Below are 72,089 nucleotides of genomic sequence, written 5' to 3' on the forward strand. Positions count from 1 at the left end.
GAGGGTAGATGTGGCTGCTGCAGCATGGAGTGATTCTTTCTCTTTTCCTGTACACATTTCGGCATTTCAGGAAGTAGTCGTCCCTTTATCAGATTTTAGATGTATTGCCATAAAAAGCACGAGTCCTATTGATATGAATCTTTTGGTGCTACAAATTCTTTGCGTTGACTGCATGCAGTGAAATCTGGTAGTGTTATGGAAGCTGCAACTCCCTTATAGGAGGAGATGGCAATAACCGTGGCTATGCTTTGAGCCTTCTGGTTGTATTTTGCCATCCTGCTATATCTGGGCCCCTAGCAGTATGTGAGCTCTCAAGCACACACCCTGCACGGAGAATGAGATCTGACTCTGCCCCAGTCTACACGGCCAAGGAAGCTGCATACATCGTACACCTGCCTGCTTCTTGTTTATACTTTTGAAACTTTTAATATGAATATACAAAAGTTAACAATAAGAATATTGAAACCTTTTTAATATACCTAATTGAAATGTAATTTCTAGAATTGGGCATTTGCTGCAGTATTCACCCTCCCCAAAACAGCAGTTCCACCTTTCATTTTTCACAACACAAGCGATCTCCCAAGTAGTCACAGCTTCTAATGCTCCATTTTTGTAGTACAAACTGTCTTGAGTTATGAAACTTAATCTTGCCTTTTGTCTTGGTCTGTGCAGCTGTTAGTAATTCTACCCTTTTTTTTATTGCTTTGTTTTCTAGATGGGGAGCTTTATGCTTGGGGGCACAATGGGTACAACCAGCTTGGGAATGGTAACACTGTCCAAGGTACCGTCCCTGTTGAGATCTGCGTTGAAGCGCTTACAAAAAAAGTGGTGCAAGTGGCGTGTGGCTCCCATCACTCAATGGCTTTAACATCCGATGGAGAGGTAATGTTTCATGGAGAAACACAGGCTCAAAGATTGCTAAACAAATTGCCTAAACTTGCTGAGCAGAATCCACACATTCAGTTTAAATGTCTTATTGATTTAGTGATCTGAAGACTTGTTAGTTCCTTTCACGTGTTGTGTTTGGGATATTCTTGCACACTTGCCAGACATGGCAGCGTAGGGTCACAAATGGAGAACTGCAGTTGTATATTTTATCTTGTAAGACTTAATTTGAGCCAGCGAATATGTTGATATAAGTGCAATGCATAGGTGAGTATTCACACTGGCCATGAGCAAATACCATGTAATGAGTAAATGGTAATGGTGCATGGGAACTTAACATTGTTTTGATTAAAAAAGCAAGCCATATCACGCCAAGGTGTACTTAACTCTCATAGTTCACATCACTTTGTCAGACAAATGGGTAATGGCAGAGCAGGACCTGGATCTCGACTGTTAGACACCTTCTGTTAACGCTAGGCAGGGTGGCCATCCCTTTAAAGAGGGAACCTGTCAGTAGTTGGGGCTGATGTAGATAAGGCAGTGGCCAGATCTTATAGCATTCTATAATGCTGCAGATAAGCCCCCGATCCAACCTTAAAGATAAACTTATTTCTCTTTATTATGCTCACCTGGGGGCGGTCCAGTCCGATGGGTGTCGTGCGTCCAGTGCCTCCCATCTTCTTGAGATGGCACCTTCCAGCTTGGTTCATGGCGCCCTGGCATCATCGCTCCTGCACAGGCATACTCATCTGCCCTGTTGAGGGCAGAGCAAAGTACTGCAGTGCGTGGTGCCAGGAAAGGTCAAAGAGGAATGGCGCCTGCACGCTTGAGTACTTTGCTCTGCCCTCAACAGGGCATAGAAGTACACCTGCACTGGAGCACAATGCTGGGGAGCCATGAACCAAGCAGGAAGGCAGCATTGCAAGAAGATGGGAGGCACCAGACCTGTGACACTCATCGGACTGCATCGCCCCACCCCGGGTGAGTATAACTTATTTTTCTTATCTTTCAGGTCGGACCAGGGGCTTATGTGCAGCATTATAGAATGCTGTAGAGAAGCCCTGAAAAGCAGTGGCCGCATATATCGGCCGGAAGTGCTGACAGGTTCCCATTAACCAGCTTTTCTTGCTTTCTCTCTGAAGGTGTTACTTGAAATTTAAAGCAATTGCGCTTGAAAATTTACCAAAATTGTGTAACTTGAGCAGTGCAAATTTACACTAGACAGCCGTAAAATGCACCAGGCATATTTTGGGTGCAGATTAGTATATGTGCTGCGCTGTGCAGTCTTTTGAGGATGATCTTTCGATTGTCATGTTTGTCTTTTCACCACTTAGGTGTTTGCCTGGGGATACAATAACTGTGGACAAATTGGTTCTGGCACCACAGCGAACCAGCCAACTCCTCGCCGAGTGTGTGCACAGCCTAAAGAGGGCTTGGGAGGTCTCTGTGGCGGTTATGAAGACAAACATAGCCGCCACATCGGTTGCCAGATCAATGCATCTATGGATCGACAGAGCACCAATTAAAAGCGAAAACCCCTAGAGGTGGGATCTTAGAGGGCCTTCCCCTGTTGAGAATTGCAACCGGATTCCTGGCGGATGCTTCAGCTGATTGGTGCGTTGAGGCCAGGAATAATACTTTATCCAATGCGGCTCGCCAACGCCAAGCCATATAGATGAAGACCTGGTCAGGGGATTACCAGCTGAAAAATAAGTTGTGCGATACCTTTCTCAGGTGGAAAGGTATTAGTACTGGGCTTAGATAAAATACTGGAGAAGGTTTCCCCGAGGAAAAAACAAGATATTTTCCCTTCTGAGATCCCGTCCTTCCCAAAGGCAGGAGTATAGAGGGAAAGGGAGATCAGCTTGCTGGGAATACCTGAAGGGGGGGGGGGGGGATATAGGGGGGCCCCCCCCTTCTCGCTCCAGACAAAGTTCCAGGAGCAGGTGACAATGACTTCATACCAGTAGGGGGTCGCCTCAAACACTTCTCGGAGGCATGGGGGCTCATTTCCCAGAACCAGTGGATCCAGAATAGCTTCCCAGGGCTATACCCTCGAATTCACAAAGCCCCCCCCCCCCCCCCCCCAGCACGGTTTGTAGTTACAAATCCCCAGTCCAAAACCCTTATAGACCCTATATGGGCAGATGTAAAAGATCTGCTAAGATCAGAAGTAGTGGTTCAGGTTCCAGAAGCAGAGAGGTCAGGGCCACTTCAACTCTCTTCACAGTAAAAAAAAAAAAAAAAACCCCTTCGGGGTAGAGTCAGACCATTATAAATTTAAAATCCCTAAACCAATGGTGGACCAGTCACAAGAACATCAGCCAGGGGGTGCCTTGGATCATATCGCCATGCGTGACTAGCATCCTGGATGCCAGCAGGAAAGGATGGGAGGCCTATCTGGAAGGAAGGTACCTTCAAGGAACATAGCCCAGAAACATCAGTTCACAGTCCTCAAACTACAGAAAGCTACGAGCAGTTTGGCTAAAACTAAGCCGGTCGAGTCTACAAGGCCAACATATAAAGGTCATGTCAGACGCGTAACCACAGTATCTTTCCTACTCCACCAGGAGGGCCCAAGACATGGAAAGCTTCAGGACCTGACGGCCCGCATCTTCACATGGGCGAAGAACAATGTTCGCTCCATATCAGCGGTACACCTACAAGGCTCCATGAACAACATAGCCGACTATTTGAGCAGACCAGAAGTCCGAGCCACCGAGTGGGAATTGAAAAAGGAGATATTCATAGACTTGTGCCATCAGTGGGGAACCCCCCCCCCCCCCCAGCTGGACCTTCTTTACGACAAAAAAGAACATCAAGCTACAGAGATTCTTCTCCCTCAATCCAGCGGACCATCCAGAAGGGGTCGACGCCTTGAATCAGAGATGGGAAGGGGGACTGCTTTACGGCTCCCCCCCCCCCCCCCCCCATTGCTATAATACCGAGAGTCCTCAAAGATCCAGGAGGAAGGAGCATGGGTAATGCTAGTGGTACCCTTCTGGCCCAGGCGAAGTTGGTTCCCCCTCCTGGAGAAGATGGCTCAGGAGGTCTCGCACCATCTACCAACAGCAGACGACCTGCTTTCCCAGGGCCCAGTTCTGCACCCAGATCAGGAAAACCTACAGTTGGCAGCAGGGATCCTGAGAGGGAGATCCTAAAATCCAGAGGCCTCTGACAGTGATCTCAATGATGCAGGCCAGCCGTAAGCCCGTTACGAGTGCAATCTATCGTAAGATTCGGAGGAAGTTCTTGCTCAGGTGGTAGGTCCATGGGGGTACTAGCTTGCCCAGATATCCCACAAATCCTTGACTTCCTCCAGGCAGTATTTAATAAAGGTCTGAGTCCAAGCACACTGAAAGTTCAGATAGCAGCTTTAAGTACTTTCTTTGATTTCTCCTTGGCCTCTCATCCATGGATAGCGTGTTTTGCAAAGTCCATCCAGAGATTGAGGCCCCTTTAAGGAAAACAGTTCCCCTGTGGGACCTAAATCTGGTACTTAACACTCTATGCAGAACCCCCTTACAAGCCAACATCTGAGATGGGCGTCATAAAGCTTACACAAACGTCATGTATTTTTTTTTTTTTTTTTTTGTAACCATCTCCTCAGCCAAATGGCTGGTTGAGATTCAGGCTCTGTCAGTCCAGAACCCCTACACTCAAATTTTTGAGGACCGCATAATAAAACTAAACCCAGGATTCCTCCCTAATATAGTATCTCCCCAGAATCTAAACCAGGAGATGGTCCTACCCTCATTCTGCCCATCCCCGAAAAACAAAGATTCTTTCACTCATTGGGAGTCAAACGAGCGATCACGCGCTACTTAGAGGCTACCCGAGAGTGGCGACAGGACACACAATTTTGTCCAATACAAGGGGTAGAAATAAGGGTAAAGGAGCATCTAGCAGGATGGATAATGTCAACTATCTCCTCAGCAGACGAGGCTGAGGGATTACCTATACCAGAAGGGCTTAGAGTGCATTCCACTAGGGTGATGGTGTTGAGCCAGTGATGTCCAAATTATTCCAGTGTTGCTAGAAACTCAAATGACCACACGGAGACTGGGGTCTCTGTACGGGAGGATCGAGGCAGATCACTAAGCCCCTTTATTTTATTCACATCTTTTATAATCTTTTGCTTAATTATGCAAAGTTCTCGAGTACCAATATCATCATTTCACTTTGTAAGCCAATAATATTGCAAGAAAACCGGAAACTACATATATGTCCGTATCCAAATAGATAGTATAATGACATATTCTTCAGACTTTTACACTCCCGCCTCCCTTATCTTTGTACCTGATGAGAACAGTCTGGTTTCATGACAGCCCATGCCAATTATAAAAATTTATCTTACAGCAACAAAAACGGAGAAACGAAACCTTCAGAGAATGGCTAAAACAAAACTTCAACTCTGATTTTAGTATTAACCCTTCACAATGTCAATGTCATGGGCAGAGAGGGCAGAAGCCTCAGTAGAGCAAATATGCAGGACCGCCACCTGGTCTACTCTAAACACTTTCTGTAGACACTATAAATTGGACACGTTAGCAGCTAGCCAGACAGACCTTTGGTTGTAAAGTGCTACAAGCAGTGGTCCCACCCAAAGCAATTCCTACTTTGGTATTCTCCATGGTGCGGTCAGGAGGAACTTCCTGGAAAACTGAGATTAGACCTACCAGTAATATTTCCATCAGTCATCCTGACAGCACTGGTAGTTCCCTCCTGAAGATTTGTATTTGTAATGATTTGCTTGTACAAAATCTCAATAAATTGCATCCATACTGGTGTGGTACTTGAAAAAATCACTGGAGTGTGGAAGTGGGAGGGGACCTTTTAACCTCTTGTGCATTTCCTGTCCCTGTAAGGATGAAGGAAGGACAACCTCCATGGTGCTGTCAGGATGGACTACTGGAAATAACATTACCGGTAGGTCTAATCTCCATTTTTGGTCAAAGCATAAAGCTATCCCACCGTGACAAGACGTACCCCATCGGGACAGACCTAAACTCTCATGTTAAAACCTACTTGGTGTGAATAGTGTAAGTTGCTGTGTCTCAACTGGACACCCAGCTATGGAGGGACTATACAACAAATCAGGATACAAATCCAGCTCACCAGATACGGCATTCCAACATCGGAGCACGAGACCGCTGTGTCAAAGCGCACAATCCAAGGCAATGAGAAAAAACTTTGTCCAGCTCCACGATGTAGTGAAAAATATTCTTTATTCACTCAATAGAAATGAGGTTTAAAAGCCAGCATGAGTTAACAGGCATGCGATCGATCTGCGCGTTTCGAGTGGCTAGGCACTCTTAATCATGATACGCAGCTTTGTCCATGGGTAGATCTTATATACTCTATCCGGTCTACACACCGGTTAAATAATTAAAACAAATATAAAACAAATAGTTTTCTCTCTAACAATCACAATTACATATAACAATTTGATTCATTAAGATACAATATTATCGCCTTTAGTAGTATTTTATCTTTATTTTATTAATTTTTATTCATTATTCTCTTGTTATCCATGCAAAAATGAAGCAAACTTCTGAAATAGAAGAAAAACATAACAGATCTCAATGTTGCAACCATTCACAACAGTAAAATTCACATAGATACAATTTTTCAAAATGCATGCGGTTTTCAATTACATGTCAAATTTTTATTTTTTGCGCAATGTTAATTTTAGCACAACAGAACATTTTTTAGTATAGACATGTATACAAAGAAGGGGGAGAAGAAGAAAAAAAAACTTTTTGAAAAAAAAAAAGTTAAAATTGAAAAAATTTTTTCAGGGATTATTTCAATTAGCGCACCAAATGTGCACAACAGCCATAATACGTTCGTTTAAAGGGGAAATAAAAAAACTCCAATTTGCACTGTTCTAAAGAATTTTTTTCAGTGTATATGATTTTTTGGGTTATATGCACAGCCAAAAAACATTTAATTCTTTTATTCCCCATCATACACCAATCATAAAAATCCGTTCTGATGCATTTATTGAAAAGTCGTTATCATAACCTTTTTTTTGTTATATTTAATTTTTAGTTTATATCTGGGAAAAAAAAACAAAACTTCATGCACTGAAAAAAACCGTTCTAATGCATATATAGAGAGATTGTCATACACTTTCCCAAATAAATGAAGTATTTCTTAAGTAACTGTACAACATAAAACTATGTTGAATATTTTGGTTTTTATATTTTAAACATGCAGATTCGAAAAACTGCATGAAAATACAGTTCTGTGCACAAAAAATACCCCATGAAAAACCTAGCAAAAAAACTCTGCCATATTTCCACATATTTTAGTATATGTTTAATCAGAACATGAAGATTCATTATAAATGTGATAAGATAGATGTTTCAAAGAGGAAAGGGTTAATAAGTGCTAGTCTAATAAAAGAGCATGGTGTCTTTTCTTTTATTCAAGCCTCGTGGCATACTAGTGTTTAATTTGAACATCCACCACGCCTCCCTATTCCTAAGCACAGGTTCTAAGTCCCCACCTCTGATCCGATTGTGGACTTTCTCAATCCCATATACTTTTAATGAGTCCAGTTTTTTACTATGAGTCTCAATAAAATGTCGGGAGAGCTGTGATATGTTTCTATTCATATTAGCATTCTCTATATCAAGAATGTGCTCTCTAATCCTAGTTTTTAACGTGCGTTTTGTGCTACCCACATATTTTAGTCGGCAAGAAGTACATTCCATGATATAAACTACATTTTTGGTGTTGCAGTTTATAAAATCTTTGATGTCAAATAGCTTACTGTCATCAAAATCTCCAAATTTATCACACCTTTTGGTATAGGTACACATCTTGCACTGACTAGCAGCACATTTGAAAAAGCCTCTAGTTTTCAACCCTTTCCTCTTTGAAACATCTATCTTATCACATTTATAATGAATCTTCATGTTCTGATTAAACATATACTAAAATATGTGGAAATATGGCAGAGTTTTTTTGCTAGGTTTTTCATGGGGTATTTTTTGTGCACAGAACTGTATTTTCATGCCATTTTTCGAATCTGCATGTTTAACCCCTTAATGACCGCCGATACGCCTTTTAACGGCGGTAATTGAGGGTACTAAGGGTGGTTTCACATTAGCGCTTTTTAAGCGCACGCACGGCCGGGGGTAGCTCCGCCCCCGAGCCGGCTCTCTGCCCGGCGTGCCCGCCCCTTGCTTGTAGCGCCGCCTCCTAGCGCACAGCGGCGCCTGCGATCGGCGCACCCTATCTTTAGCATAGGGTGCGCAGATCGTGCGCTAGTTGTGCTTTGACCTGCGCTGCGCACTTTTGACGATGCGCCGTGCGCGGCAAAATCCGAAAAGTTTGATTTTGGCGCGCACGGCGCACCGTCAAAAGTGCGCAGTGCAGGTCAAAGCGCAACTAGCGCACGGCCTGCGCACGATCTGCGCACCCTATGCTAAAGATGGGGTGCGCCGCTAGGAGGCGGCGCTACAAGCAAGGGGCGGGCACGCCGGGCAGAGAGCCGGCTCGGGGGCCGAGCTACCCCCGGCCGTGCGTGCGCTTAAAAAGCGCTAATGTGAAACCGCCCTAAAACCACAGCGCCGTTAATTCACGGCGCTGTGATTTAAGTGAATAGCGCCCCCCCAGTGTCGGATTTTCTCCGGGGTCTCGGCTGCCAGGGGTAGCCGAGACCCCAGAGAACATGAATCGGTCGGTTTTTACCGACCCCCGCTTTTGCGATCGCTGTTATTAACCCTATAACGGCGACCGCAAAAAAAAGCTGCGATTTTACATTTAATTTCTCTCTCCTCTGATGTGATCGCACATCAGAGGAGAGAGAAATAGGGTCCCCGGTACCCCTCCGTGGCCCTCCGTCCCCTCCCGGTGGTCCCACGTCCCGCCGGCATCCTCCGATGGGCGCCGCCATCTTGAAAATGGCGGGCGCATGCGCAGTGCGCCCGCCGGGAATCTGCCGGCTCCAGCTGGCAGATTCCATTCATTATTTTGATCGCTATGATAAACGATCATAGTGATCAAAATGAAAAAAATAGTACATAACCCCCCCATTTATCACTCCCTTATATAGGCCAATATAATGGAATTAAGAAAATATTTTTTTTTTTTTTTCAGTTAGGGTTGGGCTAGGGTTAGGGCTCGGGTCCCGACTAGGGTTAGGGCGAACTAGAATTAGGGTTGGGATTAGGGTTAGGGTTGGGATTAGGGTTAGGGGTGTGTTGGGGTTAGGGTTGGAGCAAGAATTGAGGGGTTTCCACTATTTGCCAACTTTGGGGGTCTAAAAATTGGGGTCTAAAAAATAACTTTTGTGGAAATAAAAAAAAGACTTTTTATTTTCACGGCTCTGCGTTTATAAACTTTTGTGAAGCGATTGGGGGTTCAAAGTGCTCACCACACATCTAGATAAGTTCATTAGGGGGTCTAATTTCCAAAATGGGGTCACTTGTGGGGGGTTTCCACTGTTTAGGCCCATCAGGGGCTCTGCAAGCGCAACATGATGCCCGCAGACCATTCCATCAAAGTCTGCATTCCAAAATGGCACTCCTTCCCTTCCGAGCTCTCCCATGCGCACAAACAGTGGTTCCCCCCCACATATGGGGTATCGGCGTACTCAGGACAAATCGCATAACAACTGTGCGGGTATGATTTCTCCTGTTACGCTTGTAAAAATAAAAATTTGGGGGCGAAAAGATCTTTTTTGTGGAAAAAAAATGGATTTTTTATTTTTACGGCTCTACGTTATAAACTTCTGTGAAGCCCTTGGGGGTTCAAAGTGCTCACCACACATCTAGATAAGTTCCTTAATGGGTCTAGTTTCCAAAATGGGGTCACTTGTTGGAGGTTTCCACTGTTTAGGCACATTAAGGGCTCTCCGAACGCAACATGGCATCCGATCTCAATTCCAGCCAATTCTGCGTTGAAAAAGTCAAACGGCGCTCCATCCCTTGCGAGCTCTGCCGTGTGCTGAAATAGTGGTTTACCCCCACATATAGGGTATCGGCGTATTCAGGAGAAATTGTACAACAAATTTTGTGGTTGATTTTCTCTTTTAACACTTGTGAAAATAAAAAAAATTGGTTCTGAAGTAAATTTTTTGCAAAAAAAAAGTTAAATATTAATTTTTTCCTTCCACATTGCTTTAGTTCCTGTGAAGCACTTAAAGGGTTAATAAACTTCTTGAATGTGGTTTTGAGCACCTTGAGGGGTCTAATGTTTAGAATGGTGCCACTTTTGGTTATTTTCTGTCATGTGCACCCCTCAAAATGACTTTAAATATGATGTGGTCCCTAAAAAAAAAAAAAAAAAAAAAAAAAAATGGTTTTGTAAATTTTGTTGTAAAAATGAGAAATTGCTGGTCAACTTTTAACCCTTATAACTTCCTAACAAAAAAATTTTGCTTCCAAAATTGTGCTGATGTAAAGTAGACATGTGGGAAATGTTATTTATTAAGAAATTTGTGTGACACATCTCTCTGATTTGAGGGCATAAAAATTTAAAGTTTTAAAATTGCAAAATTTTCGCCATATTTCCATTTTTTTCATAAATAAACACAAGACTTATCGAAGAAATTTTACCACTAATATGAAGTACAATATGTCACGAAAAAACAGTCTTAGAAACAGCGGGATCCATTAAAGCGTTCCAGAGTTATAACCTCATAAAGGGACAGTGGTCAGAATTGTAAAAATTGGCCTGGTCATTAAGCTGCAAACTGGCTCTGTCGCTAAGGGGTTAAAATATAAAAACCAAAATATTCGACATAGTTTTATGTTGTACAGTTACTTAAGAAATATTTCATTTATTTGGGAAAGTGTATGACAATTATCTTTCTATATAAGCATTAGAACAGTTTTTTTTCAGTACATGAAGTTTTTTTTTTTTTTTTCCAGATATAAACTAAAAATTAAATATAACAAAAAAAAGTTTATGAAAACGACTTTTCATTAAATGCAGCAGAACGGATTTTTATGATTGGTGTATGATGGGGTAATAAAAGAATTAAATGTTTTTTGGCTGTGCATATAACCAAAAAAATCATATACACTGAAAAAAATTCTTTAGAACAGTGCAAATTGGAGTTTTTTTATTTCCCCTTTAAACGAACGTATTATGGCTGTGTGCACATTTCGTGCGCTAATTGAAATAATCCCTGAAAATTTTTTTTCAATTTTAAATTTTTTTTTTTCTCCCCCTTCTTTGTATACATGTGTATACTAAAAAATGTTCTGTTGTGCTAAAATTAACATTGCACAAAAAAGAAGTAAAAATTTGACATGTAATTGAAAACCGCATGCATTTTGAAAAAAATTGTATCTATGTGAATTTTACTGTTGTGAATGGTTGCAACATTGAGATCTGTTATGTTTTTCTTCTATTTCAGAAGTTTGCTTCATCTTTTCATGGATAATAACAAGAGAATAATGAATAAAAATTATGAAATACAATATTATCGCCTTTAGTAGTATTTTATCTTAATGAATCAAATTGTTATATGTAATTGTGATTGTTGGAGAGAAAACTATTTGTTTTATATTTGTTTTAATTAATTATTTAACCGGTGTGTAGACCGGATAGAGTGTATAAGATCTACCCATGGACAAAGCTGCGTATCATGATTAAGAGTGCCTAGCAACTCGAAACGCGTAGATCGATCGCATGCCTTGTAACTCATGCTGGCTTTTAAACCTCATTTCTATTGAGTGAATAAAGAATATTTTTCACTACATCGTGGAGCTGGACAAAGTTTTTTCTCATTGCCAGGGACTATACAACCCCTGGCAAAAAATTATGGAATCACTGGCCTTGAGGATGTTCATTCAGTTTAATTTTGTAGAAAAAAAGCAGATCAGACATGGCACAAAACTAATGGCAACTTTCTGGCTTTAAGAAACACTAAAAGAAATCAAGAACAAAAAATGTAGTCTGTAATGGTTACTTTTTTTTAAACCAAGCATAGGGAAAAAATCATGGAATCCACTCAATTCTGAAATAAAAAAATTATGGAATCATGGAAAACAATCCAACAAAAAACACTCCAACACATCACTAGTATTTTGTTGCACTACCTCTGGCTTTTATAACAGCTTGCAGTCTCTAAGGCATGGACTTAATGAATGTCTAACAGTACCCTTCATCAATCTGGCTCCAACTTTCTCTGATTGCTGTTGCCAGATCAGCTTTGCAGGTTGGAGCCTTGTCATGGACCATTTTCTTCAACTTCCACCAAAGATTTTCTATTGGATTGAGAGCTGGACTATTTGCAGGCCATGACTTTGACCTTGTGTCTTTTTCAAGGAATGTTTGCACAGTTCCTGCTCTATGGCAGGATGCATTATCTTGAAAAATAATTTCATCATCCCCAAACATCCTTTCAATTGATGGGATAAGCAAAGTGTCCAAAATATCAACATAAACTTGTGCATTTATTGATGTAATGACAGCCATCTCCCCATTGCCTTTACCTGACATGCAACCCCAAACAAAAGTTCCAGCATCACCTTGCAGAATGCAGATTTGTGATTCATCACTGAATATGACTTTCATCCACAGTCCACGATTGCTTTTCCTTAGCCCATTGTAACCTTGTTTTTTTTTCTGTTAAGGTGTTAATGATGGCTTTTGTTTAGCTTTTCTGTATGTAAATCCCATTTCCTTTAGGCGGTTTCTTAGTTTGGTCAGACATTGACGCCAGTTTCCTCCCATTCGTTTCTCATTTATTTTGTGAATTTCCTGTTTTGGAGACCTATTGCTTTAACCCCTTAACGACCAAGCCATTTTATAGGTAAAAGACCAGGCCTTAATTGTGAAATCAGACCACTGTCATTTATGTGCTTATAACTCTAGAACACTTTAACGGATCCTGCCGATTCTGAGACTGTCTTTTTTTTTTTTCGTGACATGTTAGTGCACCCTTCAAGGTGTTCAAAAAACAAATTCAAGAAGTGTATTAGCCCTTTAGGTACTTCACAAGAATTGAAGCAATGTGGAAGGAAAAAAATGAACATTTAAATCTTTTTTCCCCCAAAATTTATCTTTGGACACCGTTTTTTTTTTTCTTACTTTTTTTGTCAAGGGTTTCAGGACAAAATAAACCACAATATTGGTTGTGCAATTTCTCCTGAGTACACAGATACCCCATGTGTGTAGAGCAGTGCTCAGAAGGGAAGGAGCATCGTTTGAGATTTTGAATGTCAAATTGGCTGGAATCGAGAGCGGACGCCATTTTGCGTTTGGAGAGCCCCTGATGTACCTAAACAGTGGAAACCCCCCCCACAAATGACACCAGTTTGGAAACTAGACCCCCCCCCAAGGAACTTATCTAGATGTGTGGTGAGCACTTTGAACCCCCAAGTGCTTCACAGAAGTTTATAACGCCCGGGCGTGAAAATAAAAAAAACATATTTTTCCACAAAAATGATATTTTTGCCCCCAATTGTTTATTTTCCTAAGGGTAACAGGAGAAATTGGACCCCAAAAGTTGTTTTGCAATTTGTCTTGAGTAGGCTGATACCCCATATGTGGGGGTAAAACACTGTTTGGGCGCTTGGCAGAGCTTGGAAGGGAAGGAGCACCATTTGACTTTTTCAACTCCGAATTGGCTGGAATTGAGATCAGATGCCATGTTGCATTTGGAGAGCACCGGATGTGCCCAAACAGTGGAAACCCCCCAATTCTAACCCTAGCCCTGGCCCTAACCCTAGCCCTGGCCCTAACGGGAAAATGGAAATAAATACATTTTCTTTTAATTTTATTATTTTTCCCTAACTAAGGGGGTGAAAATGGGGGGCTTGATTTACTATTTATGGTGGGTTTTTGTTTCGCAGCTGTCACATGCTAAAAGACGCTTTTTATTGTAAAAATAGTTTTTGCATCACCACATATTGAGAGCTATAATTTTTCTGTATTTTGACCCACCGAGTCATGTGAGGTCTTATTTTTTGCGTGACGAGTTGACGTTTTTATCGGTGCCATTTTCGGGCACGTGACATTTTTTGATCGCTTTTTATTCCAATTTTTGGGACGCAGAATGAACAAAAAACAGGGTTTCATGAATTTCTTTTGGGGGGGTGCGTTTACACCGTTCCGCGTGCGATAAAATTGATAAAGCGGCTTTATTCTTCGGGTCAGTACGGTTACAGCGATACCTCATTTAGGTCGTTTTTTTGTTTTGTCGGTTTTATGCAATGAAAATAATTTTATATAAAAAAATATTTTTGCATCGCATTATTCTGCGATATATAACTTTTTTATTTTTTCGCTGATGTTGTATGGCAGCTCGTTTTTTGCGGGACAAGATGACGTTTTCAGCGGTACCATGGACATTTATATGCTTCTTTTTGATCGCGTGTTATAGCAGTTTTTGTTTGGCGGTATGATAATAAATCATTTTTTTTTTTTTTTTGCTTCGTTTTTTATTTTTTTTAAGGGGTTCGCTAAAGGGGTTAACTGATGGGACAGTTTTATAGGGCAGGTCATTACGGACGCGGCGATACCTAATATGTGTACTTTTTATTGTTTTTTTTTTTTCCCAAAAAATGAATTTATTGGGGGAATTTTTGTTTTTTCTTTCTAAATTATTTGGCGATATTTTTTTTATTTTTTAATTTATTTATTTTTTTTTAAACTTTATTACATTGTCCCAGGTGGGACATCACTGTCCTGTGACAGATCGCTGATCTGTCACATCACAGATCACTGTGACAGATCAGCGGTCTGTCACAGGCAGTGCAGCAGGCTTCTTCGTGCCTGCGCTGTGCAGGCACTGAGGAAGCCGGATCCCTGCAGGCCCCCGAAGGTCCCCGTCGCCATCTTGGATTCGGGGGCCTGCAGGGAAGGAGCCCCCCGCAGCAGCGCTGCACATTGCGCTGCCGTGGGGGGCTCAGGGAAGCACTGAGGGAGCCCCCTCCCTGCCGATACTTCCCTTTAACCCCTGGTACACCGCGAACCTGTTTGATCGCGGTGTGCAAGGGGTTAACGTGTCGGGGGCGGTCCGTGACCGCCCCTGACACACTGTGCCGGGTGTCAGCTGTGATAATCCTCCGGTTCTCCGGTGGGCCATTCCGACCCTGTATGTGCACACAATGTCTTTTACAAGCAGAGCTACCTGATGAAATTTGCAAACAGAAGGTGCTTTCTGAAAACGCTGGTTGTGTCTTTCTTTAAGCATCTTTTGTGTCATCTTTTCAGTTGCCTCTTGTTGCAGCTTTGGCACTGACATTTTTATTTGCCTTGTATGTAGAAAATAATGAGCGAATCTCAAGCGGAAGCCTCTTGAATAATTGTCAGTCCGCTTCTTTTAACAGTTTAATGTCTTTATAAACGTGATACAGTTAAAAGAAGCTCAAAAGACTAGAACCCTGAACAAATAGCACAGCAAGTCTTTTTTTTACAGTGCAATACACTAAGGAACTAGACAAGAGAGTATCTCATATGGAAATTAAAATGGGAGACTTTGCCAAATCACACAACAAGCTGATAGATGCACATAATGAACTCTCAGATGAATTGGAAGTCATTCAAACTAAACTTGTGGATGTAGAGGATGGCTCTTGGCGAAACAAGGTAAAATTGCGAGGGATACCAGAATGTTCCTCCTCAAGAACTGAGGGGATTCCTTCAAGGTTTGATTAAAGCAGCTATCCCTAACTGCTCCCCATTAGACACAATCATTGACAGAATCCATAGGGTACAACGCCCCAAAAATATACCTGAACCAATGCCCAGAGATGTCTTTGCTCGTATCCATTTCTTTCATATAAAAGAAGACCTACTACTCTTTTCTAGAAAAAGGGAGAACTCCCACACACTTATCAACAAATTAAAATATTCGTGGATGTATCGGCAGTGACTCACATTTTCTGCAGATTATTGAATCCTATCACTTTCACTCTGAGAGAAAAGAAAGTGACATATAGATGGGGTTTCCAACTGAAGCTTCTCATACATTACAGAGGAGAGTGGGACACGGTTACCTCCTTGGAAGAGGGAGAAAACCTCATGCGTAACTGTAACCTTACACTAATAGAACCCACTTGCCCTCACAGAACCCACACACAATTCGAGGAAGCTGGCTGTCAACTTTCTTCAACTAAAAACAAGTCTGTGCTGAATGATAGAATTTTCTTCGTCTGGGTAGAGAGGGAATCGTGTAGCCTTTTCGGCCAATCGGGCAGCACTTTTCCCCCTTCTTCTGGGATACTGACTAGTCAGTCGCACAGAATAAGTAGATCCAGTGTCGGACTGAGGTGCCAAGGGCCCACTAGTAACATTGACTTTGGGGGCCCACTTTTTGCCTGCAAGCAAATATTACATGACCCTGGTTCCCAAATATACCTATACCTCTATATAATAAACTGGATACTTTAGTTAATGAATGAGATGCTGCTTTTTTTTCTGTACAAAGTGAATTAGGACTATTACTGCCCATACAGTAAGGTTGGGGGTCCAGATTTGCACAAGGGCCCACCGGGGGATTGCCCTGTTACCCTATGTGCCAGTCCAAGCCTGAGTAGATCTTTTAGTTGGTCTGCTAATTGTTTATGTTGGTCAAATTAATGTTTTGTATATTTATGTTCTCTTTTACATACAGGATAATTCTGAAAGCTTGGTGGATTTGGTAACGATGGAGTTGATGTTGCACATCTGTATATTATTATTATTTATTATAGCGCCATTTATTCCATGGCGCTTTACATGTGAGGAGGGGTATACATAATACATACAAGTACAGTAATCTTAAACAATACAAGTCACGACTGGTACAGGATGCGAGAGGACCCTGCCCGCGAGGGCTCACAATCTACAACGGGATGGGTGAGGATACAGTAGGCGAGGGTAGAGCTGGTCGTGCAGCGGTTTGGTGGATCGGTGGTTACTGCAAGTTGTAGGCTTGTCGGAAGAGGTAGGTCTTCAAGTTCTTTTTGAAGGTTTCCATGGTAGGCGAGAGTCTGATATGTTGTGGTAGAGAGTTCCAGAGTAGGGGGGATGCGCGGGAGAAATCTTGTATGCGATTGTGGGAAGAGGAGATAAGAGGGGAGTACAGAAGGAGATCTTGTGAGGATCGGAGGTTTCGTGCAGGTAAGTACCAGGAGACTAGGTCACAGATGTACGGAGGACTCAGGTTGTGGATGGCTTTGTATGTCATGGTTAGGGTTTTGAACTGGATTCTTTGGGTAATGGGGAGAGGCCGGGGAATAGCGGGGGGACAGGTGGATTAGTCGGGCAGCAGAGTTAAGAATAGATTGGAGGGGTGCGAGAGTGTTAGAGGGGAGGCCACAGAGCAGGAGGTTGCAGTTTTTGGAGATTCTTGGTTGAGGAATGTACGGATCCATGAAATATTTTTGAGTTGAAGTCGGCAGGAAGCGGAAAGGGCTTGGATATGTGGTTTGAAAGAGAGATCAGTGTCAAAGATAACCCCGAGTCAGCAAGCTTGTGGGACTGGAGAGAGTGGGCAGCCGTTTAATGGATAGGTCCGTTGGGGGGGGGGGTCACGTGAGATGGGCGAAAGATGATTAATTCTGTTTTGTCCATATTAAGTTTTAGAAATCTAGCGGAGAAGAAGGATGAAATGGCACAGACATTGAGGGATTTTGTTTAGTAGGGAGGTGATATCTGGTCCAGAGATGTAGATCTGTGTGTCATCAACATAGAGATGATACTGAAAGCCATGAGATTCTATGAGCTGTCCGAGGCCGAAGGTGTAAACTGAGAAGAGCAGGGTCCCTAGGACTGAACCTTGCGGGACTCCGACGGATAGGTGGTGCGGTGAGGAGGTGGTGTGCGAGTGGGAGACGCTGAATGTCCGGTCTGCTAGATATGACGCAATCCAAGATAGGGCCAAGTCTGTGATACCAAGAGATGAGAGGGTCTGTAGTAATAGGGAATGGTCCACTGTGTCAAAGGCAGAGGACAGGTCCAGGAGGAGGAGGACAGAGTAGTGTCGCTTGGCCTTGGCGGCTAGTAGGTCATTGGTGACCTTAGTTAGGGCAGTTTCAGTGGAGTGGTGTGGCTGGAAGCCATATTGCAAGTGGTCAAGGAGGGAGCAAGAAGAGAGGTGGGAGGATAGTTCAAGATGGACGTGTTCTTCCAGTAGTTTTGAGGCATAGGGGAGAAGTGATATAGGGCGATAGCTAGATACAGAGGATGGGTCAAGAGAGGGCTTTTTGAGGATAGGTGTGATTGAGGCATGTTTAAAGCTTGAGGGGAAAACACCAGTTAGTGATAGGTTGAAGAGATGGGTTAGGGTTGGGATGAAGACTGTGGTGAGGTTTGGGATGAAGTGAGATGGCATCGGGTCAAGTGCACAGGTAGTGAGATGTGATCTTGAGAGTAGAGTGGAGAGTCAATCTTCTGTAATGGTGGAGAAGTTGGTTTTGGGGGAGGAGGGCAGGGCAGGTAGGAGGAAGGGCACTGGGGGTTGTTGACCAAAACTGTCTCTGATGTTATCAATCTTCTCCTTGAAAAATGAGGCAAAGTCTTCAGCTGAGATGAGTGGAGCGGGAGGAAGTGCTGGGGGGGCGGAGGAGAGAATTGATGGTGTTGAATAACTGCTTAGGGTTGTGAGACAGGATATGAGAGATGAGAAGTAGGTTTGTTTTGCTGCAGCGAATGTGGCCTTGAAAGTAGTGAGGGACTGTTTGAATGTGATGAAGTCCTCATTGGAGTGGGATTTTTTCCAACTCCGCTCAGCAGCCCTGGAAGCCCGCCTCAGTTCTTTGGTCAGACTGGTGTGCCAGGGCTGTCTGTTGATTTTGCGAGCTTTGGTATGTTTGAGAGGGGCAACTGATTCCAAAGCTACAGCTATTGTGGTGTTATATAGAGCGGCATCCGCATTGTGTAGGGAACTTTGTCTGAATCTCTCCTCCCTCTTACAGACATGTGAGTGTAGATCGAGGTGTTGAAGAAGGTGGTGGCTGACCCTGGAGCGGCAGTATCTGACAGCTAGTTGGAGGGGGAGTAGATGCGCACAGAGTGCACCTCGAAGGAAGGGAGGGCAACAGGGCGGCAGTGGGATTGGGGTCAAGGAGCAGTTATCTGACAGGAGAAAACCAACTCCTCCACCATGCTTGCAGCTGGGGGCGAGGGGGTGTGGGAAAGGTGGAATCCACCATATGAGAGTGCAGCAGGAGAGGCTCTGTCAGAGGAGGTGAGCCAGGTTTCGGTGATGGCGAGGAAGGAAAGTTTGCTGGTAATAAAATGATGATGGATGAAAGAAAGTTTGTTGCACACAGAGCGAGCGTTCCACAGAGCTCCTGTTAGTGGGACTGGGGAAGCTGGGGCTGGGCGAATGTGTATAAGGTTGGAGTGGTTACGGGAAGTTGTGATTGGGTGTGGATGGGAGGTAGAAATGACTGTGGGAATGTGGTGACGAGGATCAGGATTTGGAGAGATATCGCCAGCAGTGAGGGGGAGCAGAGAGGGTATGAGAGGGCTGTCTGTGTTTGGAGACAGAGGATTGTATGTTGAGGAACAGATCTGAGGAAGAGGCGAGATGGATTGGAAGGATTGAAGAAGAGATGAACAGTTCCTTGCTTGGTGTAGGGATTAGTGGGGTTATCAGAAAGTGAAGGATTATAGGGGTTAGAGTGGAAACAAGCAAAAACATTGTTTACAGTGACTCTTTCCAGTTACCTTCTGTTCCCTTCTGGTTCAATTCTGGATTAATTAATATTTTCATATGGATGGTCACAGATTTTATCAGGCTTCAGCATTTTCCTAAGTATAAAAAAGGTGATTAAGATATGTTCAATTAATGTTAATGGTCTTAACAGTCCACAGAAAAGATCTTTTATGTGGAAGGTCGTGGTTTCCTCTAAATGCGACATCTTTTGTGCCCAGGAAACTCATATTATCCATAAAGATGCTGGCAGATTGCGACACCCCCTTTATCCACATGTGTTACAAGACAATTATAAGAAAAAACAGGTGTAATGCTAGCTATCAGAAACTCTGTGGCTTTCTCTCCAATATGCTTGGATTCTCTCACAAGGGAGATACATAATTCAAGTACCGTTTATACTCGCGAATAAGCCGAGATTTTCAGCCCATTTTTTTTGGGCTGAAAGTCCCCCTCTCGGCTTATACGCAAGTCATTTACGCCTGTCATGATCCATGCGGGATCATGTCAGATGAGCACTGGTAACCTTTTTTTTTTTTTTCTTCCTCTCTCTAAGCTTTGTGCTTAGAGATAGTTTTGCCCCCGGTGGCCAGTATGGTCATTGCACTGGTGTGCTTAGAGATAGTTTTGCCCCCGGTGGTGGTTAGTGTAATTGCATGGGAATCACTAACCGGTGTGTTTACTCAATAAAGGTGTGTCAGTTGTGCTCACTCACATTGGTGATATTATTGTTGGTCTTTTCCAACCATCCTGGGTGAAGGAGGGAGCTGGAGGAGAGACCAGGGTAGCTCGTCCAGAGTCCTGGAGTGGCAGATATGGTGTCAGCGAGGAGTTCGTGTAAAGCATGGTGGAGTGGCAGCAATGGTGTCAGTGAAGAATTCTTGCAAAGCTTGGTGGAGTGGCAGCTATGGTGTAGAGCTGCACTCAGGTGCTGGACTCGGTTGCTGGACACTGTTGCTGGACAGCTGTACTCAGGTGCTGGATTCTGTTGCTCCAAGGCGGCACTCGGGTGCTGGACACGGTGGGAGGAAGATGCACTCAGGTGTTGGACTCTGTTGCCAGGAGCAAGTGCATCAGAGCAAAGCTAAGTGTTTCCCTGTTAGTCACTTTTCCTCATGTTGGTGTTAGTACAGCAGTGGGGCCAGTGCCTGCACCACCCAGCTCCCTAGTAAGGAATAGGTGTAGGGTTTGCTAGGGTGACAGGTTCCTGATCGGCAACAGGTGTGGAGCCTGTATAGGGCACGTTAGGAGTGTTAGGGACACTGACTCAGGGGAGTGCAGAAGGTCTCCACGTCCCCCGTTCCCTATCGGCTGGCCCACCGTTGAAAATGTTTCCTTATCCCCTTTGTCTTGTATTAGTTACCGGCCTGCGGGCCGCGTCACACTGGACAATTACACAGGCCGTGTCCTGTTGTATTAGTTACCGGCCTGCTGGCCGTGTCACACAGGACGGTGCACGTGACAACGCCAGGGTGTCGGTGGGGGAGCACGGGTGTCAGGTCATGCTGACCCCCCTGATGCGTCTCTGCAGCCCCCATGCTTGTTTCACGGTCTCAGGCTCCTTCCTTCAGCGGTCACGTGGTACCGCTCATTAAAGTCATGAATATGCGCTGCCGGAAACCGTGAGAGAAGCGCGGCTGCAGAGACTGCGTCAGGAGGGGTAAGTATATGCGATATTCACCTGTCTCTGGTCCATCGCTGCTCACCGCTGTCTGCTGCGTCCTTTGTCAGTGATGCTCAGACAGATGAGGGTGCGATGACGTGGTTAGTGCGTGCCCTCTGCTGAACGTCACTGCAGAGGACCTGGAAGACAGCGGCGATGCACCTGGGACAGGTGAATATCGCAGGTGTCTGGTTCTGAGCCAGCGTCGACCATGGCAACTGGCTCCCATAGCGCGCCAGTGTCTCCGCCTGCTCAGGACCCAGCACCTGTCCCTCAGCGATGGAGAGGTGAGTATGCCATTCTTTTTTTTAATTTGCAGCAGCATATGGGGTATAATCTATGGATTATCTTACGGGGGCATAATGTGTGGGGTATAATCTATGGAGCATCTTATGGGGGTATAATCTATGGAGCATCTTATGGGGGTATAATCTATGGAGCATCTTATGGGTCAGCATATGGGGCATACTCATGATATCCAATCCTAAGGAAGCCATTTCCTCTATAATGGATGCCTTTAATGATTTTGGAGCAGTTTCGGGATTTCGTATAAACTTTAATAAAACTCATGCTTTAGCTATTTTTAAAATTGCTCAGAAACGGTGGCCGTTCCCTTTCAGTGGAGGAGAAATTCTTTACCTTATCTTGGCGTTGACCTACCATCAAATCCTCATGATATCTATAAATTAAATGTTCAGCCTCTTATTTCTGTAGTTATACAAGAAATTCAATCCTGGAAATCCCTTAAATTATCCTTTGCAGGTAAAGCCCATCTAATTAAAATGATCTCTTTCCCTAAAATACTCTTTCTTTTACAGACGCTCCCGGTTCTACTTTCTAAAGCTGATAGGCTACTGACACAAGCCTTCTGCCAATTTATTTGGGGCTCAGAAGGGGGCTCTAGAATTAGTGTTTTTAAGCTACAGCAAACCAAATCTTTGGGTGGACTTAATCTCCCAAATTTACGCCTCTACAGTATAGCGGCTGCTTTTCGCCATTCCCTTGATTGGATACATGCCTTTAATCGCTTCACTAATACCCCAATAGATGAGGCCATGTGTAGACCCTTCAGCCTCCCAGCATTGCTTCACCTACGAAATGCTGAAATTCCAGTGGAGGTTAGAGATAATCCTCTATTGTGGTCGGTAATCTTGGGATGGCGTCAAGCTAGACGAGTTAGCGGTCTTGACCCCCACATCTCAATGTTTCTTCCCTTTCAAGGTAACCCCTCTTTTCTACAAGGCAAGTCACCTCCCATTTACAAGGTGCTTGGAAACAATGGGTCTAGACTGGTCCGAGATACGTTAACAAATAATCAATGCCTTCTTACCTTAGAGCAGTGGTCCCCAACCTTTTTTGCACCAGGGACCGGTTTCAAGCAAGACCATTCTTCCATGGCTTGGCAGGGCGGGGATGGAGGTGTGGCAGGGGCGGGGCTTTGGTCATAAGGGGGCGAGGCTATGGACGCAGTTGTACTGTAGCAGTGCATACTTATAATTAAATAACATTTATAATGTGACTCAACTCACCATAGGTTTTGAATGAGTGCTCCATCACTCCCTTCTCCCCATCATTGCCTTCACCCCATCACTCCCCTCTCCCCATCACTCCCCTCTCCCCATCACTCCCCTCACCCCATCATTGCCTTCTCCCCATCACTGCCTTCTCCCCATCACTGCCTTCTCCCCATCACTGCCTTCTCCCCATCACTGCCTTCTCCCCATCACTGCCCTCTCCCCATCCTTCACACACGGCCAGGCTACACACACACCACCTCTCTCCTGTCGCAGCATCGCCCGCGCTTCCTCGCTCTGACACAGCAGCGGCCGCGCTCTCCTCTCTGTGTCAGTCAGAGACAGGAAGCGCGGGCGACGGGCAGGAAGCTGGACGGGTCTTTGCAGCTCCGCTCCTGCCATTCCCTCTTGCAGGCAGCGGAGCTGCTTGGATCGCTCCCTGGCCGCCGCTAAGAACTGCTGCGCGCCGCCCCAGCCCCCGTTACGCCACTGACCGCCCCTGGCTCCCTTTGTGTCCGCGGACCGGCAAGGGCACTGCAGCGGCCCGGTGGTTGGGGACCCCTGCCTTAGAGGACATGATTTTCAAATACCCAATCCTTACAGAAGACAATTTTACGATCTCTCCAATTAGACATTACGTAAGCTCAATATTGCGAGACATACCGGATGATGCTAGAACACACCCTCTAAATTTAATATCCATTAAAGCCCAAATGGGAACTTATTCTATGAGTCTTCTATATAAATCATTAAAGCCTTCTATACATTGGTCAGACTCTTCACCAGGCCCTGGAAAATGGGTTGCTCAATTAACAAACTGTCGGGTAAATGACCTTTTGAAAGCCACTCTGCATATTAACTTTATATTACCATATGACAGTTACATAACCATGTCTCTTATGATATTTTATAGAGCATATATCTCCACGGAGGTCAAGTAAAAATGTCCCCCTCAGGGGACTATCCCTTCCCTAAATGCTTACACTCTCCAGCTGATATTTTCCATTGCCTTTGGGACTGCCCAAAAATGAGGTGTGGGATACACTTCTGCAACATCTCATCAACATCTCATCAACATCTCATCAACACCTTTGACATATCTATCTCTCTCTCTCCTCAGAGTGGGCCATATTTAATATTCTCGCACAGGACCAGTTGGTGAGGCTTTCTGTCCAGCAGCGCCGCATCTTGTTCATATGGGCGGCAGCCACACGTAAAAGCATTCTCCATTTGTGGACGCAGGATGCAACACCTTCTTTAAGCCTAATTACTACAAAAGTAACATATCACTTCTAAATAGATTGGATAGAGGCCTTACTTAAGAAAAAGACACTGAACGTTTTTTTTTCCACATGGTCCTCTTTTATCTATACTCAGACATCTTCCACACGCCAGGCGATACATAGTTGTTTCCAGCTCACCAACTGGTATATGAGAGACACACAAGCCAAAAAGAAACGATCACTAATTCCAAAGTTAATATGAAAAATTCATAAAAAAATCCTTTATTATATGAAAGCATACAGGTGAGGCTAAAACACCATATTGTGAAAACAGCAAGAAAAACTACCGACGCTGACACATCACACTGAAAACTCATCCATATAATACATTATAGAAAATATGACCTAGCATAAATAGTCTCCCCTGCGTCTATCTCTGCATCAAATACCATAGTGTTAACCAAGATCACTATCTAAATCGTGTGCCATAATATTAATCAAAGTGAGCATCCTCTAGCACATTGATTGTGTACCTGCACCAGAGGGCACTCACAGCGATAGCAAGTAAATAATAAAGAGACAATTATTCCTAATTAAATGAACCGCAGCAGGAGGCAAGAGACAACAGCGTTCAGTGTCCAAGCATCACCCCGACGCGCGTTTCGGAGCGCTTGCTCCTTCCTCAGGGGGGCGTGGTTAAGGAACACAATGTGCACATCTATATAGCGCGCCTACCGGAAGTTCCATGAACGCGGCAGCTGCTGGTCCATTCTAGACCGTGCCTCCCATCCAATGAGCGCCGGAAACATGCGGCCCCACATGATCAGACGTCATTAGGATATGGAGAGCACCAGCAGAGTGACTCACAGCGCGCGTGCGCAGAACAAGAATTATACTCGGCGCCATATTAAAAGAGGGCAAGTGTGTGGGAAAACACATAAAAGATGTAACAGCATAGAAAATTAGTAGCTCCATGTATAAATACAAAGAGGCACATAATTATAACGCTAGCCAACATAAAAATCAACATTGACTTTACAACATTGAAGGGACAAATGACAAAAAAATATAACACATAAATAGATGAAATGATCAGGCTACGTGACCAAACAGAATTAGCACCTAAAGAGGTGGAATGAGCGTACTAGATGGCGAAATACAATATCAGACAGTATATATGTACAAAAACGAATCTATCCATATCTCTCTCGCTAGTCAAAACTACGGCACACGATATTATGATGTCTATCTATATATAATATTCCACCCAAAAAGGTTTGACTACAGCATAGTAAAATATCCATCATAAACAATATAAATATTCATATACATATATAACTAATGATGATGTACCCGAAAGTGCATATATTGCAAAATACAATATATAACGTATAAAGAGATACGAAACAGCCAAAATGTTTTATGTGCAATATACAGTCAATGTAAACACTGTCCAGCAAATATAGGCCTCTATCACTGTTCAGGGACATCCACGTAGTTTCACAGTAGCTGTCATTTTGCAAGATGTTAAACCTCCATGAAATGCACAAGTGATAACACAAAAATAAGTAGACTCCAAAGACCACCTAAAAAATCAACATAAAATAAGTATTAAAAACAAAGCTATTAACACAGATGGAACCTAACTCAAATACCGCCATCTAGGTCATAAAAAGGGAGCAAAGCTATTATATTCGTTAAGCCCATGGGGATGAAGTGTATTAAGAGTCCAAATCCAGCGGGATTCTAGCTGGGCCAACTTCTGCGACGTTCTACCCCCTCGCAGAGTGGCCTCAATACAATCAATGCCCCTCACACGAAGAAGGGAGGCATCGCAAGAGTGACACAGCCAAAAATGCCACGGTATAGTTTTTAGGGAGGATGCCTCCTTGTGGTCGACTGCTGCCAAAATGCCAAGAACATGTTCTCTCACGCGAACCTTAAAGGGACGCGTGGTCAAACCAACATAAATAAGTCCACAAGGACATGTTGCAAAATAAATGACATTACGAGTATTACATGTAATACTTTTCCTTATGTCATAGGTACTTGATCTATCTGCATTGTAAAAGGTATTACACCTTTCTATATTAGGACAAGCTACACATCGACCACAAGGAGTACAACCTCGCCTACAACCTGTTCCACTATCCAAAAACGTTGGTTTAGAACTACCCAAATGATGACTTCTAACCAGATAATCGCATAGATTCTTAGTGCGTCTGGTAGAGATAGCTGGTCTTTCAGGAATATATTTCAAAAGAATTGGATCAGCCCTAAGTATGGGCCACGATTGATAAGAACATCCCTTACTCGAGCCAATTGGGCATGGTAATCAGTGACAAACCTTACTTTGTCATCAGTTAGTCGCACCTCCGATTTATATAATAGATCATATGCCGCAGAGAATGTTTAGCGCGATTATAGGCACGTTTCACCATGCGACGGCTATAGCCACGTTCGTAAAACCTCTTTTTCAGATCCTCTACTTGAAGTTCAAAATCCAAATTAGTTGCATATATTCTGCGAAGACGCAGAAACTGTCCTGTGGGCACGGACTGAATCACGTGTCTCGGGTGTGCAGAAGAGGCATGTAACAGAGTATTTGTTGAAGTAGATTTCCTGAAAATATCTGTTTGTAATACATCCTTATCATCCCGTCTGAGTGTGACGTCCAAAAACTCGACCTTATTAACATCAAAATAGTAGGTAATGCGGATATTCAAATTATTAGTATTCAGAGATTGCATAAAATCCTCAAGTAGAGTAATTGACCCCTGCCAGATCATGAAAATGTCGTCGATGTACCGCGCCCAGAGGAGGACGCGGTCCATCGACGAACCACGATCTGGCAGGGAGAGAGCAGCTTGCCGGTAATATCCCTGTTAGACTGGATCGAAATTGTGTTACGAATTTATGGAGTTTGCCGGGGGGAGAGGATGGGGGGTTATAGTTGAAAAAATGTCGTCTAATGTTAATAATATTGCATAAATGTTCTTCTGTTATGTTATTGGACATTATATGTATACTTTGTATTACACTCAATAAAGACGGTTAAAAAAAAAAAGAAAGGGGAAAGACCGCTGCATGACCAGCTCTATCCTCGCCTACTATATTCTCACCCATCCCTTGTAGATTGTGAGCCTTCGCGGGCGGGGTCCTCTCTCCTCCTGTACCAGTTATGACTTGTATTGTTTAACATTATTGTACTTGTTTTTATTATGTATACCCCTCCTTACATGTAAAGCACCATGAAATAAATGGCGCTATAACAATAAATAATAATAAAGAAAGAACAGAGAGAAAAGAGAAAGAAAGAGAACAGAGAGAAAGAAAGAGGGGACAGAAAATAGAAAGAGGTGAAAGAAAGGGGTGGACACTTTGGCACAGAAATGGAACATGGGTCTCGCTTATGCCTTTCCACCACTTGCTCTTATACCAAGAGTCTGAAGGAAGATCCAAGAAAGCAGAACATCAGTAATCTTGATTGTCCCTTAATGGCCCAAAAGGAGCTGGTTCTCCCTACTAAGTTGGATGGCGCTGGAAGATCCAATTCTACTACCAGCAAGACTGGACCTACTAACCCAGGGACCTCTAGTACATCAGAGACCAAAAATTGTTGTTATTATTTATTTATATGGCACCATTGATTCCATGGTGCTGTACATAAGAAGGGGTTACATACAAATTACAGATTTCACTTACAGTAAACAAACTTACAATGACAGACTGATACAGAGGGGAGAGGACCCTGCCCTTTCGGGCTTACATGCTACAGGATGGTGGGGAAGGAGACAGTAGGTTGGCGGGTTGCAGCAGTTCTGGTGTTGATTGAGGTTATATTTCCAGTAGTGGTGAGGAGGTAGCGGAGTCATTGCAGGCTGTAGGCTTTCTTGAAGAGGTGGGTTTTCAGGTTCCGTCTGAAGGATCCGAATGTGGTTGATAGTCGGACATGTTGGGGCAAAGAATTCCAGAGTATGGGGGGTATTCGGGAGAAGTCTTGGAGGCGGTTGGGTGAGGAGCGAATAAGTGTGTAGGAGAGAAGGAGGTCTTGGGATGACTGTAGACTACGTGAGGGAAGGTATCAGGAGATTAGTTCAGAGACATATGGAGGAGACAGGTTATAGATGGCCTTGTAGGTCAGTATTAGTAATTTGAACTGGATACGCTGAGGGAATGGAAGCCAGTGAAGAGATTTGCAGAGGGGAGAAGCGGAGGAGTAGCGAGGAGAGAGATGAATTAGTCGGGCAGCAGAGTTAAGGATGGACTGGAGAGGTGCGAGGGTGTTAGCAGGGAGACCACAGAAAAGGATGTTGCAGTAGTCAAGGTGGGAGATGATGAGGGCAGGCACAAGCATTTTAGTAGATTGAAGGTTGAGCAAAGGACGGATTCTGGAAATATTTTTGAGCTGGAGGCGACAGGAGGTAGAAAGAGCTTGGATGTGTGGTTTGAAGGACAGGGCAGAATCAAGGGTTACTCCGAGGCAGCGGACTTCCGGTACTGGGGAAAGCATGATGTCATTAATTGTGCTAGATAGGTCAGGTAAGGAAGATCTGTGAGATGGAGGAAAGATGATGAGTTCAGATTTGTCCACAGTGAGCTTGAGGAAGCGAGAGGAGAAGGAGGATATGGCTGATAGACACTCCGGGATTCTGGACAGCAAAGAGGTGACGTCTGGGCCAGAGAGGTAGATCTGAGTGTCATCAGCATAAAGGTGATACTGGAATCCATGGGACTTTGAGTTGACCCAGGCCAAGGGTATAAATTGAGAAGAGTAGGGGTCCTAGAACAGAGCCTTGGGGGACTCCAACAGAGAGAGGGTGGGATGAGGAGGTAGTGTGTGAGTGGGAGACGCTGAATGTGCAGTTTAAAAGGTATGAGAAGATCCAGGATAGGGTGAGGTCTTTGATGCCAAAGGAGGAGAGGATCTGTAGTAGGAGGCAGTGGTCAACTGTGTTGAATGCAGAGGACAGGTCTAGAAGGAAGAGTATAGAATATTGTCTGTTTGCTTTGGCTGTAAGTAAGTCAGTAGTAATTTTAGTCAGGGCTGTCTCAGTGGAGTGATCGGAGCGGAAACCAGATTGTAGATTGTCAAAGAGCAAGTTAGATGAGAAGTGGGAGGAAAGTTCAGCATGGACGTGCAGCTCCAGGAGTTTGGAAGCGAATGGGAGCAGTGATATTGGGCGATATTGGGCGATAGCTGGATATAGCCGTTGGGTCGAGGGTTGGCTTTGTAAGGATAGGCGTGATTGTGGCATGTTTAAATGCAGAAGGGAAGGTACCGGACGGTAGCGATAGGTTGAAGAGGTGGGTTAGGGATGGGATAAGTGTGGTGGTGAGGTTGGGGAGGAGGTGGGATGGTCAAATGCACAGGTTGTGAGGTGCGATTTGGAGAAGAGGCGATTAAGCTCCTCTTCAGTGATGTTGGAGAGGGAGGTTATGGGGTTTGGGCATTGGCCTGGTATACAAAGGGGTTGTGGTGGTTGAACAATGAAGACTTGCCTTGTTTGGTCGATCTTATTTTTGAAGTATGTGGCAAAGTCCTCAGCAGAGATGAGGGAGGTTGGAGGGGGCAGTGGTGGGCGGAGGAGGGAGTTGAAAGTTTTGAATAACTGTTTGGGATTGTAGGATAGGGGAGATACAAGGGTTATGAAGTAGGCCTGTTTAGCAGAGGTGAGGGCAGATTTGAAAGCGAGTCTTCTCTGTTTGAATGCAGTGAAGTCATCTTGCGAATTTGTTTTCTTCCAATGCCGCGCTGCAGCCCTGGACACTTGCCGGAGCTTTTTAGTGGTGTTATTGTGCCAGAGTTGTCTGTTGGTACATCGCATTCTGCCATGAACGAGAGGGGTGACCGTGTCAATAGCTGATGTGAGAGTGGCATTGTAGAAAGCAGTGGCACCGTCTGTGTCTTGGAGTGAGGATATGGATGTCAGTGGTAGAATAGAGTCAGAGAGCGCGTGGGTGTCTAGGTGTGCAAGGTTTCTGCAGGGGTGCGCATGTTGCTGGACATGGGTGCCAGGAGAGGAGGATGGGGATGAGAAAGTGAGTAGATGGTGGTCAGAGAGAGGGAGAGGGGAGGTGGTGAAGTTAGAAAGAGAGCAGAGGTGGGTGAAGACCAGGTCTAATGTGTGTCCGTCTGTGTGGGTGGCTGAGGAGGACCACTGTGTAAGTCCAAAGGATGAAGTAAGGGACAGGAGTTTGGAGGCTGCTGACTGAAGGGTATCAGAAATGCTACAGCTATCAGCCTGGATCCAGAGGCGGAGATCCTAAAATCAAAGGGGCTCTCCGAACTAATGATATCTACTATGCAAAGTAGGAAACCAGTCACCTCAGCAATATATTGGAAAATCTGGAAGAAGTTCTGTTCTCAATGTACAGTACCAGTATCTAATGTCCAAATATCCCCCACATTCTCGGCTTGCTCCAAGCAGGCTTTGACAAGGGCCTGAGACCTAGTACGCTAGGTTTATATTTCAATTATCTTCTAGCAAATCATCCCTGGGTGGTGAGGTTCAAAAAAGCCACACAGCGTATGAGACCCACAAGCCGTAGCTCAATACCACCCTGGGATCTCAGCCTACTCCTAAATGAACTACGCAAGGATCCATATGAATCACTAGAGCCGGCCTTCCTAAGGTCAGTAACGTTCAAGGCTCTTTTTCTCATAGCAATAGCTACTGCGAGACACATAGGGGAGATCCTGGCCCTATCCATAGAACACCTATATTTAAAAATACAGGAGGACTGCATTGTCTTAAAATTAAATCCGGCCTTTCTTCCCAAAGTGATTTCCGGTTTAGACAGGAATCAGGAAATAGTATTACCTACTTTCTGCCAGAATTACAGCAACGAGAAAGAACACTCTCTCCACCTCTTGGAGGTTAAAAGAACCGTTCTTCAATGCTTAACCCCTTAGTGACGGAGCTAAATTTTTTAAATCTGACCAGTGTCACTTTATGTGGTAATAACTCTGGAACGCTTCAACAAATCTGTCACTGTTTTTTCGTGACACATTGTACTTTATGATAATGGTAAATTTAGGTCAATACGTTTTTTCCCTTTAATCCAGATAGTCATACCACACAAAAACATTCATAAATAACATTTTCCGCATGTCTGCTTTACATGAGCACCATTTGTACAATGTTCTTTTATTTTGCTAGCATTTCAGGAGGTTTAAAAATGCAGCAGTAATTTTTCTTTTTATCAAGGAAATTTATCAAATTAATTTTTTCGGGACCTATCCAGGTTTGAAGTGACTCTGGGGGTCCTATATATTGGAAAACCCCCAAAAGTAAAACCATTTTAAAAACAGCACCCCCTGACATATTGAAAACTGCAGTCAGGTAGTTTATTAACCCTTCAGGTGATTTTCAGAAATTAATGCAAAGTGGCATGACAGAAATGAAAAAGTGTATTATTACCATCTAAATGTCGCTGACTTCTGAACAGGTTACAACAGCCGTCAGACTCTGAGGCCGCTATTTGGTCCTGAATTGCCATGGCAAACATCAGGACCACACAATCATGATCTTAGGGTGCGGATGGGGATAAAGAGGAAGCCCCCACACTCTGTTAACCATTTATATGATGTTGTCACTATTGACAGCAGCATCTAAGGGGTTAAAAAGATTTGGAGGGTGCAAACACTGATCGTGGCTGTTGCAGCAAGTGGTCAGCTATAGTGTGCAGCCGACAGCTGCTGGATTGTCACCTGTATGGGGATGCTATTCTCTTATATCTCACGTCAGTTAAAAGACGTATTGCGGTCATTGAGGGGTTAAAACTCACAGAACACTGGAGAGTGGACTCTAACCTTTTTATCCAAATGGCAGGCAAAAACAAAGGGAAGAAGGCATCGAAAGCTGCCCTGGCCAGATGTTTGAAGTCAACTATTGGCGCAGCATATGTGTCGGCAAGGAATCCTCCGCCAGAAAACCTCATGGCCCATTTACTGAGAGCCGTTTCTGCCTCATGGGCAGAGAGCGCAGGAGCGTCCAAATCTGCAGGGCCGCAACCTGGTCTAAATTTAATACCTTTTGTAAACATTACAAATTAGATGTTATGACAAATCATCAAACGGCCTTTGGGAGGAAAGTCCTTCAGGCTGTAATCCTGCCCTAGTTGGAGTAATTTGGTGATTCTCCTGGTGATGCTATCAGGAGGGAATTAGTCCTACCGGTAATGGTATTTACAAGAGTCCATCATGACAGCACCCCTTATATACCCTCCCTTGAATTTCCAGTCTGATATGTGATGTAACATGTGTAGAAGGAAGTTCAATAAAATCGCGTTGCATCCATCCTGGTGTGGTACTTAGAAAATCACTGAAGGGTGTTAGCGGGGAGGGGCTATTTAACCTCTTCTGTGTTCCTGTCCCTACCAAGGATAAGGACAACCTCCTGGTGGTGCTGTCATGATGGACTCCTGGAAATACCATTACCGGTAGGACTAATTCCTACTTTTGTGCATATTTATTTTATTTACTTTGATCTTTATGCAATTTATCATCATGTTGTTTAGTCTCTGTTAGGCCACGTTCACACGTTCAGTATTTGGTCAGTATTTTAGCTCAGTGTTTTTAAGCTAAAACCAGAAGTGGGTGATAAATACTGAAGTGGTGACGTGTTTGTTTTAGACTTTTCCTCTGAGGCTGTGTGCACACGCTGCGGATTAGGTGCGGATTCATCCGCGCGGATTTTGTAAAATCCGCAGGTGAAACTGCAGGTTAAAAGACCTGCGGTTTTACCTGCGGATTGCTCTGCGGTTTTGCCCTGCGGTTTTTCATCTTCTCAATGGAGGAGATGGCAAACCGCAGGGGAATCCGCAGAAAGAATTGACATGTCAATTCTTTCTGCGGATTGAAAACCGCAGATAATCCGCTCGGAAAATTCCGCACCATCTGCATTGCGGTTTTTGATTCCCATAGGGAATCATTGTACTGTACACCGCAGCGGCCAAAACCGCTGCGGAACCGCAGCAAAATCCGCAGCGTGTGCACACAGCCTGATAGTTCCTCTCCTGGTTTTTTTCTTACAAATACTGATCATGTGAACGCGGCCTTATTGTATATATTTTATAGGCTGTGACCAAGGTCTGTGGACGAAACGTTGGCCCTTTTTCTGTTATACAGACGTACTGCTGCATTTACTTCAAATAAATGTAAATCAATTGGACTTTTTGAGTGTTGTGGTATTGTACAATAAACAGTGGGATTCTGTGATTTTTTTTTTTTTTTCAGAGCCATAGACTTATATTGCAACTTTCCTATCTGTGATGCTTATAAAGAAACGCACGTCTCTATAATTTTTGCTTGGACACAAAAAAACATGAACATGTGAACAGCCCCATAGACTATAATGCGTTTATGTTCTATCCGTGAAAATAACAGCAAGCAGATGTCTGAATGATGCTTAATTAAAGGGTCGTAAACATTCAGTATATGCAGGGTCGGTCTGGCCTGGTGGGGTACCGGGGATTGTGGTAGTGGGAAGGAGAGGGGGAAAAGAAGAAAAAAAAGTCTGCGCTTTTTAGGGGCTCGGCCCTTTAAAAGTGCAGGCCGCGTATGTGCAGTGGCGCTCTCACGCAGCGTTCATTACCTGAACCACTGCGTCGCATGTCCCAATAGATACTGGCAAGTATGTGCCTGTCGTCTCCGGCGTATGACGTCAGTGTCATGCGTGCTCACACATTCACCGCCGGCCTCTGCTATGTCGGCGGTCATGTTACTATGAGCGCGCCGTACTTGCAGAGGAGGAGGAGGAGGACGCATCGGGAGCTCAGGTAGGTAAGAGCAGTATTTTTTTCTTCTCATATGGGAGGGGCCATGATGGATGCACATACAGGGGGGCCATGATGGATGCACATACAGGGGGGCCATGATGGATGCACATACAGGGGGGCCATGATGGATGCACGTACGGTGGGGGGCAGTATGGATGCACATATGGAGGAGCCAGGATGGATGCAAATACGGGAGGACAGGATGGATGCAAATAAGGGGGGGGGGGGGCCAGGATGGATGCAAATAAGGGGGGGGGGCCTGGATGGATGCAAATAAGAGGGGGGGCCAGGATGCATACAAATACGGGGAAGCCAAGATGGATACAAATGAGAGAGGGGGTCAGGATAGATGCAAATATGGAGGAGGGCCAGGATAGATGCATATATGGGGGGGCCAGGATGGATACACATATGGGGGGGGGGCTAGGATGGATGCAAATAAGAGGGGGGCCAGGTTGGATGCACATACGGGGGGGCCAGGATAGATGCACATAAAGGGGGGCCAGGATGGATGCACATACGGTGGGACCAGGATGGATACAAATACGGGGAAGCCAAGATGGATGCAAATGAGACGGGGGGTCAGGATGGATGCAAATATGGAGGGGGGGAGCCAGGATGGATGCACATACGGTGGGGCCAGGATGGATGCACATATGGGGGAGCCAGGATGGATCTACATACGGGAGGGACAGGATAGATGTATATATGGGGGGCCAGGATGGATACACATACGGGGGGGCCATGATGGATGCACAGAAGGGGAGCTAGGATGGATGCAAATAAGAGGGGGGCCAGGATGGATGCACATACGTGGAAGCCAAGACGGATGCAAATATGGAGGGGGGCCAGGATGGATGCACATACGGGGGGGGCCAGGATGGATGCACATACGGGGGGGGCCAGGATGGATGCACATACGGGGGGGGCCAGGATGGATGCACATATGGGGGAGCCAGGATGGATCTACATACGGGGGGGGGGCCAGGATAGATGCATATACACGGGGGTCCAGGATGGATACACATACGGGGGTCCATGATGGATGCACAGAAGGGGGGCCAGGATGGATGCACATAATGGGGGGGGGCAGGATGGATACACATACGGGGGTCCATGATGGATGCACAGAAGGGGGGCCAGGATGGATGCACATAATGGGGGGGGGCCAGGATGAATGCACATACGTGAGGGGCCCGGATGGATACACGTGGGGGGCCCGGATGGAGATATGGGGAAGGACAAGGGGTTGGATGGATACATATGGGGGGCCAGGATGGATATATGGGGTGGGCAGGCCAAGGGACCAGGATGGATATATGGGGGAACCAGTATGCATATATATCGGGGCCAGGATGGATTTATTGGGGTGCAGGACAAGGGACCAAGATGCATATATATATGTGGGGCCAGGATGCATTTATGGGGGGGAGGATGGATATATATTAGGGGGCCAGAATGCAGATATGGGGCGGCTTGGATGGATATATGGGGAATGGGGCCAGGATGGATTTATATGAGGGGGCCAGAATGCATATACGGGGGCCAGCATGGATATATGCGGGAGGGGTAGGACATGGGACCAGGATGGATACATGGGGAGCTAGGATGCATATACATTATACAGCTAGGATGCATATATATGGGGGACCAAGATGGATTTATGGGGGATGGGGGCAGGACAAGGGACCAGGATGCATATACTGTATATGGAGGGGCCAAGATGCATATACATGGCAGGCCAGGGTGCATATATGGGATGGCTAGGATGGATATATGGGGGGTGGCCAGGATAGATATATATGAGGGGGCCAGAATGTATGTATGGGGGACCAGGATGGATATATGGGGGAGGGGCAGGAGGAGGGACCAGGATGGATATATGGGCAGTATGCATACATATGGTACAGCCAGGATGCATATATATGGAGGGTCTAGATGGATTTATGAGGGAGGGGGGGGCAGGACAAGGGACCTGGATGCATATATATGGGGGGGGGCAGGATGGATATATATGGGGGGCCAGGTTACATATATGTGAGGCCAGTATGGCTATATGGGGGGGGCAGGATGCATATACAGTGGGGCAAAAAAGTATTTAGTCAGTCAGCAATAGTGCAAGTTCCACCACTTAAAAAGATGAGAAGCGTCTGTAATTTACATCATAGGTAGACCTCAACTATGGGAGACAAACTGAGAAAAAAAAATCCAGAAAATCACATTGTCTGTTTTTGTTTCATTTTATTTGCATATTATGGTGGAAAATAAGTATTTGGTCAGAAACAAAATTTCATCTCAATACTTTGTGATATATCCTTTGTTGGCAATGACAGAGGTCAAACGTTTTCTGTAAGTCTTCACAAGGTTGCCACACACTGTTGTTGGTATGTTGGCCCATTCCTCCATGCAGATCTCCTCTAGAGCAGTGATGTTTTTGGCTTTTCGCTTGGCAACACGGACTTTCAACTCCCTCCAAAGGTTTTCTATAGGGTTGAGATCTGGAGACTGGCTAGGCCACTCCAGGACCTTGAAATGCTTCTTACGAAGCCACTCCTTCGTTGCCCTGGTGGTGTGCTTTGGATCATTGTCATGTTGAAAGACCCAGCCACGTTTCATCTTCAGTGCCCTTGCTGATGGAAGGAGGTTTGCACTCAAAATCTCACGATACATGGCCCCATTCATTCTTTCATGTACCCGGATCAGTCGTCCTGGCCCCTTTGCAGAGAAACAGCCCCAAAGCATGATGTTTCCACCACCATGCTTTACAGTAGGTATGGTGTTTGATGGATGCAACTCAGTATTCTTTTTCCTCCAAACACGACAAGTTGTGTTTCTACCAAACAGTTCCAGTTTGGTTTCATCAGACCATAGGACATTCTCCCAAAACTCCTCTGGATCATCCAAATGCTCTCTAGCAAACTTCAGACAGCCCGGACATGTACAGGCTTAAGCAGTGGGACACGTCTGGCACTGCAGGATCTGAGTCCATGGTGGCGTAGTGTGTTACTTATGGTAGGCCTTGTTACATTGGTCCCAGCTCTCTGCAGTTCATTCACTAGGTCCCCCCGCGTGGTTCTGGGATTTTTGCTCACCGTTCTTGTGATCATTCTGACCCCACGGGGTGGGATTTTGCGTGGAGCACCAGATCGAGGGAGATTATCAGTGGTCTTGTATGTCTTCCATTTTCTAATTATTGCTCCCACCGTTGATTTCTTCACTCCAAGCTGGTTGGCTATTGCAGATTCAGTCTTCCCAGCCTGGTGCAGGGCTACAATTTTGTTTCTGGTGTCCTTTGACAGCTCTTTGGTCTTCACCATAGTGGAGTTTGGAGTCAGACTGTTTGAGGGTGTGCACAGGTGTCTTTTTATACTGATAACAAGTTTAAACAGATGCCATTACTACAGGTAATGAGTGGAGGAAAGAGGAGACTCTTAAAGAAGAAGTTACAGGTCTGTGAGAGCCAGAAATCTTGATTGCTTGTTTCTGACCAAATACTTATTTTCCACCATAATATGCAAATAAAATGAAACAAAAACAGACAATGTGATTTTCTGGATTTTTTTTTCTCAGTTTGTCTCCCATAGTTGAGGTCTACCTATGATGTAAATTACAGACGCCTCTCATCTTTTTAAGTGGTGGAACTTGCACTATTGCTGACTGACTAAATACTTTTTTGCCCCACTGTAAATGGGGGGCCAAGATGGATATATGGGGAGCCAGGACAAGGGACCGGGAAGGATATATGGGCGTCCAGGAGAGATAAATGATGGGGCAGGACAAGGGACATATGAGGGCCAGTATGTATAGCTGGGGAAGCGGGATGGATATCAGGGGGCCAGGCTGAGGCATAAGATAAAATATAGGGGGTCAGGCTGGGTGAAATTATTGAATAAAGGAGGCCAGGATGAGGGACTTAATTTCTGTTCGAGGGCCAGAATAAGGAACATGCTAGATTAGTTTATGATGACAAGTGGGGAACATAATTTCTTTAGGGTCCAATTAGGGACGTTATTATTACTGTAATATAATTTACTTTTTAGGAAACAGTTTTCCATGGAAGGAACCAAAGGTAGGTCCTGTGACTGTGCAGGGCGGCACTAAGTCGCTTTTCTTCATCTGACGTAGTGTAGAAGTCAGGGAAAGAGTGGGGAAAGTCCTCTGGAAGCAATCAGCTATTGATGTTGATGATTTTGTGTTATTTTTTGCAGGGACGAGTCCTGGCTGGAAGAAGTGACGGCGGTCTGTGCTGGTTGAAGGAAAACAAAGATGAAGGACTTCAACTACAGACGTCACTGGTGAGTCACTGTATTACATGTACACGCACGCTATACACTATATACTGTGTACAGAGCTCCTGTGTATAATGTCACCAGTGATCACAGAATTAACTGTACACTGACACTATATACAGATCTCCTGTGTATAATGTCACTGGTGATCTCTATTACCTGTGCACTGAAACTGTATCCAGAGCTTCTGTGTATAATGTCACCGGTGATCACTGCATTATCTGTACACTGACACTATACATGGAGCGTCTGTGTATAATGTAATTGGTGATCCCTCTATTACATACTGCATATACTGACACTATATACAGGGTTCCTTTGTATAATATCACAGGTGATCCCTGTTTTACCTGTACACTGACACTATATACAGAGCTCCTGTGTATAATATCACTGGTGATCCCTGTATTACCTGTACACTGACACTACATGCAGATCTCCTGAGCATGTCACTGGTGATCCCTGTATTACCTATACACTGACAGTATATACAGAGCTCCTGTGTATAATGTCACTGGTAATCCCTGTATTACCTGTACACTGACACTATATTCAGAGCGTCTGTGTATAATGTCACCGGTGATCCCTGTATTACCTGTACACTGACACCATATACAGAGCTCCTGTGTATAATGTCACCAGTGAACACTGTATTACCTGTACACTGACACTAAATACAGAGATCCTGTTTATAATGAAACTAGTGATCACTGTATTACCTATATCCTGACACTATATACATGTTTCCTGTGTATAATATCACTGGTGATCCCTGTATTACCTATACACTGACACTATATACCAAGATACCTATACACTGACACTATATACAGAGCTTCTGTGTATAATATCACTAGTGATCCCTGTATTACCTGTACACTGACACTATATACAGATCTCCTGTGTGTAATGTCACCGGTGATCCCTGTATTTCCTGTACACTGATACTAAATACCGAGATCCTGTTTATAATAAGCAGGCTCCTGGCATCTTCTCGCCCAACAGCTTGCACCAGTGACCCATTTCCCTCACATCTCCTCCAGTCCCTTTGCCCTGCTGTCACCCCTCACCTAACTAAAATATTTAACCTCTCTCTCTCTTCTGGTATCTTTCCCTCCTCATTTAAGCATGCCATCATACATCCACTACTTAAAAAACCATCTCTCGACCAAAACTGTGCCGCTAACTATAGACCTGTCTCTAATCTTCCCTTCATCTCTAAACTCCTGGAACGCCTGGTCCACTCCCGCCTTATCCGCTATCTTTGATAACTCTCTTCTCGACCCTCTCCAATCCGGTTTCCGCTCTTTACACTCTACTGAAACTGCCCTCACTAAAGCCTCTAATGATCTACTAACAGCTAAATCAAATGGTGATTACTACATGCTAATTCTCTTGGATCTCTCTGCAGCATTCTACACTGTGGATCATCAGCTCCTCACTATGCTCCGTTCCATTGGCCTCAAGGACACCGTTCTCTCCTGGTTTTCCTCCTATCTCTCTGACCGCTCCTTTACTGTATCTTTTGCCGGTTCCTCCTCCTCTCACCTTCCCCTTACTCTTGGGGTTCCTCAAGGATCGGTTCTAGGCTCCCTCCTCTTCTCCTTGTACACTACACCTATTGGTCAAAGAATCAAATTTGGTTTCCAGTACCATCTCTATGCTGATGACACCCAATTATATGCTTCTTCTCCTGACATCACGCCAGCCTTTCTAGAAAACACCAGCGATTGTCTAAATGCTGTGTCTAACATCATGTCCTCACTATATCTGAAACTGAACCTGTCAAAGACTGAACTCCTTGTGTTTCCTCCCTCTACAAATGTACCTATACCCGACATTGCCATTTCTGTGTGTGGTTCCACCATTACTCCCCAGCAACATGCCCGCTGTCTTGGGGTCATACTTGACCCTGAGCTTTCCTTTGCCCCCACATTCGATCACTGGCTCGCTCTTGTCATCTGCACCTCAAAAACATTTATAGAATTCGACCTTTTCTTACTTTTGACTCTGCAAAAACTCTTACTGTTTCTCTTATTCAATCTCGTCTCGACTATTGTAACTCTCTTCTAATCGGTCTCCCTCTTACCAAACTCTCCCCTCTCCAATCTGTCTTGAATGCTGCAGCCAGGATCATATTCCTCACCAATCGTTACACCGATGCCTCTACCTTGTGCCAGTCATTACACTGGCTACCCATCCACTCCAGAATTCAGTATAAACTTATTACCCTCACCCACAAAGCCCTCCATGGCTCAGCACCACCCTACATCTCCCTTGTTTCAGTATACTACCCTACCCGCGCCCTCCGTTCTGCTGATGACCTGAGGTTAGCATCCTCAATAATCAAAACCTCCCACTCCCGTCTCCATAATTTTATATGTGCTGTGCCAATTCTTTGGAAAGATTTCCCAGGTCAATACGATTAGTCCCCAATCCCCACAATTTTAAGCGTGCCCTGAAAACGCATTTGTTCAGAATGGCCTACCGCCTCAACACATTAACCTAATCTATCCCTGGGTGGCACAGCCAAAAGTTTTACCATAACCAGGTTCCCCGCATCATGTTCCCACATGCTTTATGCATCCATTAGCCCTCTGTGTCTGTACTGTTACACAATTAACATTATGGCTGGTCTAAACAATCAGGGCAACTGTTACCACCCACCTTTCGTGTCTACCTCTTTCCGCATAGACTGTAAGCTTGCGAGCAGGGCCCTCATTCCTCTTGGTATTTGTTATTATCTATGTGATTATTGTTATGCTGTAATGTCTATTGTCTGTACAAATCCACTCTGAAATGTAAAGTGCTGCGGAATATGTCGGCGCTATAGAAATAAAATGTATTATTTTTATTATTATTATATAATGAAACTATAGTGATCAGTTTATTATCTGTACACTGACACTATATAGTAACATAGTTTTTATGGTTGAAGGAAGACTTAATTATAATAAGCTTTATTTCTATAGCGCTGACATATTCCGCAGCACTTTACATTTCAGAGGGGACTTGTACAGACAATAGACATTACAGCATAACAATAGTCACATAGATTATAACAAATACCAAGAGGAATGAGGGCCCTGCTCGCAAGCTTACAGTCTATGAGGAAAGAGGTAGACACGAAAGGTGGGTGGTAACAATTGCCCTGATTGTTTGGACCAGCCATAATGTAAAGTGTGTACAGTACAGACACAGAGGGCTAATGGATGCATAAAGCATGTGGGAACATGATGCGGGGAACCTGGTTACGGTAAAACTTTTGACTGTGCCACCCAGGGATAGATTAGGTTAATGTGTTGAGGCGGTAGGCCAGTCTGAATAAATGCGTGTTCAGGGCACGCTTAAAATTGTGGGGATTGGGGACTAATCGTATTGACCTGGGAAGTGCATTCCAAAGAATTGGCGCAGCACGTGTAAAGTCTTGGAGACGGGAGTGGGAGGTTCTGATTATTGAGGATGCTAACCTCAGGTCATCAGCAGAACGGAGGGCGCGGGTAGGGTAGTATACTGAAACAAGGGAGGAGATGTAGGGTGGTGCTGAGCCATGGAGGGCTTTGTGGATAAGGGTAATAAGTTTATACTGAATTCTGGAGTGGATGGGTAGCCAGTGTAATGACTGGCACAAGGTAGAGGCATCGGTGTAACGATTGGTGAGGAATATGATCCTGGCTGCAGCATTCAAGACAGATTGGAGAGGGGAGAGTTTGGTAAGAGGGAGACTGATTAGAAGAGAGTTACAATAGTCGAGATGAGAATGAATAGGAGAAACAGTAAGAGTTTTTGCAGAGTCAAAAGTAAGAAAAGGTCGAATTCTAGAAACGTTTTTGAGGTGCAGATGACAAGAGCGAGCCAGTGATCGAATGTGGGGGGGCAAAGGAAAGCTCGGAGTCAAGTATGACCCCAAGACAGCGTCCATGTTGCTGGGGAGCAATAGTGGAACCACACACGGAAATGGCAATGTCGGGTATAGGTACATTAGTAGCGGGAGGAAACACAAGGAGTTCAGTCTTTGACAGGTTCAGTTTCAGATATAGTGAGGACATGATGTTAGACACAGCGTTTAGACAATCGCCGGTGTTTTCTAGAAAGGCTGGTGTGATGTCAGGAGAAGAAGCGTATAATTGGGTGTCATCAGCATAGAGATGGTACTGGAAACCAAATCTACTGATTGACCAATAGGAGCAGTGTACAAAGAGAAGAGGAGGGGCCTAAGACTGATCCTTGAGGAACCCCAAGAGTAAGGGGAAGGTGAGAGGAGGAGGAACCGGCAAAAGATACAGTAAAGGAGCGGTCAGAGAGATAGGAGAACCAGGAGAGAATCGTGTCCTTGAGGCCAATGGAACGGAGCATAGTGAGGAGGAGCTGATGATCCACAATGTCGAATGCTGCAGAGAGATCCAAGAGAATTAGCATGGAGTAATGACCATTTGATTTAGCTGTTAGTAGATCATTAGAGACTTTAGTGAGGGCAATTTCAGTAGAGTGTAAAGAGCGGATACCGGATTGGAAAGGGTCGAGAAGAGAGTTATAAAAGAGATAGCGGATAAGACGGGAGTGGACCAGGCGTTCCAGGAGTTTAGAGATGAAGGGAAGATTAGAGACAGGTCTATAGTTAGCGGCACAGTTTTAGTCGAGGGATGGTTTTTTAAGTAGTGGATGTATGATGGCATGCTTAAATGAGGAGGGAAAGATACCAGAAGAGAGAGAGAGAGGTTAAATATTTTAGTTAGGTGAGGGGTGACAGCAGGGGAAAGGGACTGGAGGAGATGTGACGGAAATGGGTCACTGGTGCAAGTGGTTGGGCGAGAAGATGCAAGGAGCCTGTTTACTTCTGTGACTGGTTCAAAATCAGAGAGTGAGCTAGATGCAGTGGGGGAGGGAGGACAGTGCATGGTATGAGGTGATTGGGAGGTAATTTCCTGTCGGATCTGGTCAATTTTTTCTTTGAAGTAATTGGCCAGATCGTCAGCTCAGAGCTCCGTGGTTGGGGCCTGTACTCTTGGGTTGAGTAGAGAATGAAAAGTGTCATAGTGTCACTTTAGGTCCATCTAGTTCAACCCATATCCTATCCTAACCTGCCCTAACATGTTGATCCAGAGGAAGGCAAAAAAAACCCATATGGCAAACAGTAAGCTTCACAGTGGGGAAAAAAATTCTTTCCGGCTACACATAGGGCAATCAGACTAGCTCCCTGATCAACACAATATCAAGGAAACTAGTGTACATAACCTGTAATATTATACTTTTCAAGAAAGGCATCCAGGCCTTTCTTAAATTTTAGTAGGGAATCACTCATTACAACATCATATAGCAGAGAGTTCCATAGTCTCACTGCCAGCGTCTGACTGGAGCACCTTGGGCCCACCAGAGAAAATCATTCTTGGGGCCCACTATGTAGCTACATAGAAATAAATACAAGACAACCAATTGTGTGGTAAAACACACTAATATCAGGGTATAATATAAGGTAGTACACGTCTTAATTATGTAGCAGGGGTTGGGGTAGAATCATAGAGGGGTAGCCCCCTCATAGAATATAATGTAGCCGCTCTCATAGATTATAATGTAGCCTCCATCATAGGGTATAATGCAGCACCCCACAAAATATAATGCAACCCCCTCATAAGGTATATCACAGTCCCCACCATAGAATATAATGTAGCACCCTCATAGGGCATAATGCAGCCCCCCTCATATAGTATAATACAGCACCAACACAGAATATAATGCAGCCTCCCCATAGAGTATACTGTAGCCCCCTAATAGGGCATAATGCCTCCTCATATAGTATGATGTAGCCCCCCCAGAATATAATGTAGTCCCCTGAGAGAATAATGCAGCCCCACCACAGAATGTAATGCAGCCCCCCATAGAGTATACTGTAGCCCCCTCATATAGTATGATGTAGCCCCCCAGAATATAATGTTGTCCCCTGAGAGAATAATGCTGCCCCACCAAAGAATATAATGCAGCCCCCCATAGAGTATACTGTAGCCCCCTCATATAGTATGATGTAGCCCCCCAGAATATAATGTAGCCCCCTCATAAAGTATAATGCAGCCCCTCACCACCTCCATCGATGCCTTCTCCCCAACCACCCCTATCATTCTCCCCCATCACTCCCAATTCCATCACCTCAATCATTGCCTCCTCCCCACCATCATTGTCCATTTCATCACCTCCATCATTGCCTCCGCCCACCACCATCATTGCCCATCACCTCCATCATTGTCTCCCCCACTGCCATCATTGCCTCCCCCCACCAATATTGCCCATTACCTCCATCATTGCTTCCCCCACCAATATTGCCCACCACCTCCATCATTGTCTCCTCCACTGCCATCATTGCCCGTTACCTCCATCATTACCCATCACCTCCATCATTGCCCACCACCATCATTGCCCATCACCTCCATTATTGCATCACCACCAATATCATTGTCCATCACCTCCATCATTGCCCATTACCTCCATCATTGTCCATCACCTCTATCATTACCCATCACCTCCATCGTTGCCCATCACCTCCATCGCCTTCCCACTGCAATCATTGCCCATCACCTCCATTATTGCCTCCCACCACCATCATTGCCCATCACCTCCATTATTGCCTCCTCCCACCAATATCATTGCCCATTACCTCCATCATTGTCTCCCCACTACCATCATTGCCTCCCCCCACCAATATCATTGCCCATCACCATCATTGCTTTCCCCACCAATAACATTGTCCATCACCTCCATCATTGTCTCCCCCACTGCCATCATTGCTTCCCCCACCAATATCATTGCCCATCACCTCCATCATTGCCTCCCCCACTGCCATAATTGCCCATCACATCCATCATTGCCTCCCACCACCAATATCATTGTCCTTCCCCACCACCCCCTCACACACACACACACACAGCACCGGTCCACATCATCTCTCACTCACATAGCAACTCATCACAAGAGAGCACCGCATCACATCTCTCACACACACAGCACCACATACACACGAACACACACAGCACAACTCTCCTCCCCGCAGCCGCAGCACATCCCGGAAGCCTCTTTCTCTCCTGCAGCTTTCTCTCTGAGACAGCACGCTGGATGATGACGTCATCCAGCTGGGCTGTCAGACAGGAAACGCCCAGAAAGCAGGAAGCCGGGATGTGCTGCGGCTGCGGGGAGGTGAGGTGTACTGTGTGTCTGCGTGTGTATGTGGAGCTGTGTGTGAGTGTGAGTGATGCGGTGCTGTGTGTGTGGTGCGGTGCTGGGGATGGGCTGCCCGCTATTAAAGAGGAATGGTATTCACGCCTCTCCACACCCATAGAGGCGTGGAGAAGCGTGAATATTCATTTCGCTTTAGCAGCGGGGACAGAAACTTATCTCCTGCTGCTGCTAGCTGGCACAGGGCAGGCCCCCTTGACTCAGGGGCCCCATACCCACTGACTTGGGGGCCCTTGGAGCAGTGGGGGCCCTAGGCACTTGCTGGCCAGTATGCCAGCAGTTGTCAGTGCCCGGGCCCACCGGAGAATACTCCGGTTCTCCGGTGGGCCAGTCCGAGCCTGCTCGCTTTACAGAAAAGAATCCGCATCTGTGATTATGCTTAAACCTTCTTTCCTCCAGACGTAGAGGATACCCCCTTGTCCCTGTCACAGGTCTAAGTAAAAAGATCACTAGAAATGTCTTTGTACTGTCCCCGCATCACCCCTAAGCCTTCGATTTTCCAAACTAAATAACCCCAAGTGTAATAACCTGTCTTGGTATTGCAGACCCCCAGTTCCCTAATAACCTTTGTCGCTCTTCTCTGCACCCGCTCCAGTTCAGCTGTGTCTGTCTTATACACCGGAGACCGGAACTGTACACAGTATTCTAAGTGTGGTCGCACTAGTGACTTATGTAGAAATAAAATTATGTTCTCCTCATGAGCATCTATGCCTCTTTTAATGCATCCCATTATTTTATTTGCCTTTGCAGCAGCTGCCTGACACTGGCCACTAAATGTGAGTTTGTCGTTCAACCACACAACCAGGTCTTTTTCAGTGACAGTTTTGCCCAGTGTTTTACAATTAAGCAGAATTATACATCTTGTTTGTTCTACCCAAGTGCATGACTGTTATGAATGGGTCACCGAGGAGGATAGAAGGCCAGGCTAAGCCACAGAAAACCAAAGAGGTTGGTAACTAAGCGGATGCAGACCCCTGATCCTGTCCACACAACTAGCAGTAGCCGTGGAGCGTACCTATGATGATCCTAGACGCCTCGGCACAGCCGGAGAGCTAACTAAGCCTAAAGCAAGAAAGGGTAAATCTAAACTGCCCTGGACCAGACCCCCAAAGGATTAGATAGCCCCCAAACATATATTGTCGGTGAGACAAGATGAAAACACAAACGCAGGCAGATAAATAGACTGAGCAAACGATGGGGCCCACACTGACTAGACAGGACAGGAAAGGAAAGACTCTGTCTGCAATCACTCAAAATACCCTGCAAAAAGTCCAACACGTCTGATGCACAAAAACACTGAAGTCGCATGACTTCGCCCCCCCACTATATCAGCACTCCGGTATATTCTGAAAGCAAAGCAAAAAGAGATCAATATAAAAGGGGACAAAACAAACTGGCACATGCAGTAACATATGGGCGGTGATTCAGCACAGCCCCAGCCGGAGCTAGTTAACCCACACAAAGCAGAGATAAACAAAACCAGATCAAATACAAAAAGAATAGCAAATTAACCTTTTAGCTGAACATGCAGGGAAAGAGCAGGAGACATCAGACCTCAGGAGGTTCAGGAAAAAAATCAATAGCAGGGATAGAGGGAGTCAGCTCCCAATCAGAAACCCCAGATCTCCAATTGTCTACCTCAATATCAGGTGGTAAGCTTCTGTCAATCAAATCAGCTCCACTACCTCCAGTAACCACCAGAGGGAGCCCAGAAAGAGAACTCTCAATCTGACCAGCTCCACTATCTTCAGTAATGACCAGGGGGAAGCCAGAGAGAGAATTCACAACACATGACCTTACATTTATCCCCATTGAAGCTCATTTGCTATTTATCAGCCCAAGCTTCTAGTTTACATAAATCCTCCTGTAATATAAAATTGTCTTCCTCTGTATTGATTACCCTGCAGAGTTTAGTGTCATCTGCAAATATTGAAATTCTACTCTATGCCCCCTACAAGGTCATTAATAAATATATTAAAAAGAAGCGGGCCCAATACCGACCCCTGTGGTACCCCACTGCTAACCGTGACCCAGTCTGAGTGTGCTCCATTAATAACCACCCTTTGTTTCCTATCCCTGAGCCAGCTCTTAACCCACTTACACATATTTTCCCCTACCCCTATTGTTCTCATTTTATGTATCAACCTTTTGTGTGGCACCCTATCAAAAGCTTTTGAAAAATCCATGTACACCACGCCCATTGCATTTCCTTGGTCCAGTCCGGAACTTACCTCTTCATAAAAGCTTATCAGATTAGTCTGACAGGAACGGTCCATGTAAATCTATGTTGATATTGGGTCATGAGGTTATTCTTCCGATACTCCAGTATAGAATCTCTTACAAAACCCTCCAGGATTTTACCCACAGTTGAGGTTAAGTTCACTGGCCTATAATTTCCAAGTTCAGTTTTTGTCCCCTTTTTGAATATTGGCACCACATTTGCTATATGCCAGTCCTGTGGTACAGACCCTGTTATTATGGAATCTTTAGGCTATGTGCCCACATTAGCGTTTTTAAACGCTCAGGAAACGGGTCTCCTTCCCAGAAAATGCACGTTTTTGCAGCGCATTTTTGATGCGTTTTTTTCCCGCGCGTCTTTTGGACTAAAGGAAATAGCCAAAAACGCGGACCTAAGCGGAAATTAATGAACATGCTGCGTTTTTTACCGCTAAGCGTTTCCTTAGCGGTAAAAAACGCATCCATTGGCACGAAAAGGCCAAAATGTGTTAAAATGAATGGGATGCTTCTTTTAGGCGTTTTTTATGCGGTTTGACCCCGAAAAACGCATCAAAAACGCTTAAAAAAACGCAACGTGGGCACACAGCCTTAAGGATTAAAAATAATGGTCTATCTATGACTGTGCTTAATTCCTGCAGTACTCGGGGGTGTATCCCATCCGGGCCTGGGGATTTGTCAATTTTAGTGATTTTTAGACGCCGCCGTACTTCCTGCTGGGTTAAGCAGGTGACATTTAATGGAGAATTTTTATCCCTGATCATGTTATCTGTCATGGGATTTTCTTGTGTAAATACTGTTGAAAAAAAGTCATTTAGCATATTGGCTTTTTCCTCATCCACCATTTCACCCAGACTATTTTTGAAAGGGCCAACACTATCATTTTTTAGTTTCTTACTATTTACAGTATGTAGTTAAATAATATTTTAGGATTATTTTTACTTTCTCTGGCAAAGAGTCTCCCTGGCTCAATCTTTGCTGCCTTGATTTGCGTTTTACAGAATTTATTTAGTCTTCTGTATTGATTTAATGCCTCATCACTACCTCCTTGCTTTAATTCTCTAAATTCTTTCTTTTTGTCACTTATTGCGCCCCTTACAGCTCTATTTAGCCATAGTGGTCTCGTCCTATTTCTCACATGTTTATTCCCATACGGTATATATTGTGCACAGGTCCTATTCAGGATGCTAATAAACGTCTCCCATTTTCTTTGTGTATTTTTATGTCTCTGGATATTTTCCCAGTTAATTGCACCAAGAGAATCTCTCATCCATTGGAAATTTCCTTTCCTGAAGTTTAGTGTCCTTGTAACCCCTCTACGACACATCTTATTAAAGGATACATGAAAACTTATTATCTGGTGATCACTATTACCCAAGTGACCCCCAACCCTTACATTTGATATGCGGTCTGGCCTGTTGGTTAATATTAGGTCTAGCAGTGCCCCCCCTCTTGTTGGGTCCTGAACCAGTTGTGAAAGGTAATTGTCTCTCATAGTTTTCAAAACCCCATTACCTTTGCTGGAACTGCAGGTTTCGGTTCCCCAATGTATTTCAGGGTAGTTGAAGTCCCCCATAATAATGACTTCTCCTTGAGTCGCTGCTTCATCTATTTGCTTGATGAGGATATTCTCTATTGCTTCCATTATTTTTGGAGACTTATAACAAACCCCTATCAGTAATTTATTATTTTTCCCCCCTCCCCTTATATCCACCCACAGGGACTCTACATTTTCATTAGATTCACATGTATTATCACGCAGGATGTGTTTTAAGGATGATTTTACATATAAACACACATCCCCCCTCGCTTATTTGTACGGTCATTTCTGAACAGACTATAGCCCTGTAAATTAACCGCCCAGTCATGGCTCTCATCCAGCCATGTCTCAGATATCCCCATGTCATAATTATGCTCCAACAAAATTAATTCTAATTCCTCCATTTTGTTGGCGAGGCTTCTGGCATTTGTATATATGCACTTTATGTATGTCTGTACCTCTATTTCATTATTAACTGTTCTAACCCCAGCTCCATGCCACCCCCACTTTCATTATTTGTGCCCAAGTCTCTATCTGCACAGTCTTCCCCTCCTATAAAATGAATACCCTTCCCTCCCACTTCCTAGTTTAAACACTCCTCCACCCTTCTAGCCATTTTTTCCCCCAGCACAGATGCACCCTCCCCATTGAGGTGCAGCCCGTCCCTAGCGTAGAACCTGTAGCCAACTGAGAAGTCGGCCCAGTTCTGCAGGAACCCAAACCCCTCCTTCCTACACCAATTCCTGAGCCACTTATTAACCTCCCTAATCTCCCGTTGCCTCTCTGGTGTGGCACGTGGTAGAGGAAGTATTTCCGAAAATACCACCTTGGAGGTCCTTGCTTTAAGCTTACAGCCTAATTCCCTGAAATCATCTTTAAGGACCTTCCACCTACCTCTAGCTTTGTCATTTGTGCCAATGTGCACCATGACCGCTGGATCCTCACCAGCCCCTCCCAGTAATCTGTCAACCCGATCAGCGATGTGTCGGACTCGCGCCAGGTAGGAAGCACACCGTTCGACGATCCCTATCTGTTCCCCTAATAATTGAGTCCCCCATTACCAGCACCTTCCTGGCCTGCCCTGCTTTCCTATTTCTCCCCTTACTGGAGCAGACACTCCTCCAGCTTTCAGAGGGCATGCCTTGCTGCAGTAGTGCTACCCCTGCACTGACACTCCCCTCATCTGCCAACTTGGCAAACTTATTGGGTTGTGCCAGATCAGGACTAGCCTCCCTGGCACTCTTCCGTCTACCCCACCTTCTAACTGTCACCCATCTTACTGCTTCACTGTCCTGCAGCTCCAACCTAGCATCCCCCCCTCATCTATCTCATTGAGCGTCTACTCAGTGAGCAGAAGTCTCCTTTCCATATTGTCTATTGAGCTCAGTGTTGTCAGCTGCATATTTAAATCCAGTATCTGGGCTTCCAAATGCACAATGTGCTCACATCTCGCACAGCGGTATGCACCCTCGACTGGCTGGTCAAGGATTGCGTACATGCGGCAAGACGTACACTGGATGGCATTGGCAATAGTGGAGCACATTCCTAATGGGGATTGAACCAGACAGAAAGATAAGTAAAAATAAATAAAAAGTATTAATAAAATATAACAGCAATTCAATAATACCTCCTTTGCAAACTCCCTGAATCCAAAGTCACTGAATCACAAGTCACACACCACCATTCGCACTTACGCTCAGGTCACACTCAGCTCGTTCACACTCGCTAAGGCAGAAGATTTAAAGAGATTTTTTCCCTTCACCAGCAAACCACCCTGCTGCTCAATGCACTTCCAAAAGCTCCTGTGTATAATGTCACTGGTGGTCACTGTATTACACTGACACTATATACAGATCTTCTGTGTTAAATATCAGGATCCTGTCAGCCCCGGCGAACTGCCATGGCTGAGCAGGGTGACTCACCAATACAGCGGGAGGGCCCGGGGTCCGATACTGCAGGGAAAGTTCAGGCAGACGGGACCTGCGACTCTGAAGGTAGTAAGAAGTACAAGGACCTACGATCATGTGACTACAGGGGGCGGGGCTTAGTGTCACACTGCTGGAGATGATTGTAGGACTCTACTACAGGAATCCTGGAGTAGAAGCGAGGGGAACTCTGGTCAGACAAACAGGCGGTCATACTTGGAGAGGGCGGCGCGATAACAGAGGGGCGAGCAGAGAGTAGTCAGAACGTAAGCAATGAGTCATACATGGAGATAGCTGCACAGTACAAGAGGGGAAATCAGAATAGTCAGGTCATAGGCAATGAGTCATACACAGAGATAGCAACGCAGTACAAGAGGGACAGGCAGAACTCGTAACAGGGACAGAACCAGATCAAAACCAAACAAGCATAAAGTATCACAGTCACAAAGCACACCAGGGTCACACACACTCGGCCAAGGGTCTGAGTATAAGCGATGAGGAATGAGCCCACAATGAGGCTTTAAAAAGCCTCCCAGAATCTCAGAGTGAGGCCATCCACATTAACCTCTGAACTACCTAATCCCACAAGCTGAGCAAACCTTGACAGTAATGTTGCCAGTGATCACTGAGCTCCTGTGTATAATGTCACTGGTAATCACTGTATTACCTGTACACTGACACTATATACAGAGGTACTGTGTATAATGTCACTGGTGGTAATAACAGTGTTTAGTATTGTGGTTTGTATTCATAATCAGTATTGTAGTATTCCATCAATAAGTGGTGGTAATTTGTGGACTGTTCACAGTGTGGAAGTATTTCTCCGTGTATGAGTTATTATTTGGTCCCTATATACTGGTAATATGTCATATTATTCGGTCACTATGTGGTGGTAATATGTGGTCTGGTCATGGTGTGGTTGTATTTGTGCCTTTTATGTGATATGATGCGGGTACTATGTGGTCTGGTCATGGTGTGGTGGTATTTCTCCCCTGTATGTGGTATTATTGGTCTTGGTACAGTGGATTGTGTTGTGTATGACGGTCATTAGTTCTCTCTGATATTAATTAGGAGAATATTCTTTATTTCCATTAGAGATTAAATACTTTGTAAACAGCGGCAGAGATGCACTTACAGGGGTTTCCTGTGGAAAAACGTAATCTCCTATTCACAGGACAAGTGATAACGTATTGATTGGGGGGTCTAACTACTTGGACCCATTCAGCAAAATGTGGAACTTTTTATCCCCATTAGACTATAGTGGCATGTCCGACTTGACCACTGATCCATTCATTCCCTCAGTGGCTGCACTTGTATTTTTATAGAAGCCCCAAAGAGAATGAATGCAGCTTCGGTCAGATATCTAACATGCTGCTCCATTTTAAAATGGGGATAAGTGTCCTATCAACGATAAAACTTTCTCATTCTTCCGGTCGGTGCAGTTTCTAATGGTCGGACGTATGCGATCAGCTATCCTATAGAGCCCATAGATCGGTGATAAATTGTTTTAACCAAAGAACCACATTAATGTAAACTACCGTAATTATACATTCCAGTTATGGGGGTGCACAGTAGATGTGCAGGAGCCGCCTGTGTTTTACAGCCGAGGCTCCACTATAATGGGGAAAACGACTGACAGATATTAGCATATAGCTGTAGCATGGGGCCCTAGAGTCCATTCCCCTGGTGGGCCCCAGACACCCCAGTTCGACCCTGAATATACGTCATTGTGGATTATCAGATACCGAATTTAGGGAAATTTCACTGTAATATGGAAGGCAATGACATGAATAGATAGCAAAATCAGGTTTGTCTACAATCTTTTTTATTTGTTAGGTTCTTTCCTGTTACAGCACTTCTGTCCTGTAGTATAAACCTTCTCTCACACTAGTGCTAGCACTAAACCTTGGTTTGCCTTCTTCTAAAGTCTCTGTTGTCCCCGCAGACTTAGAGATTTCCAGCATTACTCCATGCAGCCATAAGGACCTTCTCTCTTTACTCCTTGGGTTTCCGCTGTCCTAGCAGGAAGTGAGAAACGTTCTCGTAAATCACAAGGATGGTACAGCAGGCGGGGTCGCTCAAAATAACTTGGGGGCAATTTTCTTTAGAAGTCCGTATATACTCGTGTATAAGCCGACCACCCTAATTTTGTCACAAAAAACTGGGAAAACTTATTGACTCGCCTATAAACCTAGGGTGGAAAATGCCGAAGCTACTGGTAAATTTCAAAAATAAAATGGGCCCCATAAGATGCTCCATAAAGTTCATGATGGCCCCATATAATGCTCCATAAAGTTCATGATGGGTTCCATAAGATGCTCCATACAAAAATATGCCTAATAATGCTGCACAGTGAATAATGGTAGCCCTATAACATGGTCCATAATAACATATGCCCCATATAATGCTGCACAGTGATTGGTGGCCCCTTATAATGCTGCATGGAGAGTGGCCCCTTATAATGCTGCACAATGATTAGTGGCCCCTTATAATGCTGCACAATGATTAGTGGCCCCTTATAATGCTGCACATTGATTAGTGGCCCCTTATAATGCTGCACAGTGATTAGTGGCCCCTTATAATGCTGCACAGTGATTAGTGGCCCCTTATAATGCTGCACAGTGATTAGTGGCCCCTTATAATGCTGCACATTGATTAGTGGCCCCTTACAATGCTGCACGGTGATTAGTGGCCACTTATAATGCTGCATAGTGATTAGTGGCCCCTTGAAATGCTGCAGTGATTAGTGGCCCCTTATTATGCTGCACGGTGATTAGTGGCTCTTTGTAATGCTGCACAGTGATTACTGGCCCCATATAATGCTGCACAGTGATTAGTGGCCCCTTGTAATGCTGCACAGTGATTAGTGGCCCCTTGTAATGCTGCACAGTGATTAGAGGCCCCTTGTAATGCTGCACAGTGATGAGTGGCCCCTTGTAATGCTGCACAGTGATGAGTGGCCCCTTGTAATGCTGCACAGTGATGAGTGGCCCCTTGTAATGCTGCACAGTGATGAGTGGCCCCTTGTAATGCTGCACAGTGATTAGTGGCCCCTTATAATGCTGCACAGTGATTAGTGGCCCCTTGAAATGCTGCAGTGATTAGTGGCCCCTTATAATGCTGCACGGTGATCAGTGGCCCCTTATAATGCTGCACAGTGATGAGTGGCCCCTTATAATGCTGCACAGTGATGAGTGGCCCCTTATAATGCTGCACAGTGATGAGTGGCCCCTTATAATGCTGCACAGTGATGAGTGGCCCCTTGTATTGCTGCACAGTGATTAGTGGCCCCTTACAATGCTGCTGCCGCAGCCTCAATTAAAAAAAAGAAAAAAAAAAACTATATACTCACCTTGTCACTGCTGCAGCTGCTGCTCCTCAGCTTTGCTGGCTCTGCAGTGACTGTTCAGGCAGAGGGCGCCTGCTAACTACGTCATGGCACCCTCTGACCTTAACGTCACTGCCAGAGGAAGCAAGACAGCAGAGCGATGCGCAGCGGTGGAATGGGGCACAGGTGAATATGGCTCCCCCCGTTATACTCACCTTTCCTGGCATGTCTCTGCAGCCCCCCGTGCTTGTTCCATCTTCTCAGTGCTGTTCTTCCTGCTTTCTGCGGTCACGTGGTGCCGCTCATTACATATGTGCATATTAATGAGGGTAATGAGCGTACCACGTGACCGCTGAAAGCAGGAAGAACAGCGCCGAGAAGATGGAATAAGCACGGGGGGCTGCAGAAACATGCCAGGAGAGGTGAGTATGATCTCCGACACCCCCCGCTCCCCCTCCCTGGCCGACCCTCGGTATATGACTCGCGTATAAGCCGAGAGGGGGACTTTCAGCCCCAAAAAATGGGCTGAAAATCTCGACTTATACGCGAGTATATACTGTAAGCCTTTTTTGTCCTTTAAGACAGAAGAAACAAAACTATTAACTCTTCTTCTAAGGTCTGACTGTGAGCTCGGACCCTCCCCAGCTATTTGTTAGGGCACTCCAGGCTAAGGGGTTGTACTGCTATGCTCTGTTATTGCAGACTTCATCATCCCAATCATAGTTCATCATCAGCACATCAGCCCCATCATAGTCCATCATCAGCACATCAACCCCATCATAGTCCATCATCAGCACATCAGCCCCATCATAGTCCATCATCAGCACATCAGCCCCATCATAGTCCATCATCAGCATATCAGCCCCATCATTGTCCCATAATGAAAGAAGTGTTGTTGCGCATTCTTAACAGCCGCTTGTTCCAGACACCCTGTTCTTAGGATTGGTGGGGGTCCTGGCAGTGAAACACCCGTAATCAGCAAGTTATGATCTACCAATGGCTAGGGGATAACTTGCTGAGGAGGCAGAAGTTGGGGACTACTGTTTTTAAAGACCGCAATACCTATATCAGGAGCTGTAAAGAAATATATGTTTCTAAGCTTTATCTTGAGTCCATTTTCCTTGTCGATAATTCTTAGATAATTCTGGGAAAAAAAGTATTTTAATACATATAACAAATTTAAATTGTCTTTGGAGAATAAAGTCTATCGGCGGTCAGTGCAGTGTACTACATTAGTTTGTGGGACAGAACATGTTGATAAAGGGTCGGTCTCATCACTGCACTCACCGTCCATAAGCTTTATTAGGGTAGATATCCACAGAATATGGATATAGTAGATGTATACCCCCTCTCAGGAATCCTTCCCTCATATTAGCTATGATGACTACATTCCACTGCAAACAGCAGAAGAAACTTGAGGCGCACTATTTACAAGAGGAGTTTTCCCATACATTTATGTGTTATCCATAAAATATTCTATAAATGTCTGATAGGCAGAGGTCCCGGACGTGAAACCCGCATCTGTCTACAGACCTGGGGAACTATGAATGTACAGATGGCCATTCACTATTGGGGAGGTTCCTATAAGATCTGAGTACTCAACCTTGTGTTTGGTTATTTTCATAGACCTTGACATGAGCGGCAGGGTACATATGAAACCAGTGCTCCACCCAATTCTTCCTGAAGCAATTTTGTGGCTGATTCAAGACCCCTGTACTATTGATTTGAGGGTTCCTAAATGGTTGGAGACCCACACCAGTCTAATGTATTTGAGATGTTGTACCCTCTTAACGAAAGATCAGAGGAAAATACCTTCAACAAAACTGCTGGTTGGGTCGGATGTGGTATTCTGAGCCACTTGGTTTGTTGTCTCATATGTTTATGCTTAAAGTTCTTAATGGTTTGTTCTTGTTGAGTTTATGGGACCTTTGTCTATACTGTACTGTTCCTTTTTCATTTTTTTAGATAAGCATTCCATACTGTTAGGTGAAGAACTGGTGCTACCCTTCTTCACATTGAGGCATCATCCTACCATTGTGATCAGAAGCCCTATAACACGGCTTCATTGTTAGGATGCAGGATTTATATAAATTAGCTCTACTGGGGTCTTAAAAGTGCAGGCATTGAGGAAGAAGTACAAAATCAGCAGGCAAATGAGTAGTCAGAAACAAGCAAAGGTCAGGGCAGGCAGCAGTGCAGAAACATAACCGGAAACAAGCAGAGGTCAGGGCAGGCAGCAGTGCAAAAACATAACCGGAAACAACCATAAAACCAAAGAAAAAAAACGACCCACAGTCCATATAGTGCAGAATAATATACATTTTTATTAGTATCACAGATTAATAACCGGAAACAAGCAGAGGTCAGGGCAGGCGGCAGTGCAGAAGCATAATCCATTGAGCAAGCTGAGGTCAGGGCAGGCGGCAGTGCAGAAACATAATCCATTGAGCAAGCTGAGGTCAGGGCAGGCGGCAGTTCAAAAACATAATCCATTGAGCAAGCAGAGGTCAGGCAGGCGGCAGTGCAGAAACATAATCCATTGAGCAAGCAGAGGTCAGGGCAGGCGTCAGTTCAAAAACATAATCCATTGAGCAAGCAGAGGTCAGGGCAGGCGGCAGTTCAAAAACATAATCCACTGAGCAAGCAGAGGTCAAGGCAGGCGGCAGTGCAGAAACATAATCCATTGAGCAAGCAGAGGTCAGGGTAGGCGGCAGTTCAAAAACATAATCCATTGAGCAAGCAGAGGTCAAGGCAGGCGGCAGTGCAGAAACAATCCATTGAGCAAGCAGAGGTCAGGCAGGCGGCAGTTCAAAAACATAATCCATTGAGCAAGCAAAGGTCAGGGCAGGCGGCAGTGTAGATGCATAACTTTAAACAAGCAGAGGTCAGGGCAGGCGGCAGTATAGAAACATAATCCATTGATCAAGCCATAGTCAAAATCGGAAAATCTGTCTAAGAAGCAGCTGTGCAGAAGATGGTATGTGCTTGCTGCAAGCAACTCGCCACTACATTTTCCGCCGGCTAAATCAAAGTGCCGCGGAATTCTCTTCTCGGGAGAATGATCTTCCTAGGACTTGGAAGGAAACCCAAATCTCTCTTGTAGGCACGTTGTACATCCTGTGGGCTCATCAGCATTACTTGCATGATCTTTCCAGTGGTATAGCTGACTGGCAGGTGTGGTGTAGGATTGTAGCCTTGTTTAGCAGTCACCTTAATACGCGGTTGATGGTCGTAAGGCATACTGAGGAGTATACGTGCTTGAGAGGGAGTTAGCTCCATCCAGGTGCATGGGGATGGGCTCCTGGGCAATGTGGCTGTTGTCTCTTCCTCATCTACTGTTCTGGTGAGTATCAGGCGTTCCTTCATACCCTCTGGCTCTGCGCTGATGTTTGCTGCAGGTTGTACGAATCGGCCTATTTCGGGCATTGTAGGATATGGTGGTGGACTTTTCAGTCTGGAATATCGGTCCTTTGCCTTTTCTGGTGTTTTGAACAGGCATTTAATAAATGACACGATATAATAAAGCACTGCCATCACATACCCCGTGAAGCCAGTTGGCCTTTGGTGGTGTTCAGGCCTCTGACTGTATAGGGATGTCCTGGCATGTGGGAGACGTCTCCGTGGTTGGAACTTTCCTCCAGCTACGGGTGCAGCCATTAGGCTGCCTTCCCCTCCACACACACAAAAGTGTGTGCGGATGGTAGAAAACACTCCCAAAAAAAAGAAATAAAAGTAAAAAAAATAAACAAAACAAGTAAAAAGTGATTTACAAGTCGCTCTGGGTTAGTGTTCAGCTCTCCTCTCTATCTCTGCTTGCCTTGCACTGACCGTTCTTGCGGAACATTCCATGACTCGTGGACAACGCTTCTGTGATGTCATAAAGACGAACATGGCAATGGGTCTAATATAGGAGAACTAGTTATGTTACCCATGGCAGACCATCCAATACCAGCTGCCACTGTACGGATAGGGGTTAGCTGGATTGGGATGAGATGTATAAAAACTTACCGGTACAATAGCGCAAGTCATTGCTTTATTTACTGTTTTTGCTTTTTTACCTGTTTACAGGCAAATCTTTCTATTTGATATTTTCAAACCTGTATAATTCTGTATCCTCATATGTGAGATAATGTGATGTATCTATTGTCAGCTTCTTCCAGGAATGTCTCCTCCTCTCTTCCCGGTAACACGGATCACCCGTGATGGGCACAGACCATTGCTGTAGTCGGAATTATTTCATATAGCTTCAGAATAAATGTTAAATAATATTGTATTTTTTCCATATAATTGGCTCAGATCACTTTTTTTAATTTGTCTGTAATTCTAAGTAGTGATAAAAAAATAAATAACCCCAAGTGTGAACCTGGTGTAGAACGTACAAATTGTCCAGAGTCTCTCCTGGGCCATGTTCACACGTGCAGAAGTGCTGCATTGTTTCCATAGGTATTCGCACTAAAGCAATCAAAACTTTTTATTGTATTTTTTTGTGGCAGTTTTTTCGAATGCATTTTTTTTAGTAGAGGAATGCTTCAGTTCCACAATTGGAGACTTCATTGGAATTTTGCATGCGTTTTTTATGCTCTCCATATACTATAGTGGAAAATATTAAACAAAAGCATCAAAAAGTTCACACTTCTGCTGCACCATTAGCCCCTGTATGTAGTACAGCTTAGGCCTCTTTCACACTTCAGTTTTTTGCATCAGTTCAAATCCGCCAAAAAGGCAGACAAGCGGATCCGTTCTGAACTGATGTGAACGGATGGCACAGGATCCTGAAAATGAGGAAATTTAAAGGAAACGCTGGTCGGGAAGGAGAGAGAGAGAGAGAGAGAGTTTTGTTGCAAGCTCCGTTTTGAAATCTTTGAGGATGGTGACGGACAGCAACTTTTGGCGGATCCTCAAAAAAAAAACTGATGAAACGGACAGCCATCCGTCACAATCCGCCATTAATGCAAGTCAATGGGGAAAAAACGGATCCTCAAAAAAAAATTGAGGATCCGTTTTTGTCAAAACCTGACGGATTGTGACTGATTGCAAAAAACTGAAGTGTGAAAGGGGCCTTAGGGAGCGATAAATGAAGTGAAAAGAAAAGTAAAACAACAAAAAAAGATTTAAACAAATCTGAAAAAAAACTCCTAAAAGTTCAATTTTCCTCCATTGAAAATGAACATAAAAAAAATGTCAAGTGATATCGCCACATCCAGCAAAGTCCGAGCTATCAAAATATAAAAATAATTAACCCAATTGGAAAACACAAAAAATTTAAAAACGCCAACATTGCGGTATTTTTTGGTCGCTGCAATACCACTTAAAATACGTAACAAGCAACTAAAATGTCATATCTATCCCAAAGTAATATCCATAATAACGTCTCGCCTTATGAAAAAATAATCCCTCTCATAGCTCTATTGAACGAAAAAGTAAAACTACGGGTCTCGGAAAATGGCAACACAAACTCCAACATATTTTTTATTTCAAAGTCTTGATTTTTTTTCTACCACTAAAATAATTTAAAAATCTGGGCACGTTTAGTATCTCTGTAATCATACTGATGAGGAGAATCATATTACATGGTCATTTTTACCACATAATGTACGCCGTAAACATAATTAAGGTCAGAATTGCGTTTTTTTTCACAATTTTCCCATTTCCCTGTACATTGTGTGTCAGGATAAGTCACAACCACTGCCACCAATATTTCTTGAACACCACTTGCTCACGACACACCTGCCCTGGGATGTTACTATAAAGGTGAACCTCCCATATTCTTTTGTCCACTCACCTAAGCGCACCCCGCAGACAGTTCTCACATCCACACCACACTGTTTGCTGCTATCGGTCACTGTTTTGATAGGCCAGTGAGACACCTGCGCTGGGTCACACACTAGCACACATGCCACCCAGCTTTTCTGAGCCCCTGATAGGTGCTCTTCTTTTACTTTTGTATACACATACAGCAAAACACAACCAAGGTATACTCGCCGTCCTCAGGGTTTGGGGGACGTTTAGCGCAGAAAAGAACAAAGTTATTAAAATTTAGATTTAAAGGGATCCTGTCAGCAGGATTGTGAACAGTAAAGTACAGACAGTGTCAGGTCTACGCTGTTATACTGATTAAAATGAGGTGACCTGGGTGATGAAATGCATCTTGTGGTTGTTGTGTAATCTGTATTTGTAAATTTCAGTTATTGAGATTCTGGTGCTCCGGGTGTTTGTGGGGTTACAAAAAAAAGGTTTGCATTCATCAAAATGGTGCCTGTGCTGTAGTATAATACATGACTAATATCAATATGTAGACATGTGTAAGGGGTTGAGAGTCTTACCCCTTTAAACCCCCATGTTGCTGTTGTACTTGTATATATATTTATATATATGTTATACCATTGTTGCGCATTATCGTATATTTCATGTTGCTGTATTATTTATATAGCATAAGCTATGTTTCTGCACCTTGTATTTGGTAGGGACAGTGCAGTCTGGGCTATGGTCACTAGATGGGGCACTGAGCTCATTGCACAGTAGATGTAGCTGTAGGACATATAGGAGTTAACTGTAGGAGGGGATAGCTGGAGAATAAGCCAGGATGGTCTTCCAGTTTCAGGCAGTCAGAGGCCTGACCCCTTTGTGCTCGGGTGGGCTATATGCCTGAGCTGCCTAACTACCCCGTGATGTTAAAGCTGATGCCCAGCCATCTAGAGAAGAACACGGTACTGCAGAATCAGCAATAAAGTGGAAAAGAGTGTAAGTAAACAGAGGAAGATTGAAGGTTACCGTAAAAGGGTACGGGCAGGTCACTCCAGAATGTGGTGGAAAGCTACGTGGGCTGAATCTCTGATGTCCGGGGCGAAACATGCTGGAGAGTGCTTCACCGTGGTGACGCTATACAGGGAGGACACTGAGGAGCCATCTGAGACGCTTCGTCAAACGGAAACACTGCAAGGAACAGTGAAGGGAAAGATGAAGTAATGTGCTGTCTTTACTGTGATGAAAATGCTGGAAACTATGTGGATGTGCTGTGTCCTGAAGAAAATAAATTTGCTCAGTTAAGAGTTGCCCTGGACTGTGTCTCTATTCATTGGGATCAAGGATCAGCATCAAGTCGGCGTAGCAAAGGGGACGCTGACGGCACGGTGAGTATTCACCGTACCATGCAAGAGAAGAGGTACCGTTTTCCTGTAGAGGGAGGTCAGGGTATACAATGCCCGAACCCGAAATACTCAGCCACGACTACTGCCCTGGCTGACCTTTACACATAAAGTGTAGAAGTCGGGGGGGAAAGTGGGGAATGTGGTCTAGAAGTGATCAAGTATAGTGTGTTATTTTCTGCAGCAAACGTGTCCTGGCTGGAAGAGGAAGAAAAGCGAAGATGAATCGCTACAAATACAGAGGTCACTAGTAAGTCAGTGATTTACCTGGACACTTACATTATATAGTATATACAGAGCTCCTGTGTATAATGTCACTGGTGATCCTTGTATTACCTGTACGCTGACTATATGCAGAGCTCCTGTGTATAATGTTACTGGTGAGTCACTGTATTACCTGTACACTATACACTATATACAGAACTCCTGTGTATGTCTCCAGTGATCATTCTATTACTTGTACACTGACATTATATATACAGACAGGTAGCGTCGGACTGATTCTCCGGTGGGCCCTGGCATCTGGTGGGCCCTGGCACCTCTACTGGTATACAGGGACAGCAGTTGCCTAGGGCCCCCACTGCTCCAGGGGCCCCCAGCCAGTGCCACACAGCTGCTATGGGGGCCCTGCCAGCGGAGCAGCAGCGGGTGTCAGGAGGCAGGAGCCACTGTCCCCCACTACTAAAGAGAAATGAATATTCATTCACTCTCGGCCTCCACTCACCCCGGGGCCCCGCTCCCCAACCTAGGCAGCCGGCGCCGCGCTCAATTGCAGTGGAAGAGAGAGCATCTCTCTCCCATCAGTCCCCTCTGCTCCTGACTCACAGCCGATGCGCGATGACGTCACTTCATCGCGCACCCGCTGTGTGTCTGGCAGACGGGTCAGCTGCTGACACTGAAGCCGTCATCAGCGTGGGAGCAGGAGGAGAGGTGAGTATTGTGGTTTGTTTTTTATATATCTCTATATCTATCTATATCTATCTCTATATCTATCTGTCTCTATATCTATATATCTCTATATCTATCTATTTCTATCTGTATATCTATATCTCTATCTCTATATCTATCTGTCTCTATCTTAGATATAGAGATAGATATAGATAGATAGATAGATATAGAGGTAGATATAGATAGATATAAATAGTCTATATCCATCTATCTCTATACCTATCTATATCTATCTCTATCTATTATCTTTATATCTATCCATCTATATATCATCTATCCATAGATCTATCTATTTATCCCCTATCTATCTATCTATATACCTATCTATAGCTATCACTATCTATTATCTTTATATCTATCTATCTATCTATCTTTCTATCTATCTATCTATCTATCCATATATCTATTTATCCCCTATCTATCTATTTATCTATCTATATCTATCTAGGTCTATCTATCTCTATAGCTACCTATATCTTTCACTATCTATTATCTTTATATCTTTATATCTATCTGTCTATCCATAGATCTATCTATCTATTATCTATCTATACATCTAATTACCACATATCTATCTATCTATCTATCTATCTATCTATCTATCTAGTGTTATACCCTATGGGGGGCAGCATTATACCCTATGAGGGGGTGCATTATACCCTATGAGGGGGGAGAAGCATTATACCCTATGAGGGGGCAGCCTTATACCCTATGAGGGGGTGCAATATACCTTATCTTCCAACAAAATTAATTCTAAGTCCTCCATTTTGTTGGCGAGGCTTCTGGCATTTGTATACATGCACTTTATGTATGTCTGTACCTCTATTTCTTAAATTATTAACTGTTCTAACCTCACCCCCCATGCCACTACCACCCCCAATTTCATTATTTGTGCCCAGGTCTCTATCTACACAGTCTTCCCCTCTTATAAAATGAATACCCTCCCCTAGTTCCAAGTTTAAACACTCCTCCACCCTTCTAGCCATTTTTTTCCCCAGCACAGCTTCACCCTCCCCATTGAGGTGCAGCCCGTCCCTAGCGTAGAACCTGTAGCCAACTGAGAAGTCGGCCCAGTTCTCCAGGAACCCAAACCCCTCCTTCCTACACTAATTCTTGAACCACTTATTAACTTCCCTAATCTCCTCTCTGGTGTGGCACGTGGTACAGGAAATATTTCCAAAAATACCACCTTGGAGGTCCTTGCCTTAAGATTGCAGCCTAATTCCCTGAAATCATCTTTAAGGACCTTCCACCTACCTCTGTGTCATTTGTACCAATGTGCACCATGACCGCTGGATCCTCACCAGCCCCTCCCAGTAATCTGTCAACCCGGTCAGCGATGTGTCAGACTTGCGCGCCAGATAGGCAGCACACCGTTCGACGATCCCTTTCTTTGTGACAGATTGCCCTATCTGTTCCCCTAATAATTGAGTCCCCCACTACCAGCACCTGTCTGGCCTGCCCTGCTCTCCTATTTCTCCCCTTACTGGAGCATATACTCCTCTGGCTTTCAGAGGACATGCCTTGCTGTAGCAGTGCTACCCCTGCACTGACACTCCCCTCATCTGCCAACTTGGCAAACTTATTGGGTTGTGCCAGATCAGGACTAGCCTCCCTGGCACTCTTCTGTCTACCCCACCTTCTAACTGTCACCCATCTTACTGCTTCACTGTCCTGCAGCTCCAACCTAGCATCCCCCCCTCATCTATCTCATTGAGCGTCTGCTCAGTGAGTAGAAGTCTCCTTTCCATATTGTCTATTGATCTCAGTGTTGCCAGCTGCACATTTAAATCCAGTATCTGGGCTTCCAAATGCACAATGTGCTCACATCTCGCACAGCAGTATGCACCCTCGACTGGCTGGTCAAGGATTGCGTACATGCGGCAAGACATACACTGGATGGCATTGGCAATAGTGGAGCACATTCCTAATGGGGATTGCACCAGACAGAAAAGATAAGTAAAAATAAATAAAAAGTATTAATAAAATATAACAGCAATTCAGTAATACCTCCTTTGCAAACTCCCTGAATCCAAAGTCACTGAATCACAAGTCACACACTTACCACCGTTCGCACTTACGCTCAGGTCACACTCAGCTCGTTTACACTCGCTCAGGCAGAAGATTTAAAGAGATTTTTTTCCCTTCACCAGCAAACCACCCTGCTGCTCAATGCACTTCCAAAAGCTCCTGTGTATAATTTCACTGGTGGTCACTGTATTACACTGACACTGTATGCAGATCTTCTGTGTATAAATATCAAGATCCTGTCAGCGTCGGCGAACTGCCACGGCTGAGCAGCGTGACTCACCCCTACTGCGGGAGGGCCCGGGGTCCGATACTGCAGGGAAAGTTGAGGCAGACGGGACCTGCGATGCTGAAGGTAGTAAGAAGTACAAGGACCTACGATCATGTGACCACAGGGGGCGGGGCTTAGTGTCCCACTTCTGAAGATGATTGTAGGACTCTACTACAGGAATCCTGGAGTAGAGGCGAGGGGAACTCAGGTCAGACAAACGGGCGGTCATACATGGAGAGGGCGGCGCGATACCAGAGGGGCGAGCAGAGAGTAGTCAGAACGTAAGCAATGAGTCATACATGGAGATAGCTGCACAGTACAAGAGGGGTAATCAGAGAATAGTCAGGTCATAGGCAATGAGTCATACACAGAGATAGCAACGCAGTACAAGAGGGACAGGCAGAACTCATAACAGGGACAGAACCAGATCAAAACCAAACAAGCATAAAGTATTACAGTCACAAAGCACACCAGGGTCACACACACTCGGCCAAAGGTCTGAGTATAAACGATGAGGAATGAGCCCACAATGAGGCTTTAAAAAGCCTCCCAGAATCTCAGAGTGAGGCCATCCACATTAACCTCTGAACTACCTAATCCCACAAGCTGAGCAAACCTTGACAGTAATGTTGCCAGTGATCACTGAGCTCCTGTGTATAATGTCACTGGTAATCACTGTATTACCTGTACACTGACTCTATATACAGAGGTACTGTGTATAATGTCACTGGTGGTAATAACAGTGTTGTTAGTATTGTGGTTTGTATTCATAATCAGTATTGTAGTATTCCATCAATAAGTGGTGGTAATTTGTGGACTGTTCACAGTGTGGAAGTATTTCTCCGTGTATGAGTTATTATTTGGTCCCTATATGCTGGTAATATGTCATATTATTCGGTCACTATGTGGTGGTAATATGTGGTCTGGTCATGGTGTGGTTGTATTTGTGCCTTTTATGTGATATGATGCGGGTACTATGTGGTCTGGTCATGGTGTGGTGGTATTTCTCCCCTGTATGTGGTATTATTGGTCTTGGTACAGTGGATTGTGTTGTGTATGACGGTCATTAGTTCTCTCTGATATTAATTAGGAGAATATTCTTTATTTCCATTAGAGATTAAATACTTTGTAAACAGCGGCAGAGATGCACTTACAAGGGTTTCCTGTGGAAAAACGTAATCTCCTATTCACAGGACAAGTGATGACGTATTGATTGGGGGGTCTAACTACTTGGACCCATTCAGCAAAATGTGGAACTTTTTATCCCCATTAGACTGGAGTGGCATGTCCGACTTGACCACTGATCCATTCATTCCCTCAGTGGCTGCACTTGTATTTTTATAGAAGCCCCAAAGAGAATGAATGAAGCTTCGGTCAGATATCTAACCTGCTGCTCCATTTTAAAATGGGGATAAGTGTCCTATCAACGATAAAACTTTCTCATTCTTCCGGTCGGTGCAGTTTCTAATGGTCGGACGTATGCGATCAGCTATCCTATAGAGCCCATGGATCGGTGACAAATTGTTTTAACCAAAGAACCACATTAATGTAAACTACCGTAATTATACATTCTAGTTATGGGGGTGCACAGTAGATGTGCAGGAGCCGCCTGTGTTTTACAGCCGAGGCTCCACTATAATGGGGATAACGACTGACAGATATTAGCATATAGCTGTAGCATGGGGCCCTAGAGTCCATTCCCCTGGTGGGCCCCAGACACCCCAGTTCGACCCTGAATATACGTCATTGTGGATTATCAGATACCGAATTTAGGGAAATTTCACTGTAATATGGAAGGCAATGACATGAATAGATAGCAAAATCAGGTTTGTCTACAATCTTTTTTATTTGTTAGGTTCTTTCCTGTTACAGCACTTCTGTTCTGTAGTATAAACCTTCTCTCACACTAGTGCTAGCGATAAACCTTGGTTTGCCTTCTTCTAAAGTCTCTGTTGTCCCTGCAGACTAGGACCTTCTCTCTTTACTCCTTGGGTATCCGCTGTCCTAGCAGGAAGTGAGAAACGTTCTCGTAAATCACAAGGATGGTACAGCAGGCGGGGTCGCTCAAAATAACTTGGGGGCAATTTTCTTTAGAAGTCCGTATATACTCGTGTATAAGCCGACCCATGTATAAGCCGACCACCCTAATTTTGTCACAAAAAACTGGGAAAACTTATTGACTCACGTAAAAGCCTAGATTGGAAAATGCCGAAGCTACTGGTAAATTTAAAAAAAAAATGGGCCCCATAAGATGCTCCATAAAGTTTATGATGGCCCCATATAATGCTCCATAAAGTTCATGATGGGTTCCATAAGATGCTCCATACAAAAATATGCCTAATAATGCTGCACAGTGAATAATGGTGGCCCTATAACATGGTCCATAATAACATATGCCCCATATAATGCTGCACAGTGATTGGTGACCCCTTATAATGCTGCACAGTGATTGGTGGCCCCTTATAATGCGCAGTGATTAGTGGCCATTTATAATGCTGCACAGTGACTAGTGGCCCCTTGTAATGCTGCACAGTGAGTGGCCAATTTTAATGCTGCGCAGTGATTAGTGGCCCCTTATAATGCTGCACAGTGATTAGTGGCCCCTTATAATGCTGCACAGTGATTAGTGGCCCCTTATAATGCTGCACGGTGATTAGTGGCCACTTATAATGCTGCCCAGTGATTAGTGGCCCCTTGTAATGCTGCAGTGATTAGTGGCCCCTTATTATGCTGCACGGTGATTAGTGCCCCCTTATTATGCTGCACGGTGATTAGTGGCCCCTTGTAATGCTGCACAGTTATTAGTGGCCCCTTATAATGCTGCACAGCGATTAGTGGCCCCTTATAATTCTGCACAATGATTAGTGGCCCATTCTAAGCTGCACAGTGATTAGTGGCCCCTTACAATGCTGCACAGTGACTAGTGGCCCCTTACAATGCTGCTGCCGCAGCCTCAATTAAAAAAAACAAAAAACTATATACTCACCTTGTCGTTGCTGCAGCTGCTGCACCTCAGCGTTGCTGGCTCTGCAGTCACTGTTCAGGCAGAGGGCGCCTGCTAACTACGTCATGGCGCCCTCTGACCTAAACGTCACTGCCAGAGGAAGCAAGACAGCAGAGCGACGCAAAGCGTTGGAACGGGGTACAGGTGAATATGGCTCCCCCCGTTATACTCACCTCTCCTGGCATGTCTCTGCAGCACCCCGTGCTTGTTCCATCTTCTTAGCGCTGTTCTTCCTGCTTTCTGCGGTCACGTGGTGCCGCTCATTACATATGTGCATATTAATGAGGGTAATCAGCGTACCACGTGACCGCTGAAAGCAGGAAGAACAGCGCAGAGAATATGGAATAAGCACGGGGGGCTGCAGAAACATGCCAGGAGAGGTGAGTATGATCTCCGACACCCCCCGCTCCCCCTTCCCGGCCGACCCCTGGTATATGACTCGCGTATAAGCCGAGAGAGGGACTTTCAGCCCAAAAAAATGGGCTGAAAATCTCGACTTATACGCGAGTATATACGGTAAGCCTTTTTTTTTTCCTTTAAGACAGAAGAAACAAAACTATTAACTCTTCTTCTAAGGTCTGACTGTGAGCTCGGACCCTCCCCAGCTATTTGTTAGGGAACTCCAGGCTAAGGGGTCGTACTGCTATGTTCTGTTATTGCAGGCTTCATCATCCCAATCATAGTCCATCATCAGCACATCAGCCCCATCATAGTCCATCATCTGCACATCAACCCCATCATAGTCCATCATCAGCACATCAGCCCCATCATAGTCCATCAACAGCCCCATCATTGTCCCATAATGAAAGAGGTGTTGTTGCGCATTCTTAATAGCCGCTTGTTCCAGACACCCTGTTCTTAGGATTGGTGGGGGTCCTGGCAGTGAAACACCCGTAATCAGCAAGTTATGATCTACCAATGGCTAGGGGATTACTTGCTGAGGAGGCACAAGTTGGGGACTACTGTTTTTAAAGACCACACTACCTATATCAGGAGCTGTGAAGAAATGCATGTTTCTCAGCTTTATCTTGAGTCCATTTTCCTTGTCGATAATTCTTAGATAATTCTGGGAAAAAAAGTGTTATATTACATATAACAAACGTTAGACTTTATTATCCAAAGACAATTTATCGGCAGTCAGTGCAGTGTACTACATTAGTTTGTGGGACAGAACATGTTAATAAAGGGTCAGTCTCATCACTGCACTCACCGTCCATAAGCTTTATTAGGGTAGATATCCACAGAATATGGATATAGTAGATGGATACTCCCCTCTCAAGAAACCTTCCCTCATATGAGCTATGATGACTACATACCACTGCAAACAGCAGATGAAACTTGAGGCGCACTATTTAGAAGAGGAGTTTTCCCAAACATTTATGTGTTATCCATAAAATATTCTATAAATGTCTGATAGGCAGAGGTCCCGGACGTGAAACCCGCATCTGTCTACAGACCTGGGGGAACTATGAATGGAGATATGGCCATTCACTATTGGGGAGGTTCCTATAAGATCTGAGTACTCAGCCTTGTGTTTGGTTATTTTCATAGACCTTGACATGAGCGGCAGGTTACATATGAAACCAGTGCTCCACCCAATTCTTCCTGAAGCAATTTTGTGGCTGATTCAAGACCCCTGTACTATTGATTTGAGGGTTCCTAAATGGTTGGAGACCCACACCAGTCTATTGTATTTGAGATGTTGTACCCTCTTAATGAAAGTTCAGAGGAAAATACCTTCAACAAAACTGCTGGTTGGGTCGGATGTGGTATTCTGAGCCATTTGGTTTGTTGTCTCATATGTTTATGCTTAAAGTTCTTTATGGTTTGTACTTGTTGAGTTTATGGGACCTTTGTCTATACTGTACTGTTCCTTTATCAATTTTTTAGATAAGAATTCCATACTGTTAGGTGAAGAACTGGTGCTACCCTTCTTCACATTGAGGCATCATCCTACCATTGTGATCAGAAGCCCTATAACCCGGCTTCATTGTTAGGATGCAGGATTTATATAAATTAGCTCTACTGGTGTCTTAAAAGTGCAGGCATTGAGGAAGAAGTACAAAATCAGCAGGCAAATGAGTAGTCAGAAACAAGCAAAGGTCAGGGCAGGCAGCAGTGCAGAAACATAACCGGAAACAACCATAAAACCAAAGAAAAAAACGACCCACAGTCCATATAGTGCAGAATAATATACATTTTTATTAGTATCACAGATTAATAACCGGAAACAAGCAGAGGTCAGGGCAGGCGGCAGTGCAGAAACATAATCCATTGAGCAAGCTGAGGTCAGGGCAGGCCGCAGTGCAGAAACATAATCCATTGAGCAAGCTGAGGTCAGGGCAGGCGGCAGTTCAAAAACATAATCCATTGAGCAAGCAGAGGTCAGGCAGGCGGCAGTGCAGAAACATAATCCATTGAGCAAGCAGAGGTCAGGGCAGGCGGCAGTTCAAAAACATTATCCATTGAGCAAGCAGAGGTCAGGGCAGGCGGCAGTTCAAAAACATAATCCATTGAGCAAGCAGAGGTCAGGGCAGGCGGCAGTTCAAAAACATAATCCATTGAGTAAGCAGAGGTCAAGGCAGGCGGCAGTGCAGAAACAATCCATTGAGCAAGCAGAGGTCAGGCAGGCGGCAGTTCAAAAACATAATCCATTGAGCAAGCAAAGGTCAGGGCTGGCGGCAGTGTAGATGCATAACTTTAAACAAGCAGAGGTCAGGGCAGGCGGCAGTATAGAAACATAATCCATTGATCAAGCCATAGTCAAAACCGGAAAATCTGTCTGAGAAGCAGCTGTGCAGAAGATGGTATGTGCTCGCCACTACATTTTCCGCCGGCTAAATCAAAGTGTCGCGGAATTCTCTTCTCGGGAGAATGATCTTCCTAGGACTTGGAAGGAAACCCAAATCTCTCTTGTAGGCACGTTGTACATCCTGTGGGCTCATCAGCATTACTTGCATGATCTTTCCAGTGGTATAGCTGACTGGCAGGTGTGGTGTAGGATTGTAGCCTTGTTTAGCAGTCACCTTAATACGCGGTTGATGGTCGTAAGGCATACTGAGGAGTATACGTGCTTGAGAGGGAGTTAGCTCCATCCAGGTGCATGGGGATGGGCTCCTGGGCAATGTGGCTGTTGTCTCTTCCTCATCTACTGTTCTGGTGAGTATCAGGCGTTCCTTCATACCCTCTGGCTCTGCGCTGATGTGTGCTGCAGGTTGTACGAATCGGCCTATTTCGGGCATTGTAGGATATGGTGGTGGACTTTTCAGTCTGGAATATCGGTCCTTTGCCTTTTCTGGTGTTTTGAACAGGCATTTAATAAATGACACGATATAATAAAGCACTGCCATCACATACCCCGTGAAGCCAGTTGGCCTTTGGTGGTGTTCAGGCCTCTGACTGTATAGGGATCTCCTGGCATGTGGGAGACGTCTCCGTGGTTGGAACTTTCCTCCAGCTACGGGTGCAGCCATTAGGCTGCCTTCCCCTCCACACACACAAAAGTGTGTGCGGATGGTAGAAAACACTCCCAAAAAAAAGAAATAAAAGTAAAAAAAATAAACAAAACAAGTAAAAAGTGATTTACAAGTCGCTCTGGGTTAGCCCTCCGTCAGGCGCAATAGATCTGACAGGCACACAGTAATTAGTTTCACTTCTCTCTCCTTGCCCACTTATTAGAAAACCCCACCCCTCCTAGTAATCTCCTGACTCTACAGGCTCTGTGAAACCTGATATCACAGTGACTCAGCAGACCTTCTAGTGAGCAGATATCAACACTTTGGCTTCTCAGGCACATTGCGCCTGATTTCAACACAAATTGAAAGGTTAGTATTTTCTTTTTTTATTCATCACGATTGTGTATTTAGCTTGTTTTATGAAGGATTAATGCTAAGTTAGTGTACATAAGTACTGTTTTCTTAGACAAAAGGAGGGTGGCTTCTAAGGCACATTGCGCCCTAACACATACTCTTTCTCTCTTGCTTCAGATTTTCTGCTGCAATGGCCAGAAAACAGTATGATTCATCTAAACCCCTTCATTTAGAAGAAATGAAGATTTTTTTGTTAGAAGACGATGAGGAAGAACCAGCAGTAACTGAGGATTTAGAGGAATCTAGTGACATTTCATCTGAAGATGAGGTAGCAGAATGTAACACTGATTCTGGAACAGAGCAGGATGGTGATGACACGGATACAGAGGAAACAGACACAGATCTAGCTTATTATTTGGGCAAAGATAAAAATACAAAGTGGAACAAAAAGGCACCCAAGAACAAACAGCGCAGAGAATCCCACAATATTATTACACACCTTCCTGGAGTTATTGGAAGTGCTAGAAAAGCTAAAACTGCAGTGGAATGTTGGAGTAATCTAATTACAGATAGCATGTTGGAAACTATTGTTCGGTTCACTAACCAGTATATTGACACAATCAAAGAGCAATTCTCCAGAGAGAGGGACATCACAAACACTGATG

The sequence above is a fragment of the Dendrobates tinctorius genome, unplaced genomic scaffold (genome assembly GCF_039654945.1).
Source record: "Dendrobates tinctorius isolate UK_male_01 unplaced genomic scaffold, ASM3965494v1 ptg000075l, whole genome shotgun sequence".
Taxonomy (NCBI): domain Eukaryota; kingdom Metazoa; phylum Chordata; class Amphibia; order Anura; family Dendrobatidae; genus Dendrobates; species Dendrobates tinctorius.